Source organism: Dreissena polymorpha, chromosome 9, assembly GCF_020536995.1.
Source record: "Dreissena polymorpha isolate Duluth1 chromosome 9, UMN_Dpol_1.0, whole genome shotgun sequence".
In the NCBI taxonomy this organism is placed as follows: domain Eukaryota; kingdom Metazoa; phylum Mollusca; class Bivalvia; order Myida; family Dreissenidae; genus Dreissena; species Dreissena polymorpha.
The window spans coordinates 42828057-42900145 of record NC_068363.1 but is presented as its reverse complement, the minus strand read 5'-3'; the positions used below and the strand labels follow the sequence as shown (position 1 = coordinate 42900145).

The 72089-nt window shown below is 35.1% G+C and overlaps 4 protein-coding genes across 5 annotated transcripts; 2 read left to right on the top strand and 2 right to left on the bottom strand.

Annotated features, from left to right (window-relative positions):
• The first annotated feature begins 6761 nt into the window (after positions 1 to 6761).
• LOC127845706 (beta-1,4-galactosyltransferase galt-1-like) lies at positions 6762 to 9006 on the top strand. Its single transcript, XM_052376798.1, has 2 exons — positions 6762 to 7296; positions 8022 to 9006. Exons 1-2 carry the CDS (start codon positions 6806 to 6808, stop codon positions 8899 to 8901), a joined length of 1371 nt encoding a protein of 456 aa, XP_052232758.1. The 5' UTR covers positions 6762 to 6805; the 3' UTR covers positions 8902 to 9006.
• A 4438-nt stretch (positions 9007 to 13444) lies between these two features.
• LOC127845709 (NADH dehydrogenase [ubiquinone] flavoprotein 2, mitochondrial-like) lies at positions 13445 to 36336 on the bottom strand. The gene is made up of 9 exons (XM_052376803.1): positions 36189 to 36336; positions 31795 to 31854; positions 30077 to 30139; positions 28157 to 28244; positions 27186 to 27285; positions 23494 to 23597; positions 21053 to 21162; positions 15909 to 15985; positions 13445 to 14106 (listed from the first exon to the last, which is right to left on the bottom strand). The coding sequence occupies exons 1-9, from the start codon at positions 36222 to 36224 to the stop codon at positions 14004 to 14006; spliced, it is 741 nt and encodes a 246-aa protein (XP_052232763.1). The 5' UTR covers positions 36225 to 36336; the 3' UTR covers positions 13445 to 14003.
• Positions 36337 to 36428: 92 nt separating this feature from the next.
• Positions 36429 to 61655, top strand: LOC127845705 (uncharacterized). Of its 2 annotated transcripts, XM_052376796.1 has the most exons (9): positions 36429 to 36963; positions 41119 to 41243; positions 41372 to 41537; positions 42267 to 42365; positions 43064 to 43390; positions 44245 to 44293; positions 49821 to 49955; positions 51997 to 52008; positions 59799 to 61655. In XM_052376796.1, exons 1-9 carry the CDS (start codon positions 36747 to 36749, stop codon positions 60112 to 60114), a joined length of 1446 nt encoding a protein of 481 aa, XP_052232756.1. In that variant the 5' UTR covers positions 36429 to 36746; the 3' UTR covers positions 60115 to 61655. The 2 variants fall into 2 exon arrangements, with proteins under 2 accessions (XP_052232756.1, XP_052232757.1); XM_052376797.1 differs by lacking the exon at positions 51997 to 52008 and having other exon boundaries at positions 36430 to 36963.
• Positions 61656 to 66098: 4443 nt separating this feature from the next.
• Positions 66099 to 68490, bottom strand: LOC127845990 (uncharacterized protein K02A2.6-like). The gene is made up of 3 exons (XM_052377170.1): positions 67973 to 68490; positions 66686 to 66888; positions 66099 to 66379 (listed from the first exon to the last, which is right to left on the bottom strand). The coding sequence occupies exons 1-3, from the start codon at positions 68488 to 68490 to the stop codon at positions 66099 to 66101; spliced, it is 1002 nt and encodes a 333-aa protein (XP_052233130.1).
• Between the last annotated feature and the right edge of the window lie 3599 nt (positions 68491 to 72089).

Below are 72089 nucleotides of genomic sequence, written 5' to 3'. Positions count from 1 at the left end.
GCCGCCCAAGCACTGGAACTCGGTTCAATGATTTCATTATCAAGCATCTTTTAAATTTCAGTTTCAACCATACCTTTCTGAGCCAGAGGAACGCGTCTTGGGGGAATTTTGACTGGTTTTGCGTTTCCAACCTCAATTGTATGCTCTACTAGGTCTGTCTGCGAGACCTTTCCAGAGTTGTCGTCAAATATGTCACTATACTCATTCAGGAGACTTTTAAGCTTATTTTAATGTTCAGTATCAAGAGCTTGGCAAGCATCATCAAATAATGGCTGAATATGAGTAGGCAGGGTTATTGAGTCTTTAATTGTATGATCGTGTTCATTTATCTCATTCACTGACACAATTGGCTGTAAGCTGGCAACTGTCAAATTTCGGTCCATTTTTATACTTCTATTAGTCAAGTTTATAAAAGTAACTGGAATTTCGGCCCGGTTAGCATCAATAACCGTTTTTGCCATAATTAAGCCTCGTTTTTGTACTAGTTTGTATGGTTCAACTATACCTTGTTGCTCAAGAAATAACCCATCTATATTTGCATTGATTGTCATTTCTGAGTCAGCGGGGATTGAACATGTATTTACTAGCCGAATTCGTGCTATTTTTGAGCTTTCATGTCTAATTAGTTTGATTTTGTGCTTACCAATTTTCATTAAAGCTTTGCCAAACTTTAACTGAACGTCAAACTCTTCCAAGAAATCATTACCTAAGATAGCTGTTACCTCATCAATATCGGCTACTATGAAATCATATGTTATGGTCTCATTATCCAATTCAAAACTAATTGTTATCTCACCATGAACTACAATAGTACTACCATTGGCAGCGGATAAGGTTTGGCTATTTTTTTTCAAACTATTGAGATCAATGTCACATTTTCTAACAAATTCAGTAGACAGAATGCTAACTGCAGAACCGGAATCTATTAACGCTTGGCATGTGTAACCCAATATAATCAATTTTGCAAGTAAGCATGACCTTTTGATTGAGTTAATCACAATGTTTTGTTGCCCTGGATGTGAACAGACTGATTGATCGGGCGCAACATCAGTCTTAGCTAGTTTTCCTTATCTCTATTTGGACAATTAGGGGCAATATGTCCCTTTTCATGACATTTGAAGCATTCCCTATCAGACATGTTAGTGCGTTCACGACTATCTCTATTTGGACAATTAGGGGCAATATGTCCCTTTTCATGACATTTGAAGCATTCCCTATCAGACATGTTAGTGCGTTCACGACTATTTGACCTACTTCTAACTTTCAAGGTGTGAGTGAGATTTTTCAATAAATCTGCGATGTCATTCAGTGTCACTTCTTGTTGGTTCTGCTTTATTTGATTACAAGTCTCATTTTCATAATCAAACCGTGGTTTTCGCATTATTCCTTGTGAACCCTCAAACGCTTCAAATTCTGTTGCTAGGGCAATAGCAGCATCTATTGTACTAGGATGTCTGTATTGTACATGACTTCGCAGTTCTGGTCTAGTGAGACCATGCACAAATTGATCGATTGCATACATCTCCCTAGCATTGGATTGAACATTCGGATAAGCCTTCGTACTCAATTTTTTGAAGAGCATAACCAAATTCTGCTGCTGATTCAGACCTATTTTGTCTCCTATTTCGAAATTCACACCTAAATGCCGTTTCCCTTTCAACTGGATTGAACCTTTATTCAAAACTTGAACAATATAATCATAGTTGTCCAAATATATGGGATTTAACTCACTGAGTATCCGTTGTGCATTACCCTTTAAACTCATTACTAGTTGCTGGGCTTTTTCAATGTTTGACCAATTGTTCCAACGGGCTACATTCTCAAATTGAACAAAATAGTCTTGCCAATCTGTGGATTGTCCATCAAATTTTTCGGGTTCTTTAGCTTTTCGCATGCTATGTGGTGTTTGCTTTGACATGCGGTCTTGATCTTGCGTGCTGTGGTTTTGGCGTAAAGACATATTTTGAGGATGTGCGATAGGTGTTGATTCATATGCATGATTGTTCAGCATAGCTGTATAAGTTGGACCACAGTCACTCATAGTAGGATTTATAATACTGTATTGAGTTTGTGGCCTATGGTCAATGGCTGTGTCCATGCGTAAGCTATGTGCATTCCTGGGCTGTAAAGTTTCAAATGTCATATTATCAGGCACTGTGTTGCTTTGCATGAGAGGTGTTTGCCCACTGTGGTGTGTGTGATACATTGGGTGAAGTTGTGTTTCCGCGTGTGGCATATGGTCAATGTCTGTGTCCATGCGTAAGCTATGTGCGTTCCTGGGCTGTAAAGTTCCAAATGTCATATTATCAGGGACTGTGTTGCTTTGCATGAGAGTTGTTTGCCCACTTTTATGTGTGTGATACATTGGGTGAAGTTGTGTTTCCGCATGTGGGCTGTATGTGTTGGTGTACATTGCATGCGATTGTCTACTGCGTTGTGTGTGAGACATTGGATGCATATGTGTACTAATCTGAGGGTTGTTTGTATTGTTATGCATCATGTTTATGTGTGCATCAGAGCTTTGCTCATATGTGTGTGTAATCGGTGTGCTTTGATATGTGGTGGACACAGGTGTTTGTTGGTAATCGTCCGACACAGATATTTGTTGGTATTTGTTTGACGCTAGTGTTTGCCTAGTCATTCTTGGCATTGACGACGTAGCAGCCATTGTGTGTGGGAGTTTCTTGAATGAACACTGTGATATGTTATCATCATTCGTTGACGCTTTTGGCTGTTAATGCCCAGAGAATTTAACTTCCCTTGTTTCTCCCAAAGGGATCCACCATGACATAGAGTCACTCATTGCCATTCACTTTGTGTAATAGGAAGGTAAGACTTCCTTTTATTGCAATTAATCAAAAGTAAAATTCACTAAGAGTGAATGAATTTAATAATTATAGACTTGTATAGCTATGTCTATTTACTAGTTTGAAACGGTGCTCCCAATAATGTATACACTCACTGTTACTAATCAATTAACCAGTGTTGTTTTTGTATTAACAAAAGCTTCTACAACTTATGATACGCTTCAATAATCAATGAACCAGTGTTGTTTTTGTATTCACAAAAGATCTGCAACTGATGATACACTTCAATTGTGTGTCTATTACACAGAACACGACTGTCAGTGCATATATGAATGCACTAACCTGTCTGTGGCGTGTACATATATGTAAACCTACATGTACCTCCAATTAAACACAAAGTTTTATGACAATATAGTTTATTTGTTTTAGAACGGACGAGCCCCCAAAATGTTACAGGCTTACCTGTTAACCCAGGCTAAAGTACACTAGTAGTGTAATAAAACATAAAACAAATGCCATTATACGCAGTTTATTTGGAAGTACAATACTAAACACTAGAATACACACCAACAGACTAAATGTTTTAACTGACTGATTGGATAATAGAACCGAATAGATATTAAAATACACTAATATACCAGGATGGTTTCAACAGACTCTTTATAATAATAAACTAAATAAATATTTAGAATTTAAGCCACTAAAAATAAAATAGTTCCTACTGACTTTTCTCGTTAACGTAGGCAGGAGCTGCCTTCAGTGTTGGTGAGAAAAAGCAAAATAACATAGCAATCACAGGCTTATACACCATTGCCCATTAGAGGCCCTGTCTCAACTTGACACATAAAGTTACAATAAATAAATGTTTTACACACTAGATTAAACATAAACAGAAGTAATTGTATGGGCCTCCCATTTATATAACTAAAACACCATGAAATCCATAAGAAATAAATGGTCACGAAATTAAGTAGACAAGCAAAGACTGGTTACAAGATGACATTTACAAAAGAATAAGTAAAATTAGACTGGAGACTTAATTACAAAATATACTTCGTTATGTAAAATAGTCATTCCTGCTACACTTGAACACATTTTTCAAGAAAGGGTTAGTCGATCTTCTTTCATAATTATCAGTGATAGGTATGGAAGCATATTTGTGCCACTACTTACCAGATGAAATGACGTGAAAATAATGGCGGATTTCGCGAAAAAAAAAATTCTCGATAACAGATAAATTTTCACGAAAATAAAATAAATTGTTAACAATAATTTTTCCCTGTTAGTGCTCTAAACTGCCACCACATAAAGATAAATTAAAGTTTTCACGAAAATAAATCACTTTTCTCGAAAACAGATCACTTTTCATGAAACCTTGGAAATAATAAATTTTCACGAAAAGAGTAAAATAACGGAAGACTTTTCTTAAAAACTTTTCACGAAACCTTAAACAATTCGCGAAAGTTGCCAGATCTAAAAATAGATGCACTTCAGAGCCTTTAACGTGAATACCTAACGTGGTGTTCTACGCGTGGTCTGTAAGTATGTTTTAATTAACTAATACAAAGTAGGTCTATTAATTGTATAAAAGAATGATAAATTCAATTACGCCATTTTTGCCTATAAACACGTAATACTATATATTTTCATTTAATGACTCTGATGATTGTATTCTTTATCCTTAATCGTGTTTTGGATAAACCTCTTGTGTAAATCAATAATTGTTAAAAATAGGGTCTTGTGGTATTGATTTCTGCCATATAGAAGCAGCCCCTTGGGGGAACATACGCCCCCTTAGGGCTGCACTGTTGTCTCATTCAGTTTTGTCTGCCAGCAATTTATGTGCACAACTTTGTTTCATTGAATTGTATGCATCTATTTATGTGTAATATAATAATGGTAGTTCTTGAATGCAAGCATGTACAATGACATTTAAATAAGTTCATTATACCACTTGAAACTGAAGACAATATCTGTAACACTATTTGAAAATTCATTACTTTTTCTAAATAATTTCAGTATACACAGACAAAGAAGCAAAGGAGAACCACTTGCAAAATAAGGTTAGGGTGGCTGATAAAGGAGTGCACGAAATTCGTGCAAGTCAGGGAAAAGACAGGTGGGGGAGTGCGTGATATAGAAATGGAGAGTGACGCAGGATATCGAGAAGTTATGGAGAAAGCAATGGAGTTGTTCTTCCCGAATGGTAAGAAAATAACTTTAAATAGGATTTGATGATAATAATGCAGGTCTTATAAGGTCATCCAAAAAAACAGAGTGCTCAAGGCGAGCTTCAGGATTGCACTTTGTCCGTCATGGACGATAACAGACTTAATAAACAGTGTTTTGACTACTTAACTAGACAGGGCGAAACAACTTGAGCAAAACGATAATCTCATCAGTCAATACAAAACTGCAAAATACCGCTCTTAGCCATGGACAAACATACAGCAAAGATCAACAAACGACGATAATTCATAGCTATCAACAAGCCATGTTGAACGAATTTAAGCGTAAATGGAAATACACTGTTAATATAGAACATGGTCAAATACGCGCAAATGGGGGTAATAAACTTCGGAACTAACGGCAGTTTAAGACAGAATTCAATGTAGAGCCATGCGTCAAGTTTTATACGATAAGTCGAGCACAACGTAGTGACTTGGCTAAATTCCTCTGTGGTGTTATACCTTTCGTATAGAAACAGGACGGTATGAAGGTGTACCAGAAAATGAACGATATTGTTTTATCTGTAAGACGTGTGTCGAAAGTGAAGAGCATGCTCTAATGATGTGTCCGCTATATGAAAATATAAGAGCCAATTTAACAGAAAGTGCTCTTTCGGTAAACTCAAATTTCAACGCATTAAACCAAAGAGAGAAAATTAACTTCTTGCTGTCAGATGATCGCATCATTAAACCCAGTGCCAGAGCCTGCCATGACATTTTAATGAAGCGACTCAACCACATGAATATATAATCCATTTAATGTGTGCGCATAGTCAATTGCGTATCAAACAATAACAAATAAGTACAAAACTGTTTATAATGTACAAATTAAAATTTTCTCTTACTGTATTGTTTGATGATATATATTTTTTATTTATTTTAAGAAAACTTATCATTTTTAACCCAATATCCTTCAGGATCTTTTTTTTATATTTCTAACAGTTATAATTTTTATTTATTTAAAGAAAATTATTCATTTTAAATCGAATTTCCTTAAAATCTTGTTTTTATATATATTTCTAACAGATGTAAAAGATTCTATGATGTATATAATCGTTGAACACTTTTAGAATTTTTAAAACCATCGTCTCTCGTAACTCTTATATATATATATATATCATAACGATTTTGTACTGCTTTACTGTGTTTTATGTACACAAGTGAGACGTTAATAAACTATTCTGTCTACATTAGTATTGTGTACCGTTCCACGCATTAAACTGCTGCCATGTGATACCCTTTTGCACACTATTTCCCATGTAAAGAGCAAAAAAATTGTTTTATTAACAGGTATAAAGTTATTTCAAAAGCTAACACTGGGCATATAATGTAATATAAAAAATGAAATTTAATTAATTTATATGTCATTTAATCAGTCTTACATTCTTCAACATATAGGGAACTCATCAATGCACACACGCAGATATTCCTTGTCCACATAGCACACTCGGTGCTCTCGACGACTCGCCCGTCTCTTACTTCCCTAGGACGTTCGATAATAGTTTTCCGATAGAGCATCACTTCCATGTGCGACTCACATGATCGCTCTGGGCAATAAGAATTTAGCCACTAGTTTTCAAAACGTCTGTGTAATTATATCTACGGTAAAATCAATTGCAATATTTTGTCTGGAAGGTTGTAACCAAACTCTACAAACGTGTATCAATATTAACACTTGCTTCGCCATCATAGCCAATGTAAGCTTCTCAGATATAACATGTTTGCTCTCATGGAATTGCGACAATTTGTGAGAAAAGATAGAACACGAAAATGATCAGACAGTGCACATTTTCAATGAGATTTATGCACGCGGTGTGTATGTTATTTCTGTTGATGTGTTGCTGCGAAATATATATATGGAGGTCGTGGTTTTGGCGAATTTTGCGAGTTAACACCGCAAATCTTACGATTTCGAATGCGACCCGTTATGAATTAAACATAAAGTCTTCTTCAGTGGAAGAGACAGACGTTAAGATTCAGAGCGAATGCTTGAATGGAATTGTTTTCCGTCAAGAAAAAGTTCAGGAACACGCTTGGTTGCCGGTCGATCAAGGTATGAACGCATACGTATTCTCCGCCTTCTATGACGCTGAAACTAACAGCGTTCTTCTGATTGGGTTAAAACTTTCTGGTGTTATCTTGCGCTACACGTGTCAACTGTGGTATGCCAACGGCACTGGGCGAGGTCACGTGAACAGTCACGTGTTTAGAGAAAGTAAGATGGTCGTCGATAATGCATATGGCGAATCGCACGAAAGAAGGTAAAATATGAACCTTTGTCGCTTATTCATATTTAGCTATAGAAATATTATTATGAGTTGTTTTCCTGCAAGAATTTGTACAATACATACGAAATTTATTACTTAATTTACGTTCAACAATTCGAATTTATATTCGTATAATTCGCCGCAAAAAAGTTATCTACCTTATTCATTTTGGCGAAAAAAATTAGCTTGTGAAAATCAAATGACTAAAAATGCGAATGTTAACCAATAATTGGTCAATCGCATGACAGAAAAGATTAGCTGATGGAATTTCGCTTCCATTATGTTCCAGAAGTTTTATGTTACGTATATTTGATTACAGAACTGGTTTGTAGTTGATGCACAAGTATTACACGATAATTCAAATATTTAATGCTTTTTGTACAACATTATTATTACTATTATTATACCACATTTATATAGCGCCCTTTTCATACTCGAGATGTGCGTTCAAAGGCGCTTTACAGTTTTCCCTGATCACTGAGTCATAAGTCGTCCGTTAACATCTTGGCGCAGTATGCAGCCACGGCACATTGGCTTATTTCCCTCACAGGTACCCATTTATACACCTGGGTGGAGAGGAGCAGATGTGGGATAAATTTCTTGCCCAAGGAAATTCCAGTGGTCAGGGCGGGATTCGAACCCGGGACCTCTCGATCCCTACGCCAGCGTCCTACCATATGACCACTGCTCCCACATATTACAGACCATTTTTGTTCCAGGTACACCTCTGTTCGTTTTAAATGTTTTTCACCACTTGGGAAAAAACCGTCATACGTTTCCGCGGTTGAAACTCCATGCCGTGAACCTTCTAATCACATCGCTGTAAAGTCCATGGAAATACCCAAAACATATAAACGCAGATTTACCGTGTGCCTTATGCCTCTACACAACAACTTTAACGACTCTTACGCTCTGGTGCAGTGGATTGAGCTGAATCTACTGCTTGGTGCTGAGAATTTTGTCGTTTATAATTACTCATCATCTGCAAACATTCGGACAATTTTAGATCTGTACACTAAACGAAACATAACTGAAGTTGTTCAATGGTCAATTCCAGTAGAAGAGGTACATTATTTCGGACAGGTGGCAGCGATCAACGACTGTCTCTATCGCAGCAAGCACGATTCGGAATTCCTTGTGAACGTAGATTTAGACGAATATATAATCCCGAGATATAATGCCAAAACCTGGTCTGATGTAATCGCTAATTCTTCAGAAATAGCTTTCGTTTTTCGTAACGTTTTTTACCGAAAGGACGTATCGAGCAGAGAAAATGATTTTCCAAACAAACCTATGGCTGAGGAGTACAAGCTATCGACGTTGCTTACAAGCGTGCATGACGCAAAAATATTGCCTCACAATCAACGATCTAAATACATTGTACGGACGTCTAAAGTGAATGTACTGATGATTCATGAAGTTCCGTTTTTCGGTAATGGTGCGCGCGCATTATTCGTTTCTCCTCATGTGGCAAGTGTTCATCACTACAGGGATGATAAAGCGGACCATGATAAATTTATTCACGATGACACTGTTCTTCAGAAATATGGACAGCAGTTAATTGAAAACGTAAAAGACACATGGGAACATTTGTCATAGAACATATTGACACGGAATAAAAACGTGTCGCTCTTTTTTTACTTGTTGGGTTTGTTTAATGTACTTGTCTGTGTTTCAAAGTAAAAAATGATTGTTAATGATTTAATAAACGTCTATGAGTATGTTTTGTTTTCTTTATGTTGGTGATTTCATAAGTAAAATCGACAATTATTCAAACACAGTCTAAGCCAGACAGACATTTAGACGACATTAAATGAGAGACAAAGTCAGGCGGACATTGATAGGACATGCACAGAAAGACAAAGTCAGACGGACATTCGAGGACATAAAAAGGCAGACAGACATTCAACTTACAACCGTTGGAAACCAATTCAAAGGACATGAACAGACGAACAAAGTCAAACAAACAGTCAAAGGACATGCCAGGACAAACAAACATTCAGATATTAAAAGGACATGCAAAGAAAGACAGAACCGGAAATACATAAAAATAACATGCAAAGACAGACAAAGCCAGACATACAAGTAAAGGACATACGAAGCAAATTAAGTCAGACAAACATTCAGAAGACATGCAAGGAAAGACAAAGTAAGACAGAAATTAAAAGGACATTCAAAGAAAGACAAAGACATTAAAATGACGTGCAACGACAGACAATGGCCAAACAGACATGCAAGGACAGAGAAAGTCCGACAGACATTCATGGACATGTAAGGAAAATCAAAATCAGACAGACATTTAGAGGTCCTGAAAAACAGACAATTCCAGCTAGACAATCAAAGGAAGTACAAAGACCTACATGAGTATTTGCATTATATACTAATGTGAGCAACATTTATATAAATACACATCCCTTTTTAATTTTATAAAAACGAATCTAACCAGAACAATGCGACCGTCAAAGATAATACAGCTTCTAATTGCATTCTCACTTTACATGGTGCAGGATCACGTGACTGTTTGGGTCCACAATTAAACATTAATGGATGTAAACACACCGGTAACACACCGGTAAGTAATGCTTTTTTTTCAAAAAACCTTTTTGAAACAATAATTCTTAAGAATTTCAACTAGTGCTAAAAACAGTTTTGATGCTGCTTATTGAAAAGTCAAATAATCAGAATTTCTTAATACAATAAGCCTGTGCTTTTGGCCAAAAATTCGATGCGAAAAGAACTTATGTAAATGGTTATGCAGCACGCAAAGTGAAATTTTGGCACCAATGTCAGACGTTTTCAAGGATTCATTCTTAAATCTTAAAGCCACACACCTTGAAATGAAATGAAATACATGGCAAAGTAAATTTTAGTATAAATAAAAACCAGATTTTATCTATGCTAATAACATATATCTGGTGGTAACAAGGTAAAAATCCGTCTCTTTTGCGCTTCAAAACATATAAAATAATCGCGTTTGTCGAAATGGATGTATACGTCTAGAAATCCTACTTTCGGTTTTAAGTGCGGAACCGTTTGAAAAATAATAAATTACATGCTTACAAGTTAGAAATCCGTCTTTTTGCGCTTTAAAACTTAAAAATAATCGCGTTTGTCGAAATGGACGTATAAGTATACATATCCTACTTTCGGTTTAAAAAAAAAATTACTTGCTAACTAGGCTATAGATTAAATGACAATTTTGCACTTTTTAAAATTGCATCTATATGTATTGATTAGCATGTACTTTATTCCCGTCTGTAAACCCAATGTTAACTGTGTTGATCATGCACCTTGTTTATGTTGAAAAAAAATCAACAAAGTTAACCATAGTTTTACGACTATTGTACAATTATATCAACAACTTTCAACAGTTCATAATCGCCAAAATTGACCTGACCTTTTAGCATAAATTACACACGTGCTTACCCTGTTGTTTCAGTGCACCTATTTCACGGGCTAAATAACAACATACACTTTTTTTGATTAGATATTATTGTGTCTAATTTATCCTAATGCAAGCTAGACAGCAAAGGTAATCATAAAAGCATATTGGAATTCAGCAAAATCTGACTAAGCGGTCGCCTCAGAACAGCGGCCACCTGCCTTCAGTCTAGATTTCCCCGACGAAAATATTTCTAAATTACACCCGAGTATAACGGTCAACCTGGCTATAGGGCGGCAAACGGCCAGTATATTCAAGTACGAAAGTCATTTTACCTTTGAACAGCGGTCTAACCCATTAGATCTGTATCGCTAATGAGAAGTAAACACCAACACTAAGCCGTTGACTGTTGTTACCAGAGGGCAAGGAAAGGATTGGTTATTGTTTATTTTTTCAAACAAATACACATTTGAATCGGAACTTTTTTTAATTAAATGTGTTTCATGTCAAGCTTGATTTTATAACAGCGAATTCGCTTATTATACTTTTCCGACGTGACTTCAATGACACGTGACGACCGTTATTTAAGAAATAATCGACGGGTAACCGTTGGTAATTGCGATAATAACCAACGGTATGGAGTTCCGATGCGTAGGAATTAAACCACGAGGGCGTAGCCCGAGTGGTTTGATAACAAGCATCGGAACGACATACCGTTGGTTATTACCGCAATAACCAACGCTTACACGTCGATTATTTCGATTCTAACACGATTTCATCTATAAGTTATCCGCGATTTAAAGGTATTAAATAAGAATAATATTAACCAAACGTCCTCCACTTTTCCGCGAAAACATGACGTCACCACAACAATTATGACGTCGTCTTCATTTATAAACAGTGCGCGGACAATCAAAGTGACGTCATACTTATCTCCGTTGGAATATCGGGGTAATAACCCACGGTAGTTTTCCTTCTTTGTAAATAGAAAACAAGTCACGTGCCGTGGTAGAATTAAGAAATAATCGACGGGTAATTCCTACGCATCGGAATTTCATACCGTTGGTTATTACCGCAATAACCAACGCTAACACGTCGATTATTTCGATTCAAACACGATTTCATTAATAAGTTACCCGCGCTTTAAAGGTTATAAATGAGAATTATATTAACCGAACGTCCTCCACTTTTCCGCGAAAACGCGACGTCACCACAACAATGAAAATCAAATGACGTCGTCTTCATTCATAAACAGTGCGCGGACAATCAAAAGTGACGTCATACTAAAAACCGTTGGTATATCGGGGTAATAACCCACGGTAGATATCCTTCTTTGTATATAGAAAACAAGTCACGTGCCGTGGTAGAATTTAAGAAATAGTAAACCCCACTGAGGTCCCTATGTATTTAAAAATATATACCAATGAACGTAATACGAACACGTCGTTAATTGAATAAGAATAAATTTGCTGAGTAAACAACAATAATATCGTTGTTAAATTCATGAGTTTAACAACATGTATTAATTTAAATCAATTTATCAGATATTAATGTGTATCATTCAAAAGAATTAATTTAAGTTATTTTTATTTGTATAGGCAATGAGCCTTTGTTGTCATTTCACTATGTACACACGACTGGTGGGATAACGACCTAGCAATACTACCAACTGACTAACCATCTAAAAGGTGGACGTTCAAAAACAACGGTTTACTTTCTGCAATGGCCACTTTGGTAATTTCTCTTGACTGACCGCTGTTCTCAGGTTTGTCTGTAAATTGAACATACATGATCAGTGTCAGGTTATTGCTGACCAGAAATAACTCGTCCTATTTCGGCACACAAACATAGGGTAGTTCAGATAAGTGAAAACAATGAACAATAAACTGTTGAAGTTTTTGTTCTTTCCGATTCCCTGCATTGCCAGCAAATCCCAGATGGTTAAGATTTAGGTCATAAGTAAAAAACTAACAACTTTCCACTTTACTGACAAACATCGGTTCGTATGCATTACTGATACAACGTAGGTGTGACAATAGCTCTTACATTTTTAATACACTACCTTTGTAGTCGTTCGTACTGATTACATTTTGTGACTATATCACAATCGAATTTTTTTTACAACTGAGTTTACATATCACCACCACTTTAATGTTGAAGTTAGCCAGCCATATTGTTGCATGTCTGTTCTTCAATATGCATTAACACTTTCCCACTCAGAAGCAAAGTAAAATGGCCATGTGCAAACAGCATAAAACCAAAACAGTTTGATCAGGTTTTATGCTGTTGCTGCTCGTAAGTATCTGATGGTTGGAAATGAAGCCTTTAAACCTTGAATATAGCAAGAAAGGCATTTAATTTAAATTAAATTTTTAAGGGACTACATATGCGTCAAAATACGTATCTAAGTGGTAAAGGGAAACGAAAGGTTGCATACTGAGATTATTTTTTTTAATGTATTATGCCTCTATATGAGAACTGATTAATCTTGCCTATCATGCACGCAGATACATATAAGTTTCGCAAGCAATATACCTCTAAGCATAGGTACAGTACAGTATGAGGGTATAAATTCCTTTTAGTAATAGCACATATTATTTTGTTAATGTTAAACTGTTAATTTGTTTTAAATTAAAAATCAAGTACAAACCAAGACTCCAATACGATGGAATAAATAAACCTTTAAAGAAGTTGAAAACACACTTTGCTGCAAATCAAAACACCAGAACCAGTAGCCCTTAAAAGAGATCAACACGCTCATACCGTTGTTTTTTTTATTTATTGTAAAATCCTATCCAACAAAACAATTGCAATATCTTTCAAGAGTGAGAACATCACCAGATACCACGACTTAGAAACAACCATTAGTTCAAGCGAGTAAGATCTGAAAGAAAACGAAGAAAAAAGATGGTTTGAGAAAAAATCCTTCAACGTATTCCCCAAAAAAGAATATAGTAAAAAAGTTCTTCACCTTATAAATAAGTCAATTACAATAATAACAAATTCTATCAATTATATTATTTCTGACAGCCTCCAACACTTAACTGTTGAAGTTATAAAATTTAAAATTACACACATTTAAGAGAATCTGCATCGCTAATTAATAATGAAAATGCTTTGCTTAACTTTGACAAAGTCATCACATTTGTTTACAAATGTTTCATGCTTTTACGCAAACAAATTTACAAATTTAAAACAGTCTGTAAATTTTTTTGTTATCACTGTTAAGTATATTTTTCATCAAACTGAAGTCTTGCACACAAACAACTTAAAACACAGCACTGTTATCATTTCATGAGAGTTCTATACTGTGGCATGTTCATAAGTCGGCTCGTATGCCAAATCCAGGACCCCGTGGCTCCGTGTTGAGGCAGGTCAGTCCGCCCTTGGGTTCACAAGAGAACCTGTGACCTTGACCGCTCCTGCAACAAGAGGTACTTGTTGAATGCAAATACACCTTGCTCTGAGAAAACGGAGATTAATGCATGTAGATTCAGTGTTGTCCCAGATTAATGCATGTAGATTCAGTGTTGTCCCAGATTAATGCATGTAGATTCAGTGTTGTCCAAGATTAATGCATGTAGATTCAGTGTTGTCCCAGATTAATGCATGTAGATTCAGTGTTGTCCAAGATTAATGCATGTAGATTCAGTGTTGTCCAAGATTAATGCATGTAGATTCAGTGTTGTCCCAGATTAATGCATGTAGATTCAGTGTTGTCCAAGATTAATGCATGTAGATTCAGTGTTGTCCAAGATTAATGCATGTAGATTCAGTGTTGTCCCAGATAAGCATATGCAATCAGCCCAGGCTAATCAGGAACGACTCTTTCCGCCTTAACAGGATTTTCATTTAGAAGAGACTTCCTTTTAACAACTTATTGTTAAATCAGAAAGTGTTGTCCCTGATAAGCCTGTGCAGAATATAGGGATAATACACGTTTTCGAGGGCACTCGGGCAGGAACAGATTTTTCGAGCGCCCGCAGATGATCATGTCCTAGAAAATGTGTATTTTCGCTATTATTGCATAAACAAATCACACATACAAAAATAAATTTAAATAACATTGAAAACAATATGTTTTGTTCATTCGACATCGACAAAATAATTCGATTATTTCAATATAGTTCAAGGTTGTGTTTTACATATGCCTCACTCGGTCATCATCCGAAATGACGAAGCTTTAGTGACCTTTACATTCGGATAGGCAGTTTTCGATTTAAAATGTGCTTAAACAGTGGATTAATGCAAAGTTGAAATGCAGCCGCGCAAAGTAAGAAATGAGGAATTATTTTGGAATTTACAGCAGGAACGTTGAAGGTACATAAACACTTACATTAACAGCATAGTCTTTTGAAAGTGTTGAGTAAATAACCTTAACTTCATTGACGTTGCCAATAAAATAAAGCTGTTGTCAAGAGAGTGCAGATGGTATAACATGAAAATGGATTGAAATAATCATTATCCCTGCATGCATGAGGAAACTGGTGCTTATTCAGTTCCCCATTTATGATTGGAAAGTTGTCGAATGCTGGAGAAGGGAAGTAACTGCGCGTGGACCAGATTATGGATATGAAAAACACATAACAGGGCTTGAACGGCACGTGAATCGCATTGTTAATACACAATTTCTCCCGTTCAAGCCCTCCTTTTGCCAAGTTTCTGCACCCCGCCAGAGGGCATTATAGATAGAGTTTATGCAATAATATATTTTCTTGCTCAGCACAAAACACAGGTTTTCTAAGCTTGGCTCAATAAACTAACACAAATTGCAAATGAACCTAAAATTCAAAATAACAGTATTATGATGACTGTTTGATAATAAAGGATAAAAGTATGTGCCGTGATCTGAAATGGTACCAAGTACTAACTTTCACTTAGATGTAGAGCTGATAGACACATGTCCATAGCAGTTATTTATTTTAAAGTTACAATAATGGAAGATAAAAACTGTTTGACTTGAAGAGTGGAAACTAACATTTTAAGATACCCAAAAGATCAACTGGCAATGTCAATAAATCCTGAGGTACTTTGGCAGATTACTGAACCACAAAATGCAGTAAAACACTAGTGCCCCTTAGCCCGCTTAAAAAGGAGTAAGCATACAAATTATATTTGAAAACTAGGTTTTATCTGTAACATTCTTCAAAAAAACTTAATAAATAAAATTTACCCTCTGAACTAAAAAGACAAATGTATAAGAAACAGAAATATTTGTACTCACTGTGGGCCTGGCTTGGGGATCTTGTCTTGTTTCAGGTCATTGATTATTCTAGTCATATCTTCAACGGTAAGATCTTCCTGCAATGGAGAAAACCATTACCTAAAACCATATATATGTAACCATTACACAATTTACTGAAAGATCAATGCCTTCCCATATAATATAAATATGAGCCTTGCTCTGGGAAAATGGGGCTTTGGGAAAATGGGGCTTAAGTTATGTGAGCAAAGTGCCGTACAAGATTAGCTCGTGCATGAGCAATCTGGGACGACATTGCCACCTACACTGGATTTTAATGCAAAGAGACTTCCTTTCAACTAAAATTACCATAAAAGCAGATAGTGTTGGCCCTGATAAGCTTGTGTAGACTCCACAGAATAATCTGGAAGACACTTTACTAACATGCATTCAAACCAGTTTTCCTTGAGCGAGTCTTATATATCTTGAATAAATATCATTTATTATCATAATAATAAATATATTTTTTAGAAAGTCAACTAAGTTGGTCTGGTGCCGTTGCCATTAGTTTGCTTCTTCAGAATACGTTGTACAGATAAATAAAGGTACATTTGTATATTGTTTTAATTCTTCATTTTTGTGAATCCATAACTGGAACTCCCTCATGATATACCGTACCGACCTACATTTCCTTCGTATTATTTAACAATACAATGGTATATTGAGTTCAAAAGGCATTTGCTTTGAATTTGCTTTTTGATGTCAATGCACATATGTTTTGTTAACATGAAGAACAATATAGTAAACTTGTAGAAACAAACTTTGAACAAGAGAGCCATGATGGCCCTGAAGAGTTCACCTGACTAACCTTGCCACATCAACTTAAATTATATCAGCCCATATACAATCCCAAGAAAGATGTCATTCATTAATACATTCTGACAAAATTTCATTAAGACGTGATGAAAACTGTGACCTCTTTCATCAACACAAGGTTTTACTAGCATTGGCTCGGTGACCTAATTTTTGACCCCAGATGACCCATATATGATCAGGGCTCCCCCTGGCCCAAAAAATTCTATAGCCAACATTTTAGCCAAATGTAATATTTTTGTAGCTAAATTTTAGAAACTGTAGCCAAAGTTTTATGAAAGCATTAGGAACCACCTGTTGTAAGTCCAGGCCAAGGGGTGTAAAAGAAGAAACTACAAAAACAAAGCTTTAATATTTTTATTACTATAATCATCATGTGTGCATAACAAAAATAAACAGTTTACAACAAACCATTTATTGAAGTACATACATCATAACTCAAGCACATGTTCATAAAATAAGCATATGATAAATTTACATTACATGAGCACATGATATCCTTAACATACATTTTAGCAGAAGGCCATAATCCACATAATGTGTGCATAACAAAATACAACAACAGTACAACAAAACATTTATAGATATTCACAGATCATAACTCAAGCACATGTTCATAAAATAAGCACATGATAAATTTACATTACATGAGCACATGATATCCTAAACATACATTTTAGCAGATGGCCATCCGCCTCAACTTCAATCCAGCCCAAATCTTGAAAGCACTTTTGAAATCAAACTTTTCCATTGGTGGGCTGTCAAAATCAACAAGTTCTCTAAGTTTTCAACTTTAATAGAATTTATGAGAGATGTTGAATGTCAATTCCCTTTCTACCAAGCAAATTAACTACATTCTCATATATGCTCTATGCATTTGATCTTTGAAGTTCAGCCATTCCAAACTCATCAGTCTAACATAGGTCACTAAATTTTGCTTCACTGAAATGTCTGTACTCTCATCGCTCATGATACTGTACTTGCATGATGTCTGTATCTTCTGGAGAAGATCACTCCTCAGAGCGTCTGCCATACAGTTTTGAAATTTCTACACACTGGAGCTGTGTTCATATGACGTGTGCTGTCAACTCGAAGGTCATTGAGCTGGGTTGCACCCTGAAAATATATAAATACAAATTTGCATCCTGAAAATATAATTTATGATTTAAAGTATATTTTGCTCAATATTTGTAGCAAACTTAAACAAAATCAAATTTTATCAATCAATTTAAAACAAATCAAATTTGTTTTAAAGATGTTTTATTTATTTTTTTACCTGCAAGACACACAATCTGTTCAGGTCTGGAACCAGCGATGAAGCGAGAGTATGTTGTGCAGCAAAGTACACATTAGTCATAGCCGACACTACAGCTGCTTCACTTTTGGATATTGCTGCAGCCTGCACATTTGTCATTGATGTTTTCAGACTTCAAGCTTGTGAGGCCTCTTTTTGTGATCTGAAATAAACAAAATTAAATATGATAAATTTCATAACAAAAAGCTCATTTTGAAAAGTGTCAATATATATTTATTATTAACATTACAAAAAATTATTGTTATTTTTAATATATTATTAATAATATAAAAATTGTTCATGTATATTCATTTTAATATTGATTGTCAATCTTTTTTATTACCTTTTGATTTTTCGTGTTTTGAAATGTTGTCTTTTTTCAACATACTACACCCAAAGTGAATGAATTTGATTTTTGAAACTGTATGCATATTTTGCAATACATCGGTTTTGATCTTGCATTATAGTCTAACCACTTGAATTCTGAAAGCCAAACATCTTTGAATGATCTATTATCAGATTTGATTTTTTTTTAGACCGTGTCATTAGATTCGCCAGAGTCCAAAGGACGGTTATTGCCTATGGTCGCCATAATGGCAGTCGCAATTTCCGACACTTTCGCCCAAAATGTCAATGGTTTTATACTCGTTCATCTACCATCATTCACAATTGTAACACATGTAGCCTTAAATCATTACAAACATTACTAGTTCTGGTTTCCATAAATTTAAATGTCGCTTTTTATGATTTTTGACTGGCGCGACTTTATAGTTATGAACCAACCCCAATAGGAAAGTCAACCAGAAATTCCCGAAAAGTTGACAGATAACAAAGACCGGTCCAAAACAGCTTTTAAATGCAGTTATTGGCTCAAATCAACCACTTGATTGGAAAGATTGACATTTTTCACATTTAACTGATATATTCTTTCACAATATACTATCTTAAACATTTAAAATGTATCTATTCTGCTCTTACATATCGAGAAAAAGCGCGATGTGACAGACTTTCTTAAAATGCGAATCTCCAGAGATTTCACGGTCATATGACGTCATTTCTATTTTTAGTAACATACCATATGTTCAAGTGTTTTCAAATTCAGAATGACATTTCTCCGTATTTTAGAATATTCTGGCTTGTTTTGTATAAATATATTATTTAAAACTACCTGATTCACACTGAAATCAGTCTTATAATCCACCAGACGTAAGTTGTTAATCACAAATAATAGATTTCAGAAAACGAAAGTAATGTTTACAATTTCAGCAAAAAATGTCAAGGTCGATCTTAAAAGTATCCAAATAAAAACTCGTCACGTGACAAAGCGACAATGGCGTCAAAATTGTGAACTTCAGACTGATGATAGTTATTGTCATATATTGTAAGATGCATTTGAAACATTTGAACCTTAAAATATTCCCCGATGCAGTAATTTATATTAATTCACCAATATATGTAGAAATGTATCCAAGAAAATGAGCTTTCTTTGATTTATAGCGTGACATAAATATGTTACGACTCTGGTTGACTTTCGATACGGGGTTGGCTTCAGGGTACAGGTATAATATATAAACTGTATGCTGAAGTTTCTTTAGCTAAAACATTACGAACTTCTCGAAATTAAAATCAATTATCAACTTCTTAACTTACGTTCATTGTGTGACTAAGTTGATAATTCGCTAACGGCTTTTACTCAAATTGATTGAAATTGGCAGCAATCTTTAATCTTTAATCAGATGTAATTGTTTATTTAAGCAGATAAGATGCACGATTACACCATTGTTTTGTTTTCACACCAGTCATTTTCCTTTGTCTTGATGACCGGTTCTGATCGGTGTTAATGCCGACTGCCTATCAATTTTTTGGGTCAATAACACGGCGATGTATTGAAGCACAGTCTATAGCTGAAAGAGTTTATTATCTGGGGCGGCATTTGTCAGGAAAAAAATTATTATTTTATTCGCTGAATTAGCTAAATTTTCGCCATTGGCGAATCTGGCCAACGGCAGCGGGAGCCCTGTAACGATTCAAAATCAGTTATTTTCAGGATAAAAATTCTGACCATATTTCATTAAGATCAGATGAAAACTATGACCTCTATTGTCTACACAAGGTTTTTCTATTATTTGACCTAGTGACCTAGTTTTTGACCCCCGATGACCCAAATACAATCCCAACCCAGATTTCATCAAGATAAACATTCTGACCAAATTTCATAAAGATTGGATGAAAACTGTGATCTCTATTGTCTATACAAGGTTTTTCAATTATTTGACCTAGTGACCTAGTTTTTGACCCCAGATGACCCAAATACAATCCTAACCCAGATTTCATCAAGATAAACATTCTGACCAAATTTTATAAAGATTGGATGAAAACTGTGACCTCTATCATCTACACAAGGTTTTTCTATTATTTGACCTAGTGACCTAGTTTTTGACCCCAGATGACCCAAATACAATCCCAACCCAGATTTCATCAAGATAAACATTCTGACCAAATTTCATAAAGATTGGATGAAAACTGTGACCTCTACTGTCTACACAAACAAATTGTTGACGGACACACGCACACACGCACAACGGACGCCGGAAATCACACGGTCACATAAGCTCACCATGTCACTTCGTGACAGGTGAGCTAAAAAGCCCATTAAAGAGGAATATATCAGGATAGAAAGGTTTTTCTTTGTCAATTTACTTTTATACCTATTGGATACAAAACTGAATAAATTTAATTCAACTAAAGTCAATGGGTACCAATGAATACAAAGTCGTTACCATTTTATTATTTTTATCTGTACCATGTAATTATACAGAAATAACAAATCTTTTTCCTAACATATGACAAGGGGGAGAAATAATGATGTGTGCATAAAACAAAGGAGTTATCATCCATCTCTACCATGTACTATCCTATTAACACTGCACATTTCACCATTATGTGAATCATCTGAGAGGGTAAATTCACTTTCTTTCCTAAACAAACTTCAAGATGAATAAGATGCTTTCAAACTTACATAGAAGTTGTCGTTGATCTGTACCATGGGGGCGTTCACACAGGCACCAAGACATTCCACCTCCAGCAGGCTGAACTTGCCATCCGGGGTGGTCTCCCCTAGATGAATGCCTGGCAGAAACAATGCAAGTGAATTAACTTTTTCTTTCTTTATTTTAACTAAAGAATTGTTTTTTTACCCCACATGACCTGGTATCAAAATTGGATCACATTAAGAGAAATCTCTTGACCAAATTTCATAAAAATTGGACTAAAAAAATGTGCCTTCTAGTGTTAACAAGAGCTGTAAGAGGACAGCGCACTCGACTATTCGAGTGCTTGACAGTATAACGTAAGCCATCATGGGGAAATGTTCATATTCAATAATTTATAAGACGATCTTTCAAAAATAAAAACAGGAAACAAAAATACTTTTTTGGGGGGAGGGGGGGGGAGGAATTGAGAGGGGCCATAATGTGGGGTGTGGTCATTTATTAGACGATCTTTCAAAAATAATAAAGAGCTGCGCCATGAGCGCATGATACGCCCGTCGTTCGCCAATGAAGTAGTAAGGTAATAAATAACCCTTTGAATCATTTTTTTACTTCAGTTTATTTGTATTTGAATACATGGTTTATTTTATAAGTACATGAGCATGGAGCGCCGTCTCCTTGACATTCAACAAAGTCCCATAACTGTGGAACAACAATTCAGAATTCCGTCAAAAACGAAAGGGGATCAGGGTTTATCAATATTAAGATTGTGTTGAAATTTGAAAAAAATCCATCGAAGGATATTTGAGCTACGGTAGGACATTCAATGAAATAACGAAATTTTGACGAACAAAGTCCCATAACTCTGGAACGACAATTCAGAATTCCGTCAAAAACGAAAGGGGATCAGGGTTTATCAATATTAAGATTGTGTTGAAATTTGAAAAAAATCCATCGAAGGATATTTGAGCTACAGTAGGACATTCAATGAAATCACGAAATTTTGACGAACAAAGTCCCATAACTCTGGAACGACAATTCAGAATTCCGTCAAAAACGAAAGGGGATCAGGGTTTATCAATATTAAGATTGTGTTGAAATTTGAAAAAAATCCATCGAAGGATATTTGAGCTACGGTAGGACATTCAATGAAATCACGAAATTTTGACGAACAAAGTCCCATAACTCTGGAACGACAATTCAGAATTCCGTCAAAAACGAAAGGGGATCAGGGTTTATCAATATTAAGATTGTGTTGAAATTTGAAAAAAAATCCATCGAAGGATATTTGAGCTACAGTAGGACATTCAATGAAATCACGAAATTTTGACGAACAAAGTCCCATAACTCTGGAACGACAATTCAGAATTCCGTCAAAAACGAAAGGGGATCAGGGTTTATCAATATTAAGATTGTGTTAAAATTTGAAGAAAATCTGTCAAAGGATATTTGACGTAGCGTACGACATTAACAGACGGACGGACAGACGGACGCGGGGTATACCATAATACGTCCCATCATAGACGGGCGTATAAAAAAAGGAAAAAAAAAAAATTAGGGGGGGGGGGGGGGGGTAGGGGGGTGGAGGGGCATATTATAAGTATAAAAGGGGCAATAATTATGTCAAAATGCTTGATACAGTTGTCTGCTCTTATTTATAGGTTGGGGTCATGATGTTAAACAAGTTTGCAAAATATGAAAGCAATATGTCAAGGGACATTGAAAATATTTGGGGTAGTACGCAAACTTAAACATTTGCTGCATATTCTAAGTGGAAAAGGGGCCATAATTACGACAAAATGCTTGATAGAGTTGTCTTCTCTTGTTTTTAGGTTTGGGTCATGTTGGTAAACAAGTATGCAAAGTATGAAAGCAATGTCAAGGGACAATGAAAATAATTGGGGTAGTACGAAAACTTTAACATTTGCATGCTAACGCTAACGCCGACACGAGTAGGATAGCTCCACTATATATATTTCATATATAATAGTCGAACTTAAAATGTTTTAATAAAGCCATATCGAGAGAACTGCCCTGACACAATGCCCATATTTTACAATGAGCAAGAACCATTTTGGAACTCAGTTGAGATAATGAAAACCAATAAGCTTACCAAGTATCATGAGAATTTTATAATAAATGTGACTTTAGTGTTTACAAGGTTTTAATATAGCTCTATAAGGAAAACTACCCTACCATTTTCTAACTAAGCTTCCATTTTTAATATAAAAATCATTTTTTAAACAATTTTCATGAAGATTGCACTTAAATGTAAAAATTGTTTACAAAGTTTGACCACAGCCATATTCGGAAAACTGCTTAACACCTGTTGGCCACAATTTTTAACGAACTGGAACGATTTTCAAACTCTGCCTAAATATCATAAAATATCAAATATTTATCTGTTAAAATTAGCCATCAAACGCCAGTAAGAATATTGTAATATTCAAGAATATTTAACAAATTCTACCAAGCTCTTTTTGGATGCAGTCTAATATGACGTCACACCCGACTCCATTGACTATGCAAGGTGTTGTGGTACAAATCTGTATGAAGTATTTACCCACAGGCTCTCTGCAATGTATAGAACAGTTACCCCATAAGTTAAATCAAGGCACTTCAAATAAAAAAAGAGCCTTGCTCGGGAAAAACGGGCCTTAATGCATGTTCATAATGCATGTCCCTGTTTAATCTGGGACAACAGTTTCCGCTTTTTTAAAATATTTTTTTATGAAGTCTTTTTAAACGAAATTCCAATTAAGGCAGAAAATGTTGTTTCTGATAAGCCACTGTAGACTGAACATGCTAATTTGAGACGGCACTTAACGCACACGCATTAAGCCCAATTTTTGCAGAGCGAGACTCGTGTAATTGATAGTTTGTTACAGTTTAACATTTGTAAATGGTTATAGCAACTAAGATTCAACAGTATTACCATCCAACTTAGGGTTGTAATATTTCTTGATTTGTAACATGCTCTGGTTGCTAAGAAATCTGAATGTTGAATACCGTTTAAACCTATTTCCATACAAAAGCAGTACAAGAGTAATGCTGCGATAAAATAGTATAATAGTATATTGGTTTGTCCGAAGAATACCCCAACCCAACCTATTATACATGGTATAGATACAAGACAACCAAAGACTGACCTTTTTTACATGGTATAAATACAAGACAACTAAAGACCGACCTATTATAAATGTTATAAATATAACACAACCTAAGACCGACATATTATCCATGGTATGAATTCAAGACAACCTAATACCGGCCTATAATACATGGTATAAATACAAATGAAATTATTCTCGGTTTGATAAATACGGTATAGTATGGTTTATTACGTGTAATTTAGAAGAGAGATTATGGTAATGGTTTAGCGCGAATAATGCACGGGTTTTGTGTGCATGTTTTAGCGCGAAAGCGCACGAGTTTTTCGTTTTGGGGTATATATGATTTGCACATCTATTGAGTCGCCATTCGAGGGTGTATTTGACAGGCAAACGTTATGGAACAAGAAAACGAAAGGGTGATAACCCCGCCCGCCCGCCCTTAATGAGCAAATGTATGGTTAAATAATTGGTAACATTGCTTTTATGTTTATAATTTTGCAATTATAAAGTCTATATTTAGTATATTTTCAGTTCGGTTTTTAGTCCATGTGAGATGGGATCTTAACACAAACCGATTCCTTTACTGGGAAAGACGATGGGTGTATTTTCATTTAAGTCTGAAGCAGCTAAGTTTTCTTGATTATTTTGACTCATTTTTTTTTACTTAATATTGTGTTTGAATGAGGTTTTTTAAGTTATGGGTGTCATGTTTTTCGAGACTCTCACTTCCTGGAGATAGTACCTCCAGCATATTTATTGAAATATTGGTATGTTTAAATTTCAGTGTTATTATTTTTTGTTGTCTTTCGTAATGAACGTTTAATTTTAAAGACATTCTTATTGTACGATTACTTAATATTTTCATTTTGGTGTGACTGGTTAGATGTTGAAGTCGGTTTAATATAGCTGTTCGTCATATGCATTAATATATTTCTCGGAATACTTATGATTTATCAACATTCTTTTTAGGTGCTTTATGGATTTTATGGTTTGAGTGATTTGTTTGTTTTTATGTTGATGTCCGGGGTGTGTGCAGGATGCTTTTGATGTTTGTTTGTTATGTTAATTTGCGCAATGAAATTGATAATGTTTTAATTACATTTTTTACTAAATAATACTTAATGTTTACAGTATAATAATAGCTGCTTATTTGTAGATTTCTCTAAAATTAGAGGTTTCGGGAGGTGATGAAGGCACCTAGACACCGGTCTCGAGCCATGGGTCCTCATACGTCCCCCTGCCATTAAAAGAAAAAATAAGAAAACAAAAATGGCAGTAGGGTTGCGTATCCCGCTCGCGGTTTTACCTGAATCGTTTATTACTACTGATTATTGTATGGGGTGTACGTGAAGTCATGTACACTTCTCTTGATTGGTGGTGATGTATGAATCTTGCAGATATTAGCAGCTTCTTTGAACAAATTAATGTTTCACAATTGTTAATTTATAATATTTAAGCAAGTTAGCGTGATTGATGGGCATTGGGGGCGTCCTGTGTGCACTTTGGGCATCGGCCGGGATCAGTTTATTCAAACAGTAACTCTTTATTTGAGATATATACATGACGTCTAATTGTTATGAATAAATTTGCATTTTTTCACATGATACACATGTGCATGTGAATAATTCATAATTACATGCCCTACAGCATTTAAATAGTATCGTTTCAGTTCTTTATACACCTGAACAAAGATGTTACACCGTTTCCAGTCGTCTCGAGGCTCATCAATTGAGCGGTGCCATTGAGGTCTATATCCATTGCACATACAACACATACGGGCGTCAGAAAAATTGTTTTTGCATTTATATGTTGAAAGTCCTGTCAAATACAAGCACTCACTCCTATTTTGTCTTTGATTTATTATTTGTATGATAATGATAATGATGATGATATGGGTTATAAAGATGATGAGATTTTAATAGTATTTTTAGAATAGAGAATAATAAATTTACTCATAACTATGAGTAAGACAAAATAAGACCAACCTATTTTCCATGGTATAACTACAAGACAACCAAAGACGGACCTATTATACATGGTATAAATACAAGACAATATAAGACTGACCTATTATTCGTGGTATAACTACAAGACAACTAAAGACGGACCTATTATACATGGTATAACTACTAGACAACATAAGACCAACCTATTATCCATGGTATAACTACAAGACAACCAAAGACGGACCAATAATACATGGCATTACTACTAGACAACATAAGACCAACCTATTATCCATGGTATAACTACAAGACAACCAAAGACAGACCTATTATGCATGGTATAACTACTAGACAACCAATGACGGACCAATTGTACATGAAATAAATACAACACAACCTAAGACCGACATATTATCCATAGTATGAATTCAAGACAACCTTATACCAGCCTATTATACATGGTATAAATACAAGACAACTTAGGACCAACCTATTATCTATGGTACAACTACAAGACAACCAAAGACAAACCTATTTTTTACATGGTATAAAAACAAGACAACCAAAGACCAACCTATTAAAAATGTTATAAATGCAACTACACCGAAGACCTAAATATTATCAATGGTATGAATACAAGACAACCTAATACCGGCCTATTATGCATGGTATAAATACAAGACAACATAAGACCAACCTATTATCCATGGTATAACTACAAGACAACCAAAGACGGACCTATTATACATGGTATAAATACAAGACAATATAAGACTGACCTATTATTCGTGGTATAACTACAAGACAACCAAAGACCGACATATTATCCATGGTATGAATTCAAGACAACCTAATACCGGCCTATTATACATGGTATAAATACAAGACAACTTAAGACCACCCTATTATCCATGGTACAACTACAAGACAACCAAAGACAAACCTATTTTACATGGTATAACTACTAGACAACCAAACAAAGACCTATTATACATTGTATAAACACAGGAGGGAATCCCTATTTATTTTTGTATATATGCTATAATAGAAACAAGGACTGACCTATTATACATGGTATAAATACAAGACAACCAAAGACCAACCTATTATACATGGTATAGAAGGTGGCCACTTCGTAGACGCGCATTTTGGGCATTTTAAGCAGGTCTGCAACAGCATGTAATGCAGAAATTGGCAGCCATCCTGAAATGTGAATTAAAGACAAATATTACTGATGTCATAGTTAATAAGTTAATGAAATTTTTTAAAGATGTTTGGTGAAAAACAATAAAAATAACAAGGTACAGCGGTTTAATAAGAATATCATTTTCTAATGCTTTTAAATTTGTCTGAAACAAAAATATATCAAAGTGATGCTTGGCAGATAATTTGCTACACAATAAAATTAAAGATCCTGCTTCATTCCCAATGTTTTTTTTTTCTAGAAGTATTTATCAGACAGACTTACCATGCTTTTTATGTGCTAGAACAAGCAATTGCTTAAGCTGCTTTCTAATAAAACAAGGCTTAATGCATGTGCATAAAGTTAAGTCCCAGATAAGCCTTTGCAATATGAATAAGCTGGATTTTCTGTTAGAAAAAGACTTAATGCCAAAAATTCCATAAAAGCAGAAAGTTTCGTCCCTGCTAAGTGTGTATGGACTGCACAGGCTTATCTGGGACAACATTCTATGCACATGCATAAAGCCTAGTATTCCCATAACAAGGCTCAGTAGGACTGACCATGCTGTCTCTGAGCTAGATCTAACAATGGCATCACAGCAGCTTTTTCATACTGACCATGCTGTCTCTGAGCTAGATCTAACAATGGCATCACAGCAGCTGACCATGCTGTCTCTGAGCTAGATCTAACAATGGCATCACAGCAGCTCTTTCATACTGACCATGCTGTCTCTGAGCTAGATCTAACAATGGCATCACAGCAGCTCTTTCATACTGACCATGCTGTCTCTGAGCTAGATCTAACAATGGCATCACAGCAGCTCTTTCATACTGACCATGCTGTCTCTGAGCTAGATCTAACAATGGAACACAGCAGTTCTTTCATACTGACCATGCTGTCTCTGAGCTAGATCTAACAATGGCATCACAGCAGCTCTTTCATGGCCCTCTGGGTAGTTTTGGATGATCATCTGAGCTCTCTACAAACAAACACAAAGTGCATTTCATTATACATTGCATATCGCATTACAGTTTACCATTAAAAAAATCTTCAATTATATTAATGGTTGATAATCAATGTCTATGTCATAATATTGAGGTATAAATTTCACTCATATATTGTAATAGTTATCATGAATCCAGACATGGCAAAAGATCGTTGGGCCAACAGACATTTCCGACATTTTTTTAAGACAGACAGTGCAACACAAGATCGCCAGACTTACTGTCCGGTAACTCTTGCTTCCAGATTGTTAACCTTGTGCATTACCATTACATTTGGTTACCAGTTCCTGATATTTCTACTTGGTTACCAGTTCCTGATATTTCTACTTGGTTACCAGTTCCTGATATTTCTACTTGGTTACCAGTTCCTGATATTTCTATGTATATCAGATCATTTTTGTCAACATTTGATACTAGCGTGTATTACTATGCAACATCGGTAGATTATGAGAATGATTAAGAAAGTCAACATCAGACTGAACTATTGATTTGCAAGCGGAGTTGCACAAATACAATTTTACATTGCTATGCACATATGTTGCATACCACAATATTCCAAATTGGTAGACAACAGAAAGACTTAACAGGCAAATCTGGAACAACACTTCAACAAGGGTCGGCCAAGAGGATGACTTGGGATTTTTTGTGCAAAAAGTTTATATATAACAGCTTGCAGGACGACATCACACCACATTCAAATCCACAGGTGTAATTATCAAAGGCTTGTGTTTCAACAGGGTTTATTTTTGTTTCAATTGGAAATATAATTGCAAGGATAATATAAAAAGATATTTTATATTAAATGTATACTACCAAATTTAAAAATAAATGCCCCCCACCCAAAATAAACAAATAAATATGGGCTGTCCGTTGTACTGGCAGCCATTGTGTGAATACAACTTTTGTCACTGTGACCTTGACCTTTGACCTAGTGACCTGAAAATCAATAGGGGTCATCTGCAAGTAACGATCAATGTACCTATGAAGTGTCATGATCCTAGGCAAAAGCGTTCTTGAGTTATCATCCGAAAATCATTTTACTATTTCGGGTCACCGTGACCTTGACCTTTGACCTTGTGACCTCAAAATCAATAGGGGTCATCTGCGAGTCATGATCAATCTACCCATGAAGTTTCATGATCCTAGGCGTATGCGTTCTTGAGTTATCATCCGGAAACCATTTTACTATTTCGGGTCACCGTGACCTTGACCTTTGACCTAGTGACCTCAAAATCAATAGTGGTCATCTGCAAGTCATGATCAATGTACCTATGAAGTTTCATGATCCTAGGCCCAAGCGTTCTTGAGTTATCGTCTGACAACCACCTGGTGGACGGACGGACGGACGGACGGACGGACCGACCTACCGACCGACATGAGCAAAGCAATATACCCCCTCTTCTTCGAAGGGGGGCATAAAAATAATTCTTTTTTGTCTGTTGGGTGGGGTGTGGATTTAATATATGATGCACTTTATATGCACACTTGAATGCTGTTAGGGATGTGAATTGCTTGTATTGTTGTTTTCTTTTTCTTGATGGTTAATTAAATAAAAAAATATACAATTGAGTGCTCATAAAACATATTTCTCATATTGTATTCAATTCTTTTTAATGATAAAATAATGCAACTATATTCAATGCATATGTTATGTAATCTACAAATCACGCCGTCTTGATTTCTCCTGACTTTTCCCTAATTTCCAGTCAAGAGAGAGTTGACTTCTATCTACAATTTTACTCAATAACTACCCTGTTTAAGCATCCATAAAGATCTGTATTCCTAGAATGTGGCACTTTAAACATACCTTTAAACTATCCGCAGTGAACTCAAATGGTGTGTCTGGGTTGTTGTCAGCTGTGTGCCGGTGCTAGACAAAAAACAAACCCACAAATTGTAATGAGAAAACCATTTTCTAAACATAAATCAGCATACAATAAACAAATACATTTGATTATATGTAAACTTAAACTTTAAGAAATCATTATTTGTAGTGTACATTTCAGTGTCTGTTTTGGTCAAATTTCCATATACAAATGTACATGATGACTCCCAAGTCAAGACATTTAAACTCATATTTTTACAATTTTACACTGATAGAAGCTATGTCCGGGAACATTTTTTTGAATTCAAAATGTGTGCTTACTACAAATAAATTTTAACTTAAACAATGTCATAGCAACCATAGAAAGCGCAAAATACAAGTGTAATAGCAATAATAGCTTGAGCAGAATACATGTGTCAAAACATCTATAGCAAGAGCAGAATACAAGTATCATAACAACCATAGCAAGAGAAGAACACGTGTCATAGAAACCATAGCAAGAGCAGGATGCAGGTGTAATAGCAATTATAGCAAGAAAAGAATACAAGTGTCATAGCAAGATCAGAAAACAAGTATCATAGCAACCATAGCAAAAGCAGAATTTAATTGCCATAGCAACCATAGCAAGAGCAGAATCTAAGTGTCAAAGAAGACATAGCAAAAGAACTATACAAGTGTCATAGCAACCATAGCAAGAGCAGAATACAAGTGCCATCAGCAACCAAAGCAAGGACAGAGTACAATTATCATAGCAGCAAGATCTAAATACAAATGTCATAGCAACCAAAGAAAGAGCAGAATACAGGTGTCATAGCAACCAAAGTAAGAGCAGAATACAAGAATCATAGCAACCTTGGCAGAAATAAAGTGTCATCAGCAGCCATAGAAAGACCAGAATACAAGTGAGATAGCAACCATAGCATGAGCAGAAAACAAGTGTCATCACCAACCATAGCAAAAGCAGAGTACAAGTGTCATCAGCAACCATAGCAAGAGCAGAATATAAGTGTAATCAGCAACCATAGCACGAGCATAATAAACGAGTCATCAGCAACCATAGCAAGAGCAAAGTACAAGTGTCATAGCAAGCATATAGCAAGAACAGAAAAAACAAGTGTCATAAGCATTTATTACAAACAAGGGCTGTTTGTAAAACATGCATGCCCTCCATATGGGCTGTCAGTTGTAGTGGCAGCCATCGTGTGAATACGTTTTTTGGAACTGTGACCTTGACCTTTGACCTAGTGACCTGAAAATCAATAGGGGTCATCTACGAGTCATGATCAATGTACCTATGAAGTTTCATGATCCTAGGCGTAAGCTTTCTTGAGTTATCATCCGGAAACGATTTTACTATTTCGGGTCACCGTGACCTTGACCTAGTGACCTGAAAATCATTAGAGGTCATCTGCGCATCATGATCAATGTACCTATGGAGTTTCATGATCCTAGGCCTAAGCGTTCTTGACTTATCATACGGAAACCATCTGGTGGACGGATGGACATACGGACCGACATTTTCAAAACAATATACCCCCTCTTCTTTGAAGGGGGGCATAAATATATATCAGACAAGTTGTCGTAATTATTCATTTCAGGAAATGTGACCAATCTTGAGCCTTTGACAGAAGTCTTGAAAACACAGTGTTCAAACACGTTAACCATTTTTTTTTTTAATCAAGTTATTTATGGTGGCTTACCACAAAGAGTTTGTCACTTGCCAGGGGTGCTGCCCTGTGGAGTTGACGCACATTCTGCCCCTTGCAAAAATAAAAATACATTTACACTAACAGGAATTATAATTATGACTACTCTGTCTAGGGTTGCATTAGCAGTGCCTTCCCCAGGAATTTGTTCAGGCGCCCCGGGGGTGGGTTCGGGAGGGGTGTCCCCTCCCTACGTTGTTTTTTTTTAATTTAACGTGTCAATTCACGTTCTGTGGTGCGTTATAACTCAAAGAAAAACAGCGTCAAAAGACGTCATTTGGTGCGCTATGACTCTTCAAAAAAATCCCCCAGTCATTTAAAAATATATATTTTTATATTGTTTAATTGTTTTAAAACTTTTCCGCACAGCTAGTAAAATCCCGACTCGAACGATTCCCCAATACATCCGTTTCAACCCGAATCTATTACTGTATGCTTACTATTTTTCAAGTTTCTATTTATTACCCGATAATCCCGTTTATTCCGTTTTTATCAAACTCTTTCTGGTAAATATTTACGATAAAAGCTTTCAGTTATTTCTTTAACACAAACCTTGTCATTTTTAAGTGACTATTTATAGATTTGATGAAATATTGCCTCTGAATATGCGTCAATCCCCTGACCTGTTGTGTGCTTGTTAAAACGCTCAATACACGCCATTTGTATGCAATAGACGCGACGTTGTACATGCTGCATAATTTTCGCGCTCTTTTTAATTGAGAAAAATATTCGACACAAAATAAATTTTGCTAATTTGAAGCAAAAATATTTAACGTTGCGGTAACATTTACATTCGGAAGTGTGTTTCGGATTAAAAACGCGTTAACATCGACTTACGGTAATGGGTTTCGGATTACAAATTTAATTATTCCCATTTGAGATTTCAACAAATATTAACCGTTGCGTTATAAATTCAACGATAATTTGTTTACACACTTTACGAGTCGAATAAATGTTTTGACGGAATTATGCATGAAATTCACGTTGTCCACGAGGATCACGGCCGGTCTTCTAACTATCGATTATCGGACGAAGCATTTACAAGTGTGCGTAATTAATTCAACGAAAATTTGTTAAAGCGCATTACTTGTCGAATAAATGTCAGAAAAACGAGGTGAATCAGTTCTATAAATGGACATGTTGAAATATACATGTACTGGAATTAAATAAATTGTTATCACATAATTGTAACCGCTATAATAATTAATTGTTTACCACTTGCAATTAATTTCTCGTATTAATTATGAGTCATAGGTAACACTTGTTTACAGTAAAAAGGTGTGATGATGATGCCCGAAACCGTCTTTAATGTTCTGTACTGTTCTAATTACCGGTTTTATATTACTCAAATGGTACAACTACTTGCTAATCAAGCTGCGATAAACTCTTACTTCATGCCCGACGTCAGTCAAAAATAATGGTCGATAGTTAACCCCGCCCTCATTAGCATTCGCATAACCGATTGGACGATGAACTTCACAGTTTGACGACTGGAAAGTTACCAGATACATCCTTGTCAGCATTTAAATGACCGTGTAATGTGGCTAGAATAATCGATACGCGCGTCATGCTATTCTCTTATCAGTGGATTATCCATTACCCCATGTGGTGTTTATGGCGATTACTTGTGAAAGTAGGTACCGCGTGCTTTTTTAAAACAGGGAATATTGATACACTGATAGGGAAACCTTGATTTTTTTGGACAATCTCCACTTTCTTTTACTGAAGAATACACTGTTCGGAAAATTTCAAGCGCCCCGGGGACTCTGATTTCGAAATTCAAGCGCCCCGGCAAGGGGCGCTTAAATGGCCTGGGGAAGACCCTGCATTAGGTTACAAAAAATATCAACTGGTTAAACTCTTGCCAACTCAGTTAACCAAAAAACCTTTAGTAGTAAAAATGCTTAAGTATATATTAAACATGTGATACCGCTTGTACATGCGTTGATAACATATCAGTTTCTTAATAAAAATGTATTATAACATTTGATTTTAATTATTTTGTAAATGAATGCTTAATTTGTATTTATTTTTCCTTCATAAAAGCATATAAGTTAAAAGTTTTTATTTTTTTAAACTAAAATAAACCTTATATATAGAGCGATGTCTGCAGTCTCCGGATACTTTAAAGATTACTTTCGATTGTTTTTTTAACATCCGAAAGTGCCAAACGATTTTGAGCTGATTACCTAAAGAAGCCGTTTATCATCCATTTCGTCTATATTGCTTAGGGTTACTCGTATTAAAATGTATAGTATGCTAGGAACCATCAAGTAACTATTGTCGGGTAAGTTCGAATACCATCGGGTCTTTCGGATACCTATGAGGTTTAAAAAAAAAAACAATACAAAACACAGACAGATCTTTAGTTAAACATAGCGTTATCAAATTGTATTTACTTCTTTCTTGAGACTGTTCATTATACAAAATACAAATAGTTTTACTGACAATATTAGCTTGTATGAAAACATTTGAAACTACCTTATTCTTTTACGATATTATTTCATGTTAAAACTTTTCATTTCAGTCACGTTATGCTTTAATTATGTCAAATAACCTACGCATTTTACACCATTGTTCAAGTAAAAACACTCATAAAACATGTCAAACATACTTAAAATCAACAGGAACACAAACTCAACAGTAGTACATCATTCAAATACTAGTAATCAGTCAATCATGTGATAATACTTAAAAAGCATCACTATTTCTTATAATTGTGTCTGATGCTTCAAACATGTCAATCACACATCGGACAATCAAACTCCATCTTTGCTTTTTCTTGCTCGTCAAACAACTCATATTCCGGCCTGTTGGCACACATATAATGCCAACGTGTTTGACAATTTTCACACTTAACCCATCTAGACCGGTGTTGAGCTCCCTGGTTACATGTACATGCAGGGCACAACTTAATTTTGCCAGCAGTCCTTATCAGTTCATATTTAGTCCGTCCATAACCGATACGTGACATTTGTGTCAGCCACTTCACTATCCTCTTCTCCTCAGCAGCTGTGAGAACTGTATGTTGCCCCATAGTGCATTCGATGCTGGAATGACCCTCAACCTTGTCAAATATAGTTGACCTTGGTACATTGTAGAGCCTGGATGCCTTTAAGTAGCCCATAGAATTACTTTTCACTGCTCTAACTGCGTTTCTGTTACCAGGGCAGTCTTGTCATACTTTAGTGGACGACTAATCCTAGAAGTAAAATACCAAATACATAGCAACAGGGTCAGGAAACACACCAGGCTGATAGAATTATCTAAATATTTGACTTTTGTGTTGTTGTTTTTTCTTAAAAGGTATAGATTAACAAGATTTCCTTATTTCAAAACCATTTATATTGACAAATGGTCAATAGAATATCAAGTGCTAATGTGAGTACAAGTTTTTACAAACATTTGTGTCAAGTTTCATTCTAAAAAAAAGGTATCCAGAAAAGCTGACTATTGAATTTTATATCGTCTCTTTCGGATACCCACGTATTACCCATATTAATTGCGTGACATCACATTTATACATCTCACTTATGACTGTAACCTCTTTACTTAACATAATTTACTTGTATGCTGTCAAGCTTTAATCTAAACAAAATTATTGGAAAAAAATGTCATCATGGTTGCTTAACATACCCAGAAAGAACGTGAAAGAAAATTCTTACCTTCAGAACAAGTGATTGTTTTTCTAGTTTTTCAAAATGTCCGCGCCTTGAAACTTTGCAAAACCAGGAAGAAAAATCGCGCTTTCTGCTCATGCGTAGATAATGACTTCCGTGAGGTTAAATATAAACTTATTTCTGATTGGCTAAAAGTATCCGAACCTAGGCCCTATTAGGAGAAGCCCGACCCTGCTCTAGAGGATATTTGTTGGCTTTTGGTGGAATATTGATTCCAATTCATGAGTGATCATAGAAAATATTTTTTTTCTATGATCATGAGACCATAAAATTGATCCTAAGGAAATATATAGGATGAAAAGGATTATTAGGTGTTGCGATAGGCGTTAGGTGTTGCGCGCTTAGCAACGATAAAATTATATGCTTTTCAATTCTTGTTTACGTACCGGTAAAGTTCAATTGTCCCATTTCGTTAAAATGTTTGAAATCGTTTGCACCTTAAATTCAGTTTAAAAATAAAGAAATTAAGTGCGAGTGTGACTAGAATATTTTTAATAAAATAAAAAGATGTAGAATTGTTCGACTGTCATGCCAGATTGTGCACGTATTTTTTGTACTTGATTATGTAATAGGTTTTGTTTACATTCCCCACCCACCCAAAATTGAATGGTAAACGTAAGATTTCCATTATAAATGGAAACAGGAATAATCTTCCATCCTCAGAAAATGTGAAATTCATGATTATAAACTAAGATATTAAACTTATACCACGGCTGAAAGCGCACGACGGCAACCTGACAGCATTTTCTTTAACTTTTTGTGTTTGTAAGTCACCGGACACAAGACGAAAGTCAATGTCCGCAGTAAATTGTATTTAACGACTCATATGAATTTTACTGAATTGATGATATTTAAAATATTATATACAATAATTGACATAAGATTTATAAATTTTGTTACTAATTTATGTATCTTTTCTCCAAATATGTCATATGTAGTTTTATTTTCTCCGTTGCCAATGCACTATGGACACATGTAAACAATATGGCGACCAAATGTTTTTTTTTACTGAAATGAAGTCGATATTTCAGAATAAGTTCGCATTTGAAATAAAATATAATAACACAAATGAATACAACGTTACACAAGAGACTTTGCTAAAATTTTGAATAATGCAGGTTATTAACGTAAACCAACTTAAATGTTGAAAATTTCGACTCAATTGCATGTAATTTGAATTTCAAAATCAAATGAGACAGTTAAAGTCTGAATGAAACTAAAACATATTTAGATAAATACTGTGACATTGTTTTAGTATAAGTAAGCATGGCAACAACAAATAAAAAGGGAAATTTAAAAGCTCGTGTTCAAACAAAGGAGCGTGAAAAGCTTGTTTTCAGTATCTTTGTAAGATTGTTCACTAATGAAAAATTCCAATTGAAAAATATTTCCAATGACATGAAAATTAAAGACCTTAAGATGTATATGGAATTTGCAACTGGTGTCCCTGTTCATATGCAAAGGATTAGTTATTTAGATGAAGGTATGCAATTTTGATATCTCCTGTGTTAATAGAGAAAGATGTAGAGTACGTGATATACATTAGATTGGTATATAACGGATATCTAAGGACTCCGTATAGCTAAGGACTCCCAGTCTCATATCAACATACACACCATGCATTCAGTACTATAACCACTAAACCTTGAAAGACAAATGTCTTTCCTACTGAAACATGTATACCAGCTTTTGAAACGTTCTGACAAATATTATTTGTTTGCCGTATGAGTTTCATGGTACATGTACATTGATTCAGACATCACTGGATATTCTTGGTCTTTATTTGATAACATATATAAGGTGCAAAGGGTTTTCCCAAGACAGCTACAAATATGTCATAATAAAGTACATATAACCTAGTTAGGACATTTTGGTGTTGAAATTTTGAAAATTGAAATGAAGAAGACATAATAATCATTAAGATTTATGCTGAAATACCTTGAATATAGTGATTATAATTTACTGGGAAGTTCTAGGAATATATTTAAAAAAAAACACTTTCTATGAGATTATCAGATTTAATTGACAGAAATGATTGGCAGAATAAATACTGTAAATTACAAAGAATCATTGACTAGGATCACAGACAAACACAACAGATAAAAGATTAACATTCTAACTGCCAAAAAGCAATTTGGAGGTCCAATTAGGTTTAAATTAATAGACCATTGATTGGCAGAGCAAATACTGTAAATCACAGAAAATCATTGACAAGATTCTAAGGTTAACATATGACAATGTGTATAATTATATTTGTATTATTATATATATATACTTGTAATGCATAAAACAGCATTCATCGATTTATTATGGTCAGAACAAACAGAAAAATGTAAAAAAAAACAACATGGTTTTGGCATCATCAATTCATCATTAAATAATAAGACATAATATTTTATACACTTGATTAATATTTTTAACCAGGTTTTCCAAAGGAAAAAACTGGTTATTAGATTGGCGAATGCGGGCGGGCTGGCTGGCTGGCTGGCGGGCTGGCTGGCGGGCTGGCGGGCGGGCGGAACAAGATTGTCCGGGCCATAACTTTGTCGTTCATTGTGAGATTTTAAAATCATTTGGCACATTTGTTAACCATCATTAGACGGTGTGTCGCGCGAAAAAATTACGTCAATATCTCCAAGGTCAAGGTCACACATTGAGTTCAAAGGTAAAAAATAGCCATAAATGAGCTTGTCTGGGCTATAACTATGTCATTCATTATGAGATTTTAAAATCATTTGGCACATTTGTTCACCATCATGGGACGGTGTGTCGCACGAAAGAATCACGTCAATATCTCCAATGTCAAGGTCGCCACGACTAAAAATAGATTTATTTTAAAACAAACTTACAACGGGGGTTAATTTTGTTTGTTCATTTCAAAAGTTCAGTTTGAGTTGTCTCCCTTTATCAGATTTTTTTTCACAATGAAAACCTGGTTTTGTGACAATTTTGTCCCTTGTATTTTTTATTTCATCCTTTGAATTGTCAAAATTTAATTGTCAATAACCCATATCGACTTAAACAATGAAAATTTACTGTTTCTGCCAAAATATTTGTATAATTTTTTAATATGTTATTCAAGATAATACCAATATTTATGTATTTTTTTCTCTGTAAATTAGACCAATCTGAGACGCAGTACCTTTAATAATGTTCTATGAGAAGGAAAATGTAATGACATGTGAAACAAACAACACTGACTGTTACACATTTATTACTGAAAGCAGTATGCCATAAACTATAATCCCACGTTTTTGTACTTCCTGCATAGAAGGAAGTGTATCAATTAACATTTGTTCAGTGTTGTACCGGGTATGTGTTTGTGATATTATAACTCTCCATGACCCCACATCTCTTTATCTATTGGTGGAAGTCCCATCTCCAACTTGAGATTCCCTGATTCCATTGACCTCATGGTTGGCACCAGCTATTAGCTTCAAGATCTCACCAACAGACTATTTAAGAGCAGGAGCATATGGGATGTATGACAGAGAAATCAAGATCACGGTGAATAGCTCGACCAACACCAGTGCAGACATCACCATGAAAGGCAAGAAGCTAGAAGAAGTCACCAGCTTCAAGTTCTTGAGCGCAACCCTGTCCAAGGATGGTACCAGTAATGCTGAGGTCTTAATAAGAATTGCGATGGCAACCGCAGCGATGGCCAGACCTAGCAGGTTGTGGACAAGCAGTTCCATCAGCTTCCCCACCACGTATAGGCTCTACAGATCCTTCATAGTCTCCATCCTACTCTACTGCTGCGTGACCTGGGCGCTTCACATGTACACAGAACGCAGGATACAGTGTTTGAACATAAATGTCACAGAAGACTACTCGGCATCTCCTAAACAGAGCACATGACCAACAAGTACTTCTGTACATGACTGCAACACTTGTAGGTCCACAAGACTCAAGAGGCCCTATTGGCGATCGTCAAAGGACAAAAGTTGGCTTGGTTTGGACACATCACCAGGCATGACTCTCTGTGCAAGGCTGGCCTCAAGGGCACGCTAGAGGGAGGTCGATGTCGAGGTCGTCAGAAGAAAACTTGGGTAGATAAAGTAATAGAGTGGACTTACCTTCCCATGGATAAATTACTCTCAGCAGCACACAACAGACCTGACTGGAGGTGGATTTCTGTATCGTCGTCCCCCATTACCCCCAAACGGCCAAACCAGTCAGGGATTGATGATGATGACTATGTCTGTGTCTGTTACCTTAAGGATGTGGTAACAAGGAATAACAATACCACCTCCTTTTTATGCTCCCCCAAAATTTATTTTTGGGGGAGCATATAGTCGCCGCTTCGTCTGTCAGTCCGTGTGCCAGTCTGTACAATTTTTGTCCAGGCTATTTCTCAGCAACTAATGACTGGAATTTAATGAAACTTTATGGGAAGCTTCACTAACAAGAGGGGATTTGCATATTATCAGCGGGTTCTGGTCGGATAATTTTTCGCAGAGTTATGGCCCTTTTGAAATTTTTGAAATTTTCCATTAACTGTACATATAGTGCAATTCTTGTCCGGGCTATTTCTCAGCAACTAATGACCGGAATTCAATGAAACTTTATGGGAAGCTTCACTACCAAGAGGAGATGTGCATATTATCAGCGGGTTCTGGTCGGATGATTTTTTACAGAGTTATGGCCCTTTGAAATTTTTCTATAAAAAAAATAGATTCTTGTCCCCCCAACTACTGTGCCCTCAAGACGTTTCCTTTTATCTGAATATATAGTGCAATATTGTGACAAAAAAACCTTTGGGGAGCATCACCTGTCTCCGACGGCTTCTTGTTATTGCGTAGATGGCCAAGGCAGAAAGCTAGGAGCAGGATCACCATTACAAATAGCACATATGGCTCCACCAGTGTCCAGTATGGTAAAGAAACAACTTCTAATACTCATGGAACAAGACTAATTGCATGTCCGGCAACATTAGACAATTTCAACTACCTACTGTGGTTTGTAACCAAGCTATGCAGATAACTTTAAAAATTACACAACTCTGGAATGCAAACCAGGCATCTGTGTCCTCAGCAATGTTTATGTACATTGTACTCTCTGTCATTATGTAGTTTTGTGGGAGGGTCTGTGACTGGAGGCTTTATCTTAAAGACCTGATACCCCTTAATCACCAAATGATCAAGCACTATAGTAGTTCTTCCATCAGAGGAGCTGTTTGTTTCCATGGATGATAGTGGCTCACGTCTTGACCTGAAATGTGAAATTATGTATATTGAAATGATGCATATAATTTTCTATTATAATGGAATCTAAGACATGATTTCAACAGAGACCATTGTCTACGCATTATTTTATCATTTGTGCATAATATCTGATAGCAATTGAGCACAAAGAAAGTATTGGATATATTTTCTTAAAAAGCAAGAACTGACAATTCTAGTGTGTTTACAATTATATCAAAAAATGTTTGAGGATATGTTTTAAATCACTCAAGAAAATATTATTTTTATGTTGATGCAAACAATAAAATCTATATTCTACCAAAATAAACAGTATATTATCTAGTAACTTGACCTTAAGCTATCATTGTATTTGTGCATTGTTCATAGAATTGTTCTGTTTCAAGTCTTGCTGACTCAAACTGAATCTTTTATTAAATAAAAAAATATTTCAGGTGAACTTTTGGATCACACAGACATAAGAAGTAATGACATAGTGGCAGGTGCAACATTGAGCATGGCCGTCTGGCCAATGTGGAAGGAACTCATAGAAGCATGTGCAGCAAATGACATTGATTGGGTATATTCATATGCAAAATACTTATGGTAATAATTCAATTAGTGTTTTATACCATGTCTGTCTGTGCATGAATCAGTAAGCCTGCCATTGCACTTGGTTTTCAATATGTTTCGAACCATTTATTGCAGGTATTCCGCTTGGGTGTAAGCCAGCCAACCACATACCACACTCCTGGTAGTGATTACATGACAAAGCGTGCAAGGAAAGCTTGGCTTCAAGAGAGGGCCTTCCTTGCCTTATTTATTGCTGCCCACAGAGGCCATGAAAAACTAGTCAGGCGACTTTTAGAGTCTGGTATTTATATAATTAGTTACTTTACAGGGATTAAAATTTAGGTCAGGATGTTTTGGAAGATTTTACAGCACTTATTCAGTCACTTTCAAATTGGCAATTTTTTAAATTTTTATTTGTCCCAAAGCCATTGGCTAAATTCCCTCGTAATAGTTTGCATATCAGATGTTTGAAAACAGAGTAGTTATGTGTAGATATTCATTGAGTTTTGAATTTGTAATATCCAGTATATCCTTATACACCTTTGCTTGGTGTTTTCAATAACTGTCTGTAAATTTTATCAATAATTATTGAAATTTTATAATTCAAATAATAATCCTTTTCCCCAATTTAAAGTTAATTTGTGCTAAATTTTCAAATGTCACAGTTATAGGTCATAGACAAAGTCCTGGAGTTGGGATAAAAACGCATTTTCAATATGTAAAAACTTCATGTTTATGGGAGGGGGATGTCCTGTGCTAGTCCTGACACTCCAAACGGTTTGTTTAATTTTAAGATCACTTACAAATATTGTAAAACTTATGTTCCTAAAAGTATTGAAGGTCAGGCTCTGTTAGTAACTTATCAGTTAAATTATCTACTAGTTGACCAAACGAATTTCTGTTAAAGCTACATGTAGCTTACTCCTGCTCACAGCCCAACACAATTCCAGATTGCTTTCAAATGAAGGTTGATCTTTTGTCTTTACGAAAACGTTCATAAGTACAATAAACTTGTGTATCTGTTATTTAGGTGCTGATGTAAATGCAAGCACCCTGCTTGGAAGGACACCCCTTCATGTTGCCGCTTCACAGGGACATGGAAATATTGTAGATTTACTCCTGGAACATGGTGAGAAATGATAATTTGAGCTGTAAAACTGATTTAATGCAAGAGCATAAAGTGTCAACCCAGATTAGCCTGTGCAGTCCGCACGATCCTTTAGTCATTTAAAGAAAAAATACCATAAAAGCAGAAAGTATTGTCCGTAATTAGTCTGTTTAACTTTAAATCTAACTGGGACGCCATTTTACGCACCTGCATTAAGTCCACTTTTCCCAGAATTAGGCCTATACAGTTTTGATATATACCAGGGGTCTGATGACTAAAGATTAATGGCATTTTTTGAATAACTTGGGGAGATAATATATCTCTGAGACACGTGGGTTAAGAGAATTACAGGTGAATGTCTGAAATAACACTCACAAAACTCTGAGGAATCAGCAGATTTGATAATTTGTTTTTTCATATTATAAATTGTATTTTGGTGTCATACATGTATGATTGTGTGTTGTTTGTCTGAATGCCATCTGACAATTCAATTAACCACATGAACACAATGTTTCTTGTTAACGTTGTGCTACAAATCAAACATTTAACACATCTTGTGTGTAACTATAACTGCTTTAATAAGACTAACATGATGGTGAAATGATTTGAGACATCAGTGTATATGTGTTAACAATATATGTGCCTGATGCCCAAGCTTAATTTTGCTTAGCAACTGTTCCTGTACAAACTAACCATTGACATGCTAACATGAATCTCAGGTGCCGACATTGATGCCGAAGACGAAACTGGTCAAAATGCTCTCAATATTGCTGCCAAGTTTGGACATAAAACCTGCGAGCGCCACTTGTTCTTATTCCGCTGGCAAGAGCGCGCCAAGCGAACCAAACCCAGCGCTGAACCCCCACTTATGGCTCACCAATACTACGACTCAGCTTTTCCTGTTTGGAAGAAAGGGGGAAAATGTCAGGTGTACTTTATGAATATTTTGCCACCCGGGGAGTACGAAGGGACAAGATTTGGGTCTCCAAAGCGTAGAACCGACTTGACAGAAGAAGAGATGAAAGAGTATGAAGAAATAGGGAAAGGTATCATTATTTGATTTTTGTTTTAAAGATATTTTAATAAATATGCATTCAAATTGTATTTATCTTTAAAAATGAATTGATTTTATTTATGGGACTGTGTCATAGAAATGGGAAGCAATTGGGTACTTCTTTACAATTTTTTGAAATCAAGATTGACATTGACATCATAAATTCAAACAGGGTGCATCATATAAAAATAGAGCATGTATTTTAAGACAAATCATTTTCATCAATTCATAAACGTGTCTTGCCAGTGTGGCCCTTCCTGTGCTTACATGTTTACATTGTTATGGTATATTATAACCATATTTACTCTTAAGATCACTTTTACTAAGCATGATTGCATTAAAGTTAGTTATTACACATTTGACCCCGGCTTGGGGTTTTTATGTCGTGTTTGCTTCTTTCTTTTGAGCATAAAGTATTATAATTTATTATCATGTTTTATTTATTTAAAAGCAAATGTCTTTCTTTTGCACATTTTCTATTATTATACCATATAAAGTAACTGATTAATCGCAATCCGACTTTACAAAAGACATAGATCATTTTTGGTGTTATGATATTGACATGTGTCTTCACAATTTGATATTAAAACCCACTTTTTGTTAAATATTTGTTTCATTCATTGATACAATTAAGTTATTTACATACACAAACAATATTGGAGGAAGTGATCATGACCCGTATCATCCATTTCAAACGTGGCTCTGCTGGTCATATACCTTAGCTTAACATTCTTATAGAAATAATTTCTTAATCAAAATTGTTTTCACAAAATTCCACAGCTTGCAATACAATTTAGTTTAAAGTGCTTAATCCTTCAAGTTCATTGGCAGTTATTTTGTTTTCAGATGGAAAGTTACCAGCAATTTCTGAGGGGAAGCGATGGAGAGCAAAAAGGTAACTTCTGTTTAACAGACTAACTAACTGCATACTGCCTAATTGGTGTGTACTGTTTTTGTAGCTCTTTTGGGTCAAAACTGTATGTTTTGTGTTTGTTAAGCTTATGTCCAGTTGGGTGATTTCATATATCATAATATATTCAGTTTTACAGGTATGAGACCAATTGAGTTTGAACAGCGCATGTAAAAGTGCTGCTTTTTGGTCACAGTTTGATTCTTAATCACACAATGTGATAATGCAAAAGGAAATAATATTTTGCTGTGTGGAATTTGAACAGATTAATATGCTTAAGTCTGTACAACAATTTATGGTGTAATAATAAGAATAATAATAAAAAATGGGTATTCTTTCATTATCAGGGAATATACTGGTTTAAATCATAAAATGTTGCTAGCCTTAAAGTTTAAGTTATCAGTTAATTGTCTTTATATCTTTGTACAAAAGAGGTTGGACATATTTTGAGAAGGTGGGGCATAAACATGGAATAAAGACTTCATTTTTTAAAAGAATGGGGGTAACACTTGGCCCATTAACAATTACCCTTTAATAATTGATAGCCTTACTCGCGTTTCCAGTAAATATGTGACTTATGTTATACTCTTCTTGTGCTTTTGCAATACAGGAAATCTACCAACCGGCAAAATTAAATACTCAGTAGTGATGCAGTATTGTTTTATTTGAAGAGCACTGCTATAAGAAGAGATTATGTTTATTAAGGTTGATCAATAATTCTCTTTATTGAACTGCTAGTTTTTCAATGTTTCTATTCATACAGAGCCTAAAAAAGGATGTTTAGTTCACAAGATCAATACTTGATCACTACAAGTTGCGAGGAAATGCCATGTTGTCAATATTTGTTGGAAACCCAGACCTCAAATGCCTGGTCTTTAACTTTCCAATTCGTTTTACAATCAGTCAAAGTGTCATAACATGTAATGCAAATGCGACTGTTGATTATTCCCTAATACTGTGATAATTCTCTGTTCAGCAGTTGCAGAAAAGTCATCAATACATCTTATATGATGAAAATAAATAAGATGTCTTTAGAATAAATGGCAAAAATGTGTAATATATAACAGGATAAAATTACAGGATATCTGATAATGGGACATACATGTAAATACAGACTGATTCAATGCCTTTGTTAGTGGAAGCGAGTAAGAAACAATAGCATCAGTGTCAACGGATATATATTCTTTCTTTTTCCCCTGAACTTTTTTTTGCCATTGTGTGTACGGAAAGGTAGTAACCTTTTTGTCTGTGGTGACCCATGCTTGTTTTATCTCTTGTACAAGGGATAATGATATGAGTCAACCCAGAAAGCCCAGGGTTTCATCTCCTTACTGTTGTTAGGAAGACATTTGCAAACAATGGTTTCCCTAAAGGTTATTGATAAAAAATCTGGTTTATAGTCTGCTATGCTGACTAGTGCATTGTCTGCCAACTTTCACATTTACACATTGATTACAGAAATACAAGTCGTTTTTCACACTCAGCGCAGTATGCAGGCACTGCTTTTTTCCATCACGTTCACTACCTTTGAATTCCCAAAACCTAGAGCAAGCATATTTAGAAAATTGAGTTTTACCATATAATTATGAGAGTTTTATCCTTTTAATAAAATGATAACATGCTTTTTGTTTGAGGAAGTTTTGTATGATCCACAGTCATGAGAATCGTGCAGTTCAAATGTTAACATAGCCTTTAGTTGCATGATCAGAATGGACAGCTTGATGCACTTTTTAAATCACAAGTTACCCATTGCCCAAATGGATGTTGTTTAGATTCACTCAACAAACACAAATGAATACAACTGGGAAACATCTTTGAAACAGTCCATGAAATGCATAGTGTATGGGATTTACACTGGTTTTAGATTTACCAAACTGCACTCTTGGCACAGATTTATTCAACAAACATTTTCATATAAATAGAAATGAACCTCATTGCATCACAATTCAAATCAAAACTCATTTAAGTTATAAGGAAATGTCTAAAATGACTTAAAAACATCCTATACAATAATATAATAATTCCGCACTTGCCTATCATAATTTGTTTGACCATGTGGTCTGGTACAAACATATTCTGTACATTTCTGAATTGTAGTACTTAATAAAGCTTTGAATTTTCTCTGGTACGAAACAACATTAACCTTAGTAAAACACATAGTTCAAATGGTTTTAGTTACCTGTAGTATATAATTTTGAACCAAAGATGGTACTGACTACCTATCTTTAAAAACAAGTATTTCTTGCTAATAGCTTTAGTAATTCTAGCTGCCACCATCCAATGGTCCATTTCTGCACTTTCTATCTCAAGTAGAACCCCTTCCCCCTCTCTTTTTTCAATTACTGTTTTTATTTTAGTTGACCTGTCTTACTAGTAGTCTCTTTTATAAAACTACACAAAGTCCATCAAATTGAAAAATTTCAGTATATATAACAGCGTAATTATTCTTCAGTCAAACAATTTTTCAAATGAATCAGACATTATCATTGTCTCCTGGGTTATTTTCTCAATTCAGTTACCTAACATATTTTAGTGAATTAATAGAAATTCGTTCTTAGAATCAAAGATGGCTTATTGCTGTACATTAAAGGCTTACATAATTTGTAATTACTGTAATGGTGGTTCTTGTCATCTTTGATAACTTGAAGGGGCATATTATTGATATTTTTGTTAAAAATAGACCTATATTATAATTATGCTTTTTGGAAGCAATGGATGCCTGAGTAAGCATCTTAACTCTGATGTTCATGTAGATGTTTATTAACCGTCAGAAAAAAAGTACCACATATTAAATAAAGCAGATAACACCTATGGATGAAAACATTGCAAACTCCAAATATTGTGAGATAATTTTGTTAAAATAAAACGTTTCATCATGTCATTTGTTTTCGTAGCACAAAAGTTATTGAAATGGATTTTGTTTAAATACATAATCTCATTGACAAGTGTTCTGAAGTTCTTGTTAAATATGATTTAGTACATTAATTTTTAACTAAAGATGTGTTAATATATCTTCATTTTACGGCTTAATTGAGATTGTCTGTTTTATAATGCCTCACTTCTTCCAATTGGTTTTAGGATAGTTGCTGGAAGTGTGTTTTGCTTGGACATTTATAGTTTTTAGTTGTGTTTTGTTTGGTAAAAATCAGGTTTTCTTAGTGGAATACAATTTAGGCATTTAAATTCAAATAGGTTATAAGAAGAGGCATCCGTGACTTGATTAAGTTTTGCAATATAGTAATTTTCTAATTCATGTGTATTACAATACTTTTTAATGTGAGTTTGCACATTTTTAGTATTATGAATTTAGCTGCAAATCTGTGATCTGTAACATAATCACACCAATCTCCATCTGTCCTTCTGTAAGGCTTCTTTTGCAATTTAAAAATATTGAAGGTATGGCAGACGACAATGACTATTACTTGTGTTTTCAATATTAATGAAAATTAAGTCCTTTTTTGTGGTTGTGAGGCAAAACGCCATAATGGCTGAAAGGGTTCAAGTAATACTTCATATAACAATGGAGAAGAGTACAGTATTTTGATCATATCCCTTTCTTCTGTCACAACATACCGCTGTAAACCCTTTGTCAGGGCAGTTGCCACACTTTCTTCTTCAGTTCTAAAAATTCTTTTATTGCTTTTTCTAGAAAAGATGCAAGGTAAACTATTTTTTTTATTATTTGCAACATTTTCCCTAAACTTAACTGCATGGCCCATGATTTAAATGATTGTTTGGATGCATGTGGAAGCATGTACACATCAATAACATTTCATTTGAAATTGTGTTTTATGAGTTTGTAATGGGGTTTCACGTCTCATTTGGGTCTAGTGCACTTTTGGTTAAAGAAAACATCACTGTAATGTATTTTTTGATGTTTGTATGATGGAAACTGCATGTGACGTATGTTGACGTACATTTGTTTATTCAAACACAAAAATTGAAATTATTGACAAATCTGTGGAAAATATTGACTTGGTATTAGCAGCATTGACAACCTTGTCTAGAGTTACAAATTAAGTGTTATCAAGGCTGTCCTAAGCATCCATATTTCACAGCTTTTCTGTTGAACACTAGTTTGGACCATGATGTAAATAAAAGGCAAATGATATGCCACCATGATGTAAATAAAAGGCAAATGATATGCAACCATGATGTAAATAAAAGGCAAATGATATGCAACCATGATGTAAATAAAAGGCAAATGATATGCAACCATGATGTAAATAAAAGGCAAATGATATGCAACCATGATGTAAATAAAAGGCAAATGATATGCAACCATGATGTAAATAAAAGGCAAATGATATGCAACCATGATGTAAATAAAAGGCAAATGATATGCAACCATGATGTAAATAAAAGGCAAATGATACGTGGCCACCATGATATAAAGGAGGGTGCATGTGCATGTAAAAAACAGTGTTATTTGTGTTGTTTTTCTCTTTCTAATATCATTGATTTCTTGGAAAACCTACTTAAAACAATTCATTTGTGAGCATTAATGAAAAATGACAAAGCACTTGTCGTTAAATACGATTTTATATATCTCCAAACTTAACACTTGACAAAAAACATAAAATTGTAATTGTGATTTGTCATTTACCTAATGTTTTATTACATGTATTGACCCCTGATCGTTAGAAAGGGGTGTCAGTCTCATTTGAACTTATGCTAAAGACCCATTCTGGCTTTCATTATATGAAAGCCCCATTGGTCTTTATGTTATTATAAGGAAATTTCATGTTAATTAGGTGAAACACCAACTTGTGTTACCCCCATTTGTGGTTTCTCGTTGCTCTTATGCACTGGAGTCTCACATTGTTTATATGGCAAAACTACAATAGTTTGATTTGTGTGTTGTGTGTATGCACTTCTGCATGTGGCACACATATTTTGTCAGTCATTATATGTTATTACATGTATGTTCAATCTCCAGAATCTGTCATTGGTAGGGTAATTGCTTATTGTTTACGGACTTTCTATAAATGAAGGATCTTGTTCTTCTATAGTTGACCATGCTTTAAATTAAATACTTCAACAGTTCATTTGCACTCTGTGGATGCAGTAACTCATGTCATTGTAGATCTCTTTGATGCTGTCCTACTTCCAGTCATCATAGGCTTAAGTGGTAGTGTTGAGTGTTAAGGTTTAATGGACTTAATTGTGCTGTGTGCAGTTTCAGTGTGCGTAGTATGAGCCACGTTCTCGTTAAGTTGGGCTTAATGCATGTGCGTAATGTGTCATCCCAGATAAGCCTGTGTAGTCTGCAAAGGGTAAACTGGAACAACACTTTTGGCTAACACTGAATTTTTGTTTAGAAGAGACTTCCTTTAAACAAAATAAAACATAAAAACAGAAAGTGGCGTCTTTGATTAGCAAGTTTAGACTTCATAGGCTTATCTGGAAAAACATGTAACATAAGCCAAGTTTTCATTGACCGAGGCAAAAATTATAATGTGTTGAGTTTCGCCATGCTTAATATGCTCTGGCATAACCACTCTATCCACAGTGGACCAGCCCGAATTGGCAAGAGAGGAGCTGTGTCATATGATGAGTGGCTCGGACGCAAACTGGCTGCCGAGCAAAAAATCCTTGATATAAAGAAAGCGGCACAGGAGAAGGCGAAATTAGAAGAGGAGGAAAGGTAAGCCATGCCTGTGGTTAAGTCATACCCAATGTGTGGTTAATGTTTTAACAATTATGAAGTATAAATATAATGATGATGTATGCTTTCAATTTCCACATTGAATAAATGAATTACACTCAACAGGCAATACTCAGAAAGTTAAATTACTTCCACGGTTGCATAGTGTTGAGTCGAAAGTAGTATCAACAATAAGGTATTATTGGTACGATGTTGTATGCTTCTGTTTGCTATAAATTAGGGATGGCAACGAATACCGATTTTGGTATTCGAATATTTGGTCATTCTTTCGAATGAATATTCGGATATTCGGTCAACATCGGTTGGAATAAAAGCAACAAAATCAACTTTGTTTACTGTACCATTACTCTATGAATTCTACTTTTGTTTTTACCGAAAGTTCTTTTGATATTGAGACTGTTTATAGCTAGATGTAATTGTTAAAACTGAATGATAAAAACTGTTTTAAAACTTTTAATAGTGTACATATTGTGCGAAATACCAAAAACATTTCTTTAAGTAAAGTACCTGATTGAATATTGAGTAATTAATTTAAGTTTGGACCTTACGATACGCAAATACTCATTAGAGGTTGAGTAAATTATTTTCTAAAAGCTTTTTTGATTGGACAACATGATTGTAAATATACGATACGCATTTACTCAATTTAATTAGAGCAAAAAAAACATTTTTGATTGGAGAACGTGATTTACGTCAATCAAAAATCTTTTGCATGAGTTCTTATTTGTATTTTACACCAAGTCGGCTTTTCCTTTACTCATTTAATCTTTGATAATTTTAAATGTAATTCGAGTCATTAGATCAAGTGCGGGTTGGTGTTTTAATTGCCGATGCGATTTGCACCTATCATAATTTTGACACAAAGTGACTGTCTTTGGTCAATTAAAGTTTCCTAAAGGTAGGCAATGAGCGGGATTTATGACATGTGCACTGTCATCACCATAGCGACGCATTATCGCGACTATCGGAATAAACGCTATGAGATGAGGAACAACTTTTTTTAACAATGTTTGAAGCAAATTTCACAAATACAAAGTCTTTGAAATTACTCGATTTTTTTATTTTTTTTCTTCCGAATATTCGATTCGGAAAATACTATTAGAATATTTGGTGCGGGACCGAATATTTGGATATTCGGATATTCGTTGACATCCCTACTATAAATAAAAAACTTTACGGAGGTAGTGAAGTTAAGTCCGGTGACTCAGGTGACATAAATGATTGGTTAAGATAGTTTTAACAGTAGGGTTTATAGTGATGTCTTTGTTCCTGTTCTTTTATCAAGACCTTTAACATGGCAAGACTTGCTAGGAAAGGTATGAGCAAATATGAAACTAGAGAGAGAAAGGTCAGCTAATATGAAATTATAGAAAAAAAGGTCAATGGTAGGGAATATGAAACAAGAGAAAGACAAGTAAATGGTTACTGAATATGAAACTAGGGAAAGTAAAGTAAGTGTTACTTTATATGAATCTTGAAAAAAGGTATGTTGTAGCAAGTGATATGTCCAAGATGGAATAAACCACAAAGTATATACTTGTGATACATGTGTTTACCCCTATGTCATTAATAACAAACCACTTAAATCAATCGAAATTTGGGAAGGAAAGGTAAATGTTAAACATTATTCTAGAGCCATGACATAAATTCTAGTAGTTTCACTGCCATGTCTCTCCCCACTTCCAAGCAAGAAACAGAAAATCTTTGGATACATATGTAATGTTTATAAGGGTTTCTTAGCATGTTGTTTCTGTTATAAAAAGTATTCACGTGTTCATTCAAATATGACATACAAGGTATAGGTAACTCAAAAATTTTTCAAGTAAATGTCGTTCATACAATTTTTAAGTAAGCATTTGATTTTTCTTCTTTTGCATTGAAAGATGTATTTTGGTACATGTTGTAATTGGCTTATAATGAACATTATGTTACATAATAATATATTTAACATTTGATTCTGTAATATTATCATAAAGCTTTGTAAAGCTTACAACTTTTATTTGATTGTCTATTGCTGCAGGATTTTGAAGTTGTAAGTTTATAGTTGTTCCGTTATTCATACTCAGAATATTGTAGACTTGTTTAGAGTTGTAATTCCAATATTGTTGTTTGCTTTCCCCATGAAAAAGAAATTGCTTATGTTTTTCATATCGCTGTGTTTTTCGATGAATTTGTTTTAACCTTTTTCGACTTAAACTGGTATACTTTTAAAAACCCATTCTCAGTACAGCTTTTTATGTCCCCCACCCACTATAGTGGGGGACATATTGTTTTTGCCCTGTATGTCTGCAGGGCCGTACCCAGGATTTTTTTACTGGGGGGGCCCAACTGGGGAGGGTTTGGGAAGGGTCTCCCCTCCCTATGTATGTACTTTTTTAATTTTGCAAGGTGAATTTTAATGCTTATAAAAAAACGTATTTTGTGATATGAATTAATGGAATATAACAAGTAAATCAGCACATTTCGGAAGTCTTAAACTTTAAACATTGGTGTGAATTCACAACAATATTTAAAGCTTTAGATACGAAACTTACAGGTTTAAACTGACAATAATCCACATCAACTCTCGTATTGCTTCCACCATTTTTTTTCACAAATCAATAATGTCACAGTTTTTTTTAATCTGATGTTTTGGGAAAGACCTTGTCATTTTTTAGGGAAAAAAATGCGCGAAACGCCTAATATTTGGAGGAAATATAATGAAAGTCTTAAATAATCAACTTAACATATTTTACTGTTTTCAAACAAATTCAAGGAAAGAGATGATTTAATTATACAATATTTTTCTACACTTGATCAGGTTAACTTGTATAATGAGATCAATTTGTTGTTTCAATTTTCATTTTTTTACCAATGAGCCATTAATAGGTTGATATTACTCAATTCACGGTTCAATTATTTTAAATACTGAATTCTGCCAAATTCTTATCTGTTGCTCGGCAAATTTATGAATCTGTTTTTCTTTTAAACAAACATGTTAACTATCTCATCGTAGTCTTTTTCAGTGATTTATTTTCAAAAATTATAAATACTCAGTTTAAATACCTTTGTCAGTGTTTTTGTTCCGGTTCAAATTCAGGGCCCTATTCTCAATGCAAAAAGTATATATTGGGACCTAAAAATTCCCAATAAAAGGTTTAAAAAAAAACTTTTAGAAGGAGAAAATACGTCTAGGGCCTTCTCAAAGAAGAAAAAAACTTGCGATGGCAATAATCAGACCATAGTATACGAACTCCTGTAGCAGCTGCTTCCATTCGCTGCACGTATCAAAATACATGTTACATCAACCATCGATAGATGAAGCATTCTTGATCACAATGGGGGACTGATCGCGGATGTGTGTACAAGGCGATAAGAAAATATTGCCTAGAGGCTTATCTCGATTGGCGAGCGTTAATCCTCTTGTTTATCAGGGACAATAAAACATAGCTGCTCTTTTGTTTTGATGGAAAGTATACTATGGGCCCTTGCACGAGAGAAAAAATTGCAGTGGGCCGATTATTAAAAAAAATCATAGTTCGACAGCCAGCTGGGGGGGCCCGGGCCCCTGGGCCCATGGCCTGGGTACGGGCCTGGTCTGTTGGTCTGTTTGCTCCAAATTTAACATTCGCAATAACTTTTTCAATATTCAAGATAGCAACTTGATATTTAGTATGCATGTGTATCTCATGGAGCTGCACATTTTGAGTGGTGAAAGGTCAAGGTCATTCTTCAAGGTCAGAGGTCAAATATATGTGGCCAAAATTGCTCATTTTATGAATACTTTTGCAATATCGAAGATAGCAACTTGATATTTGGTATGCATGTGTATCTCATGGAGCCGCACATTTTGAGTGGTGAAAGGTCAAGGTCATCCTTCAAGGTCAAAGGTCAAAAAAAAAAAATCAAAGCGGTGCTGAAGGGGACATAGTGTTTCTGACAAACACATGCCACACATTTTGAGTGGTGAAAGCTCAAGGTCAAGGTCATCCTTCAAGGTCAAAGGTAAAAAAAAATTAATTCAAAGCAGCGCAGAAGGGGACATAGTGTTTCTGACAAACACATTTCTTGTTTTCTTCAAATTTAACTAAATTATAATATATCTGTCATATATATGTGACTCATTATAAGAAGAATATTAAATGTTTGATAGGTTAACAATTGTTATTCTTCGGATAATAGAAAAAGCTGGACATGTGGATAATATTTAACTACCAGTAATTTAGAACAGCAGTTTAAATTGCCAGATATTGAGTATTGATTACACAATATTTTGAAAATTGAAATGAATTGAAGTAAAAAGTTTAAAATATAGGGGACGTCATATTGTACTCCAAAATATTAGGTTGAAAAAAGTTCATTGAAATGAGATGAAAGTACATGTTTTTGCCCCCGGTAGGGGGGCTTATAGCAGTTGAACTGTCCATCAGTCTGTCAGTCAGTCAGTCAGTCAGTCAGTCAGTCAGTCAGTCAGTCAGTCAGTCAGTCAGTCAGTCAGTCAGTCAGTCAGTCAGTCAGTCAGTCAGTCTGTCTGTCTGTCTGTCTGTCTGTCTGTCTGTCTGTCTGTCTGTCTGTCTGTCTGTCTGTCTGTCTGTCTGTCTGTCTGTCTGTCTGTCTGTCTGTCGGTCTGTCGGTCGGTCGGTCGGTCGGTCGGTCGGTCGGTCGGTCTGTCGGACGTCCGTCCGTCTTTCGAAAACTTTAACATTGGCCATAACTTGCGCAATATTGAAGATAGCAACTTGATATTTGGCATGCATGTGTATCTCATGGAGCTGCACATTTTGAGTGGTGAAAGGTCAAGGTCATCTTTAAAGGTCCAAGGTCAAAAAGCACAAGGGGGCATTGTGTATGTGACAAACACATCTCTTGTTTTATATATAAAGGTTCATGTCTTTTTTGGTGGTGGTCAAAACAAAAACAGAAGGCAAATAAGAGAACGTACCTAATTGGATTAAAAATACAAATTGCAAATATTTTAATATAATATACTTGTTGTTTTGAATACATTTGTATATCAGATAGGCAACACTTTTATATTGTGTTTGGAAGATTTGATTACACACGTAGACATTTTAGATGCTATAGTGCCTGCCTGGTCCGTGTACATACCGTCTTTTCGTTTTTCGTTTTGCATTCGACAACACGAAACACGAAAATAAACGCATATTTATTCATATTCCGATTTTCTTATTACCGAAACAAATACACAAAACAAAGAACAAATCGACTTATTTATATCGTTTTTCGTTTTACTAATTACAAATCAAAACACGAAACGTGTATGTCTATTCCTATTTCGTTTCAATTTAAATTACAAAAAATTCAATATTTGAAAATTGAAACAAAGCGCCTGCTCTCATTTATCGTTCTTGACTTGATAAAACGATACACGGAAAACGGAAAACGAGGGGCGCTGCGCAGCTTTATTTGGATGATAACTCATGATTAATCTTAGTGCGCAGTTTCCTACCTTTGAAACTATTATTTTGAATAATTAAATGTTCACTATTACATGTATTATAGAGGAAGAATAGACGAGTCTTGGCACAGCTCTTTTTGGCTAGTCTAATGGAATAATGAATAGATCAACAGTTAAGTTATATAACGATACCAATATAAATGCCTGCGTTTGTTTCAAGTCATTGGATTTGATTTAATGTATAAAATGCATTACAATAAGCATTGCACAATAAAATATCTTTGTTCGGCGTAGCCTTTCTCTTCAAGTAATAAACAACAATCGAATTATTTACTACACTGTACTCATATCTGTTTAAGAAATGAAATAAAAATCCACATTATTGCTAAACATATACACATGTACAATCAATTAGTATGGTGAATTATTCCTAAGAGCATGCACGGCCTCATAAAGCCCTGTCATGGCACGTCGTGTGCCGTCCTGGCTCATACACTTCGGGTAACTGGCTGGCGGAGGGCTCTCATACCAGGTGTTATGTCAATGGATTTTATTTTATAAGTTACAACTCTGGCGTTGCTACAAATTTATTTATTTATTTTTAATAACGTTTTTGTTTGGTGAACAGATTTTGTCCAATTTGTGAAGGACTGTTAAAATGAACTGGATGTGTATAAAACAAATAAAATAATACACTTTTCGACTAATAAATGTACCTTAACAGATCATGCAAGTGAACGCTTGATGGCGCGCTCCTTATATATATCATTGAATCAGCAAATCATACACGTATTGTTACAAATGTAAACACTTTTCTATAATGGCATTCGAGTTTCATTTTAGGAGACAACCGAGGTCATAAACGGAACATTTCAATGAGTGCAAGCAGATTCTAGGCGTGACGCATGATATTCGCCTTCTTTAAGTAACGTAACGTTTAAAGGAAAAAAGATTAAGCGGCGTTGTAATATCATTGGAATGTACATATCTTGTTAGCAATAACTTAATCTTGGGCGCTTTTTCAGGAACATTAAATATGTTGTTTAATAAGTTATTAAATTGGTACATTATTAATTAAATTTAAGTTAATTTCATTTTCTTCAAGCGCAAAGCGGTTTCATATAAGGTGATTGGTTATAACTCTTGTTTTAGAGCTAAAATCACTAGACATATCACAATGCAGTTGTTAAATGCAATATGTATTTGCTATTAATCGAAAGAATTGGAAATTATATATTAGACACCTTGCACTTTACCGTTCCATAAGATTAAAACATTTTTTATATATTTATTCTCCTTTCGTCCTGTTCTTTCTTTCAATAGTGGCTGCACTAATACAACTTTGGCTGTACTTATACAACTTTGACATTCTATTATGTAAGGTGACGTTAAAAGTAAAACATAGGGACATTTTAGCAGCCGCCGCCGATTATAGTGTCTTTAAAATGTCATGCAGGTCTAACGGGTAATAAAAATAGGAATACGGGACTCAAGGGACGGGGTATTGCAGCTCTTAAAATGTAAGGAACCCCCCATGATAAAAGGATTAAAACGAGTTTTTTTTAAAAATAAGTACTGAATTTACTTAGCATAGTGGCAAAGAACAAGAAGTGTCATAAGAGGCTAATTATAGCCCTATCTAATCGGCTGGATCGGCATGAAATACCGGTACGTTGGAAAACCTTTCGATGTCAAGATTATGATCATTTTAAATTGGAAAAAAACAATACCTGGAAAAACAACTGAAAATATCCACGTGTCTGTCCGTTACGGGCGTGTCTTTACCTCCACGAAGAAAAGCACGGAGGAAGCCATGCTGATGGAAATAAGTGCTTCAGTCTTATGTAAGGGAGAAAAATACGCGCAAAAAGCCACCAATGAGTTACCTCCCCAAGACAGCAGCACATCCCGCAAACGCCACTCGTTTTTCGTATACCGTTCTTTCAAACTAAGAACGGTAAACGGGATCAAACAATCCGTTCCAATTTTCAAACATTTATTTTTGTTATATGATTTGAAACGAAATATGAACAGGGGAATCAATTTCGTTTTTTGTTTTTTTAATAAGTACAATGAAAAACGATATGAAGAAGTTAATTTTGTTTTCGTATTTTGTTTAAGTTTCGGTTATTAGAAAATCAGAATATGGACTTATATGCGTTGATTTTCGTGTTCCGTTGTTTCGAATGTTAAACGAAAAAGGAAAAGACGGTATATACACGGACCCTGCCTATGTATAGATACATGAACATCTAAAAAAGATAATGCTAGAACTCTGAAAGCATGTGCGTAAAGTGTGGTTTCTGATTAGCCTGTCCAGTCCACACAGGGACATCAATGCTTGCTATTTTAGTTTGTTTTTCTGTTGAAAGGAAGTCTCTTCTAAACAAAATTCAGTTCACTTGGAAAGTGTGATCCACGATTATCTGGGACGACACTTTATGCATATGCATTAAGCCCCATTATCCCAGAGTATGACTCAATTATAAGATTTGAGCTGTATATTTTTCTTAGAAATTCCCAGCTTGCCGAGTTAATGGAACAGAGGTAAATGTAGCAGACCAGATCTTTTTGTGAACATGGCTTAAATTTAGTCCACTCTAGTAATGTCACGTTCTGTGTTTCATCTCTAACATAGTATTGTATACCACTTAAGTATGCCATTAGTGTTTTAAGGTACACATGTTAAACCACAACCATATTGTTGTATTTATTAAAAAAACCACTATGCTCTTTCAACTGCTTTAAATATAGAGTCCACGTTTTCTGAGCTCCAAAGCCAATTGCGGTCAAATTACACTATCTGAACATTTTCTGTTTGATATGACAATACAAGTGTATTATGTTTTGTTGTCCCCTACCGGTTTTACCGAACGGTTTGCGCTCTGTGTGTCCGTGTGTCCGTCACTCTGTGAGTCTGTCACACTTTTCTGGATCCTGCGATAACTTTATAAGTTCTTAATATTTTTTCATTAAACTTGAAACATGGATAGATGCCAATAAGGACATTATGCATGTCATTTCATTTTGTTCCTATGTCAAAAATTCTGGTTGCTATGGCAACAAATATTTAAAAAAAATAATTATTTTTTTCTGACAATGGTGGAGCTGGTAGGGGACATATATTGCTTGGCAATAGTCTTGTTAATTATAAATTTGAATTACAGTAGGGAATGTAAAACTTATTAAAATAAATGAAATTCTTACATGACGTTATTGACTCCACTCATCTTCTAGTACAATAAACACATTTGATTTTACTGAGTTGCAATAAATTAAATGTAATGTCCATATTTCAAGCCTATTTCAACAATGTTCACAATGGACCATTGTGACATCAAGCATCCTACTTAGTTTGGAAGCCTTTTAAAATTGATCTAGGTTAAAAAAAAAGCATTTTCCCAATTATTTAGAAGTCTCATTATTTTAATTATCTTTATATTTGAATAATAATTTTGTTTCATTTTAACAAATAAAATAATGCTGAAATGTATTTTATATATTCTCAGAATGACCTTACATCAAACATCTTGTTTATAGATGTACGCATTGTCATGGTGTAGCATAGATTATAAAAAATATATGGCTAATAGTGCATACATTTTGACTATTATTAACATGCCATGACTTGCTACTATTACTAGGTAACATGAAAAATGTACTGGTGCTTTGATATACAATATATTCTTATGTACTATTTTATTATTTGTTTGTTACTTAAGCAACAACAAGAGTACAACAGAAAAAATAAATTGTCCTTATGTTTATGTGGTTCATTTTTTTCATTTCATAATCAAAGTGAAAGTTCATCTCTTAACATCCTTCATTTTCAAAGTGCAACTAAACTCACGTTTGTTCCCTGATTCCATTTTGATACATTTATTTTAAGCATAATTATACAATTTAAGGCAGTACTTTCTAGACATGAGGAATCAATGTACTTTTGTATTTCCTAAATTAGATGCACTTTGCATTCATTATTATGAAATTCTGAATTTTAATTTACATTGTAAAAAATTATCCTAAACTTAATAGCACTTTTAAGACTTAGGTTATTTGTAATATTAACAGTCAGCCTATAAAGATAATGTTTAACAGCAGCTGTTCAAGTAGTTCATGCCTTCTTATGTTCCTAAGAATTATTTGTTATAAAGAATGAACTAATCTATTAAACGAAAGGGATGCACTCTGTTTTGATTTTTTTTATCAATGGACTTTCAATATTATATTTTTTTGTGTTAAAATTAAAATAATCTTTCATTTATAATTGGCTGAAATGCAAGTTCAGTTCCAATTCTGCAAGAATTTTTTTTTTTTTAAAATCTTGATACAATTGTTTGTCTAATTTGCTTCCAAAACTTTTATTTCAGCAATATCTTGTCAACATTAACTCATTTCTAAAGTGTGTTGCTCTAATTCAACAGGAAGCGACAGGAGGTTGAACAAAGTGAATCCTACGAGACCTGGCTGGCCAATAAAGAGACAGAAAGACGAACTGTGGCTCCTCCCTCAGGCCCGCCCCCTGTCCCAGGCCCGGCCTCTATCATCCGCCCACCGGAGCTCGACAGTTCTGACCGCACCCAAGACTCGGTCAGACAGGACGGTTACTTGCGAACATATCTTCGATCATTGGATGAGCGGAAAAAAGCAAACGCTTATTTCTGTTTTGAGGACTGGCTTGACGAAAAAGAGAAAACCGTTCTTGGAATTCAAAGACATAAAACAACATTTGCCACATGATCTTTGCAGAGTTTCATTCTTTTTTATTTATTTAAATGATAAAATATGAACATTTATCCAACATCTTATTTGATATATTGTTCATGTAGGTTATTTATTTTGATTTAAAGAAAATATGCTCACAGGATTTTTACTCTGTGACTATATTAAAGTTTTAAACGTTTTGTGCTGAGTTTTGGTGACTATTTTCCATTTTTCAATGTTAATTATATTTTTTTTTGTGGTTGAAGAAGTTGGGGGAAAAGTTAAGAATGTTTAACTGATTTTGATAAAATATTGCTTATTTACAATTATCAATCTCTTACATTATAATGGTGTTTAAAAAAAATATTTTGAATAATAAAAAGTTATTAAAAGTTTAAACTGCCAATTGTTGAGTAATTCAAAAAACCAAGGTTGATTTATCAACATTTCATATGTTTTCTGAGTAGTTTGCCTTTGACAAATGGAAAATACATACTAAAACTATAAATTCTAATAAAAGTATTTTGTTTGAAGATACAAAATATTGATATTGTCACTGTTTGTTTTCTAAAAAACACATATTATTGGATGATATATTTTAGGATATCACTGTTTATGGACAACAATTTTCATTTCATTAACATCAAGAGAGATATAAAAAAAATGCCATCAGTCAATGGAAGCAACAATATTTAAAGAGCCATTTGTCATATTGCCTAACTCGACCCACACTTAGAAATTTCAATTTGTATGGCCCAAATGTTACAGATTTGTTTGAAATAATAGTATAATAAAACTTAATTGAATACATTTTGTATTATTGACATGCATTTGATGCTTGGATAAACCATTTTGGTTTAACTATTTTGTTCATTTCAATATCTATGCACAGGGATGAATAATTTATAAGATCAATTAACAGTGACATTCAGATTATATTTGTCTAAAAAACGGTGTCCAAATATTTTCCATGCTGTATTTTGGTTGCAATTGCTTACTATCCACAGCATTTAAATACAGGTATGCTTTTCATTATGTATTTCCGTTATTTTTTTTATTTTTTTTCGAATTCAAGGAAGCAAAATAAGACTGACGATAAAAATTGAATACAAAAATGTATGATATTATTTCTTTAAAATAGTTTTTTTATCTAAATAATGATATTTCTAATAAGCTTTTGTATCTATTTAATTAAATTATTACTAAAAATTAATTTGATTAATTTGTGACAATAAAAAACACACACTTGAATGATAATTAAAAATGCTAAGATGATGGCATGGCTCAATTTGGTAGAAAGAATGCAGGTAATGTTACCTTATCATGGAAATCAAAATTTTAGAAAAAATGTGTCCATGTTATTTCAACAGAAAACATTAACAACCTTTAATTGAATTCACAGAGTTGGAACTCAGTGATATATGTTTGATAAAAATGTGATCATGCATATTGTATATTTTTACATGAATTTTCATAAAAAACGTATGTTGAGTATTATTTTAAATTGTCTGTTTCATAGTGTATATTTTACTTTTATATTTTTTAAGCAGTTAATTGAAATAAACCGTGATATGTTTTATGTTTTAATATGTTTTTAATTATCTGTGTGAGTTATTTGTCACCTTAAGTCATAGAAAAAAACTAAAATTGAATTGACAATTGAATAATGGATCCATTACTTGTTCAATCACGTTATTAGTATTTTCTTATGCTAAAACAAAGTTTAAAAAAAAATATTTTCTCTGTGTTTGACCTGTGTGTTGTTTGTGTGTACTTACGTCCGTTTTTGATATGAAGGTAAAAGTTCAAGAGCATGTCACCAGGCAAACACACAATCTCCCAATCCATGCAAGAAATTATGATGCAAATTTCACGGTTTGAGCCGGTTATTAAGCATTAGGAACACATTTTGTTGCAGTGCGCTTTACATGAAGCAAAAATTAGTTGATTAAAACCGAACTCAAATGAAATTTTGTATGAAATGTACAGAAAACAAGTGTTTGAAGAGTTTGGTGTTAGAGTTTGAGTTGATGGAGCGTATACCACAACTTCATTCTGAATTGAATCTTCGAAAGATCCAATAGTCTAGCAATAAAGAAATATTGGGGCCGCCAAATATTGCCTAAGTCTTGTATCTGGAAAACAAAATCACAATCCTACCTGTATAAGTTTTGGGTTGTAAGGATGCGTAAAGTAATACCATCAAGTGGGTAATTTTTCAATAAGACATTTAATAAAATATGTCATGAGAGGGATATTTTTTCAAAGTTTAACATACTGGTGAATAACCTGAAAAGTTGTGTTAATAAATATCATTTGATTTTTTGTTGAAATAAAGGTGGTTGAACATGTGTGTACACCCACTTTCAAAGTGATGCGCAGTATAAAATAATAATACGAACAGTTAATTTTTTTTTATAAATCCCTTATTTTGATAAAACTTGGTTAGATTATTTGTCCGAATGCTCGACGACATTTAACTGACACCCGTGAACGCCAATGCCATAACTTAAACGCATGTATCGTTTCCTGTATTTGCATTTGGCTTTGTTCCTGCACGTCTTACATGTGTTTGATCAGACCAAAACAGCACACTAGTGAGGTACATTTCCATGGATTAACATCGCTTGCATTACGGAATCTAGAATGTCAGTTCCAGGTTTATATTGGCGAGTTACATCTTGGTCGAGGCCTACACTTTGTGATGTCGAGTAAAAACTACACTAGTTCATGTAGCACAATGTGAATATAATTGTTAGTCATTGATACTCTCCGAAAATACGATTGGTCCATGATTTGGATAATTATCCGCATGGGAACACAACAATATACATTTTTCCTTCTATAGATACTTCCCGGCATTGATCATTTCCTATTTGGAACCAAGGGTAATAGCCACACGAAGAATCAGAGGAGTGGAAAGACCGACAACAATAATATACGCTTATTCATCCTGTAAGGATGCCTCATCATAAAATGGTGTCACATATGGATAATGTGTCTAAGATATCACGCAGAAAATCAATGAAGAAACGGGCAGATGGATGGACAATGAGTGTTCGGGTTGCATTTACTCGTTAAAATTCGTTCGGAACCACCCAATACATTGCATTAAAGTTATTCTTTTACAGATTAAAAAAAATTGCGAATATATACTTCTCCATTTTCGTGACTTTACAAAACATGTGAATAACAAGAACATTTAATTTGTGTGCAAGCATGTGCAGAAAACTCGTAGTATACCTCTTCTGTGTTGGAAAACTGTTTTGCTCTACTAGAAACTATGGTGACAAGACGGCAGAGTTTTTTCCCTTATTTTGCTATTACGAAAGTGTGTGTGAACAAGAAAGCCACACTCAAGATGGCATATTCTCAGTACATATGTTTTATGGAGATCTAATATGAGATAATAACAATTCTGTTTCTCTGATCAGCCTGATCAACAGGGGTTGGGATAGTTTGTCCTATGTACCTGCAGAAAAAGCTCGTTAACACTTGCAAAAGAGAACTATTCTCAAATCTCTTGGACAGTTGTTCTGAACATGTATTGTTGGCTGAATTCAAACACAAATATAATTCGTTTCGGTAAAAAGCATTTCCGCTAATAGTCTGGGTAGTTTTTAGCTCCACTGGCCAGAGGCCAGCGGGGCTTATGTCATGGTCCTGTGTCCGTTGTGCGTGCGTCCATGCGTGCGTTAACCGTTTCTTTAAACATCTTCTTCTCCTAAACTACAAGTCCAATTCTGATAAAACATCTCACAATTGTTCCTGGGGTGAACCTCTTTCAAATTTGTTCAAATTATGCCCCTGGGGTCAAATTTGACCCCGCCCCGGGGGTCAATAAATTGTACATATGCTTATATAAAGCTTATTTTGTGCAAATTAAAAAAAATTCCTGTCCATAACCATTTGGCCTAGTGCTACCACATTTGGTATGTGGTGACATTTAATAGTTCTCTACTCTGTTTGTTCAAATTATGCCCCTGGGGTCAAATTTGACACTGCCCCGGGGGTCACAAAAATGAACATATGCTTATATAAAGCCTATTTTGTGCAAACTTTAAAAATCTTTTTTGTCCATAACCGTAGGGCCTAGGGCTACCAAATTCGGTATGTAGTGACATCTAATAGTTCTCTAGTTAGTTTGTTCAAATTATGCCTCTGGGGTTAAATTTGACCCTGCCCGGGGGTCAAAAAAATGAACATACTCTTAAATAAGGCCTATTTTGTGCAAACTTAAAAATCTCTTGTCCATAACCGTATGGCATAGGGCTACCAAATTTGGTATGTAGTGACATCTAAAAGTCCTCTACCAAGTTTGTTCAAATTAAGCCCCTGTGATCAACTTTGACCGTTCCCCAGGGGTCACAAAATTGAACATATGCTAATATTGGGCCTATTTTGTGCAAACTTGAACAATCTTCTTGTCCATAACCATTGGGCCTATTTCTACCAAATTTGGTATGTATTAAAATCTTAAAGTTCTCTACCAAGTTTTTTTCAAATTATGCCCCTGGGGTCAAATTTGACCCTGCCCCGGGGGTCACAAAAATTAACATATGCATAAATAAGTCCTATTTTGTGCATACTTTAAAGATCTTCTTGTTCATAATTATAGAGCCTAGGGCTACTAGATTTGGTATGTAGTGACATCTAATAGTCCTTTACCAAATTTGTTCAAATAATTCCCCTGGGCTCAAATTTGACCCAGCCCCGGGGGTCACAAAACTGAACATATGCTTATATAAAGCCTCTTTTGTGCAAACTTTAAAAATCATGTTGTTTTTTTTATGACATCATTTCATGATTTATAAACAGATTAAAAACAATATTTGTTCAAGATAAACTTAACAACATTGAAATAAGCGATTTTAATATTCAGTAGCAAAAAAGTAAGGAGAATCCAACTTAAAAAAGATGTATCTATTAAAAGTATATTCTATTGATGCTGTTATGTTTCAGACCCGTATAGGGAGGGTTAAGATATAGACGGAGTTTGTTTATATATTTATTAACACACACACACGCACGCACGCACCCACCCACCCACCCACACACAAACGCACGCACGCACGCACGCACGCACGCACGCACGCACGCACGCACACACACACACACACACACACACACACACACACACACACACACACACACACACACACACACACACACACACACACACACACACTGGATGCTGATGATTTCGAAATGGAGTTCTCGCGCTATCAAATTGTTTATCAAAACAAGAGGTTAAACAGTCATTAATTCACGAGCTTGCGGCTGATCCGAGATAGAAAGTTTATTTCCTTGATGACATAGGTCAGCTTTCGGTCAGATTGTCTTGAATGTACGGGAACGGCACTGATAAAAACAATTATCCGATGTGAAAAAAACCGATTAAACACGAGTTACTAACAAATGTGCGAACAGGCTTTCTGCAATAAATTTTGTTGATTTTCTCTGCCAAGGTATGAGAACAGACTTAATGGGTTATAGCAAATCTTAGGCATTTTTCAACCAATTATAAAATATAGTTGCAGCAGATCGTTGTTGGCATATTTGTTTCACAATAATATAATTATGATTTACAGGGTTTATTATTATCTGTATCACTTTAATTACACACATACATGTATGTATATAAGGCGCAGAGTTTATCATATGAATGCAGTTATTAAACGTGTATTTATAGTCCGGTCTGTATTTAAATGAGCATTATTAATAAATCCATTCAAGGTCGCCTTGGTGTAATGGATATGGTGTCCGCCTAGCGACCGGGAGGTCACGGGTTCGATCCCCGCTGTGGGAGCGTTCTTTCGATCTCCCATATAGACACCAAGTACTGGTTCTAGGCCCAGGAAACGGACTCGAGAGCATTTCAAATAAGTAGGAATTACTTTCTATGCAATCGAGCTAAAATAAATAGGTTTAAACTAACTAAATCCATTCATGAATAATACACTAGCGCGCACGTTATTCTCACACATACTATAGTACCATGCGGCACATTTCGCTGTTTGTTAGTCATTGTCGTATTTTCGCGGCGGCTTTCTTTCACGACTCGAACGTTTTAGCGGTTGTTGTACGGGTTGATGGGCGGCTATTTCCTGGCGTACGATGTCATCGTAAGATGGAGGTAAAGCCAGCACAGGCTTGAGGTGAGAGGCGTCGCGTGTTAGGATTCGATCCTTATGTCGAACCGTAACCATGGAACCCTTGCGCGATACGACACTTCCCGGAACTGGCGAAAACGGTGTATCAAGTTTGTTTCGCACCTGCTGTTTGACCAGAACCTTGTCTCCTGGCCGTAACGCAGATGCTTTTGCTTTATTCCGTTTATCGGCGTAGTATTTGTTTTCTGCTTGACTTTCGTGTCACGTTCCTCGACATATTTTCGGTTACGACTTGGCGGTACCGAAAATTGCGGGAGTTTTTGTTTTCATTTTTCGATTGAACATTAGTTCAAATGGTGAAACTCCAGTGCTTGGGTGCGGGGTGCTTCTGTAGTTCATAAGACATTTGGTAAGTTCTGATTTGTAGTTTTGTCCGGACGCCAGTGCTGTTTTCATACATTTAACTAGAGGTTTCATAAAAGCCTCTGCTGTACCGTTGGCTTTTGGGTGAAGGGGTGTTATTTTCCTGTGTTTGAACCCGAGCTGAGCGGCAAATTCTGAGAATGTATGGCTGTTGAACGGTGATCCGTTGTCGGTTTTGACAACGTTTGGTATGGAAAACAGTCCAAAGATTCTCTCTAGCAATGGGATGACGGCTTGTGCAGCTACGCTGTTGAGTTTTTCGACCACTGGATATCTAAAGTAGTCACAAATAACTACCATAAAGTTTTCCCAGAGGGCATTGGGCCACAGAAATCAACCGAAATTTCATCCCACTGACGCTTAGGCAACGGGCTTGGCTTAACTGGTTCTTGTACTGTTTCGTTTGATGCGGACATGCAGGATATACACTGTTTGCATTTGTCGTCTATGAGTTTGTCCATGAATGGGAACCAACAGGTTTCACGCAGCAATGATTTACAACGGACTCGACCCTGGTGACCCTCGTGCGCCAGGTTAATGGCCTTATGCTGCAATGATTCTGGGATACACAATCGGGTACCACGCAATAAAATATGTCCATCTGAGAGTGATACGACGGTCAGTTTTTCGCGAACGTTTAGATAACGGCGATAGCTGTCTGTCTGCGAGCAATTTTGTTTACACACTGATATACCCAGTCTGTCTGGGTGGCACGCGCGACCTCTGAGAGGATTAACGATTTTGGCACTGAATTGCTCGCGAGGAAATTATCGTATTTTTCTGCTACGTTGTCTGCTTTGAATTTTTGAATCGGATGTTTGGAGCAGTAGTCGGTGATCATTTGGTTTCCAGCACGGTACTTCACTTTGAAATTGTATGTGGTCAATCTTAAGCGCCATCGTTTAAGACGGGCTGACTGGATCTGCTTTGTGTTGTTAAAAATGGACTCCAGACACCGATGATCGCTGATCAAGGTAAATCCTTTGCCAAACAAGTATAAATGGAAATGTTGGCATCCCCAAACACAGGCGAGAGCTTCTCGTTCTGTTTGACTGTAGCGCTGTTCGACTGGGGTGAGTGACCTACTTCCGTATGCAATTATCTTACTGTCCTGAATAAGTATTCCAGAAACACCGACAGGGCTGGCGTCTACCCATAATTATGTGTCCTTAAATGAATCGAAGTATGTCATCACTTGATCACTTGAAAGTGCGTTTTGGAGCTGTCTGAACGCGGGCACTTGCTTATTTGTCCACTCAAACGCGACCTTATCTTGAGTGAGGCGTCTTAACAGTTCGGATATTGTTGAGTAATTGCGGATAAATCGCGAAACATAGTTTGTCATGCCGAGAAACAACCTGATTTCTGCTTGAATTTTCGGCCTGTTAATGTTCTGGATTGCCTCGACCTTTCCTGGATCTTGAGAGATTCCGGAGTCGGAAAATATGTATCCGTAAAATTTGAGTTTTGCTTGTCCGAATTTACACTTTCGTCTATTGAGGGTGAGACCCTTCTCCTGCAACCTTTGCAGAAGCGCTTCCAGATTTGTGTCGTGTTCTTGTTGTGTTTTGCCGTGCACGATTATGTCGTCACTGATATTAAACGTTTTCTTCAAACCTTGAAGAACCTGACGGATTTCGTTCTGGAATATTTCTGGCGCAACGCTTATTCCAAAGTTGATACGTTTGTAGCGCCGTAGGCCTACATGGCTAGCAAACACTGTCATATTTCTTGATTCTTCGGAGAGTTCCAGCTGGTGGATCTTGTACAGATCTACTTTAGAGAACACCGTTGAGCCGTTTAATTCTGATACTATGTCGTCGATAGTTGGCGTCACATGACGTTCTCGTTTTAGTGCAAGATTGGCTTTGCGCATGTCGACACATAGACGAATTTCCTTTGGTGCATTCGGCTTTGGAGCTAACACTAGGTTTGACACCCACGGCGTTGGTCCGTCGACTTTCTCGATGACGTCCAGCTCCTCTAACCGATCGAGCTCTTGTTCGACTTGCTCACGAACGTGGAACGGGATCCACACACACAGAAATACATGTTCATACAGTCCAGCGTTTTACTAGAGAATCTTTCACGAGCGAACCCCGGCCACGCGCCACGCTGCGTCTGCAACGCTGGATGCTGATTGGTGTAGGGCGGGGTTAACCGAAGGTTAGCATAATTATGACTGACGGCTGGACATTACAGATGTCGTGAACAATCCCCTTGTTTATAACATGACTGCCGCTAAGTCTATTACTAGCAATTAACCTATCAGAGAATAGATCAGATACCTTATTTCAATATATGGCAATCCTAGTATTTTTCAAAAACAAACATGACAGGTAACCAACGTCAGATGGAAAAAGTAAAGGAAAGTTAGGTCAAGCTAATTGTTTGTCATGATATCTCTTTAAACCTCACGCCATATGCAAGTAGTGTTGCCATGATCGCAACACCTTGATGCATTAAAATTCAATTTTTTGTCTCATAAACATTTACTTTGTTTAACAAACAACCTCTAAAAAGTTATCATTCCTACTGCCTTTCGGCACCTCATGAACCTGAAAAACTCGTTACCTTATGTTTCCTCCGGCAAATAGCTTCTTTGTACAATAAACAATTTCTTCACCAGGTTAACAATCCTGCTACACTCACTAATGCATCAAGAATGAAGTAAAGTTCAGGTGATCTATTTTGCATATGTCATGAACTATATAAGTAACAGAAACTTTGAAACCTACAAACACTTTTTGGAAATTTGGAAAAAGATTCATGATTTCATTAATCTTGTAGAACATGCGTATATTTGATCTTCAGCATCTAAAAATATGTGAAATAGAAAGAACGACAATATCTTTTGGAGAGATAAATGTACCTACGTTATAAGCAAAGGACCTGTGCGACAATTCTCGGGCTTTTTAGTCTGTTTAGTTAACACCGTAGTAACGTTTTCCATATATAAAAATGCTCACCCTTCCAACTTTAAGTGCCCAGTGGGACGAGGGATAGAAAGAGAATGTCACATGCTTGATTACATTTCAACCCATGCGCATTGCACGCTTTTTTCGCATAAACAACAGTGGAGCGATACAGGGTCATCATGGCCCTCTTGTTTTTTGTTTACTTTGAACACTGAAAAACATGTTAACAGTCTAGAGTCCACATTTATTGCCAAACATAAAACTTGTCAAGACTATTTTTGCAATATGATTTCTTTTAAAGGCTTTGAAACTGGGACAGTTTCAAGTGAAACAAGTTCGACAGTATATTTAATTTCTTTCCCCAAACCAGATCAGAACAATTTTTTATTGGGACAAAACCTAAGTAACTGTAAATAGAATTTACTGTTTATAAACACCTTATGGGAAGTAATTAAAGGAAATATACGTAACACAACAATTAGATACACATCATTTAAACAAAAAGAAACACGCAAACTTGAAACTGAAACCATCAAAATCATTGAAACACTTGAAAAACAATTACATGAAACAAACACAAACGATACCAAAGACATTGAGAATGAAATAACATAAAAAACAAGTATTAGAAGGAATTTATCATACACAACGCTATGGAATTATATTACGAGCACGTGCACAGCATGTTGAACACAATGAAATAAATACAAAATTCTTCGCAAACATCGAAAAACGTAGAAGTGAACAAAAAACTGTACACAAATTAGTAGTTAATGGCGAAGATATAACACACAGAACTCAAATACTAGAAGAACAACGTTTATTTTTCGAAACCCTTTATAAACGAAAACATGTTGAAAATAACACCCTCTTTAAAAATACACATCATGCTTTAAATCAAGAAGAAAAACAACTGTGCGACGGATTACTTAATGAATATGAATGTGGATTAGCACTTAAAGAAATGCAAAATAACAAAAGTCTTGGATCTTATGACATCACAGTCGAATTTTATAAAATATTCTGGAACGATAATAAAATACATTTAATTAATTCACTTAACTATTCAATTAACAACAAAAACCTAACTACGCTACAAAAACAAGGTATAATATCACTCATTCCAAAACCTGGAAAAAAACCTAGAATCCTTATCAAACTGGCGCCCAATTAGTCTACTTAACAATGATTATTAAATTGCAACTTAAAGTATATCAAACAGAATCAAAAAAGTATTTACATCAGTCATTTCAAGATCTCAATCTGGTTTTATTACAGGACGATACATTGGTGAACATGTACGTCTGATACAAGAATGCATAAATTATTTCAGCCAACCAAACAATTCTGGCCTCATTTTCTTTGCAGACTTTGAAAAGGCTTTCGATTCACTAGACCATTCGTTTATGTTCTCTTGCTTAGAAAATATGAATTTTGGTGAAAGTCTAATTAAATGGGTAAAACTATTTTATACCGATATTAACAGTATAATAATTAACAATGGTTTCTTCTCAAACAGTTTTAACATCGAACGAGGGGTACGACAAGGATGTCCACTCTCATCCTCACTATTTATTATATGCATCGAGTATCTATCACACTATGTCCAATCAAATAAACATATAAATGGAATATCGCTAGAACCTGACGAAGATATTAAACAGTCCCTTTTTGCTGACGACGCAACTTATTATTTAAATGACAGTATTGATTCATTCAATAATCTTATAGAATCGCTTACCCTTTTTGGAATGGCATCGGGTCTTAAACTTAACAAAAGTAAATGCACTGTGCTACGAGTAGGTAAATTTGAACAAAGAAATATTCAACTTAAAAAAGAAATGAAATTCCACTGGACATCAGATGAAACAACAACGTTATGAATAACCTTTACAAACAATGAAAATGAAACAGTTCAACAAAACATACTGCCTAAATTACACAAATTTAAAAATTGTTTAAAATCATGGCAGCATCGTAAACTTACACTAAAAAACACGGTGTTGAAAACGTTTGCACTCCCTAAATTAATTTATAAACTAACAGTTCTCCCAAACCCACCAAATGATATTATTAAAGATATACAATCAGAAATATTTAATTTCATATGGGACGGTAAACCTGATAAAATTAAGCGAACTCAGTTAATTCAATCTGTAGAAAATGGAGGTATCCAATTAACGGACATCGACTCATTCTTTAATGCAATCAAATGCAGCTGGGTTAAAAGATATCTAGATAATACCAATACAAGTAAATGGAAATTATTCTACCAGAAAATCTTAAAAAAATATGGTGACTCCTTACTTTTTGAATGTAACATCAGCAATACCATTTTGCATGAAATTGCAAACGAAAACATATTTCTATCTAATGTTTTATCGGCATAGACTAACGTTACTCATAATCTAGAAACCCAAATCACCAGTAAAACTTTTTTATGGAACAATAAAGACATAACTTCAAACAATAAGATTTTTTTCTATAAACTTTGGTTTGAAAAAAACATTAAATATGTCGACCAATTGTTCGATTACAGAAAAAAAGACTTCTATTC

Excerpts from the sequence above, each read along its gene's own strand:
- LOC127845706 (XM_052376798.1), top strand. The coding sequence starts at position 6,806 with ATGATCAGACAGTGCACATTTTCAATGAGATTTATGCACGCGGTGTGT. Across the intron at positions 7,297-8,021 it reads GGCGAATCGCACGAAAGAAG|GTACACCTCTGTTCGTTTTA; the intron begins GTAAAATATGAA and ends TTTTTGTTCCAG.
- LOC127845990 (XM_052377170.1), bottom strand. The coding sequence starts at position 68,490 with ATGCGCAAAGCCAATCTTGCACTAAAACGAGAACGTCATGTGACGCCA. Across the intron at positions 66,889-67,972 it reads AAAATTCAAGCAGAAATCAG|ATATCCAGTGGTCGAAAAAC; the intron begins GTTGTTTCTCGG and ends TGACTACTTTAG. Across the intron at positions 66,380-66,685 it reads CCTTCACCCAAAAGCCAACG|GAGACAAGGTTCTGGTCAAA; the intron begins GTACAGCAGAGG and ends CGTTACGGCCAG.
- LOC127845705 (XM_052376796.1), top strand. The coding sequence starts at position 36,747 with ATGGCAACAACAAATAAAAAGGGAAATTTAAAAGCTCGTGTTCAAACA. Across the intron at positions 42,366-43,063 it reads AGATTTACTCCTGGAACATG|GTGCCGACATTGATGCCGAA; the intron begins GTGAGAAATGAT and ends CATGAATCTCAG. Across the intron at positions 43,391-44,244 it reads GTATGAAGAAATAGGGAAAG|ATGGAAAGTTACCAGCAATT; the intron begins GTATCATTATTT and ends TTTTGTTTTCAG.
- LOC127845709 (XM_052376803.1), bottom strand. The coding sequence starts at position 36,224 with ATGCTGTCAGGTTGCCGTCGTGCGCTTTCAGCCGTG. Across the intron at positions 21,163-23,493 it reads CTGCATCCAAAAAGAGCTTG|GCATTCATCTAGGGGAGACC; the intron begins GTAGAATTTGTT and ends TGTTTCTGCCAG. Across the intron at positions 14,107-15,908 it reads ATCCCCAAGCCAGGCCCACA|GAGCGGTCAAGGTCACAGGT; the intron begins GTGAGTACAAAT and ends CTCTTGTTGCAG.